Genomic DNA, 72,089 nt, shown 5'->3' with positions numbered 1-72,089 from the left:
ACAGGCCAGTGACACCCCGTTCCAGTGCTGCATGTGCGCATACGACCTTCGCCCCGCACATCCTCTCCAGGATGCCTCACCTGGGCGGATAGGAAGCAAGGCACGTAAGAGCTTAAGCTTGAGTGGACCCAGAGGAGGTCTCCAGTGTCACTGGTCTCAGGAGAGCCAGTCTTGCTGGGTCTCTTCAGGACGTGGGGAAAATGCACAAGCCCAGCTCTCCACCCAGTGGGTGTCTTGCCATGACAGATACAGCAATTCCACCTAGATTGCAGATCCACAGGCTTATGACATCCCCCCAGCCTTCTCCGGGACGGGCCCCTGGACTCCGGAACAGCCAGTGCCCCACGGGTGTTCCTTCCCAGCCTCCAAGCTCAAGGTAGGCTCAGTGAGGACCCTCGTCCTAGTACATGGCCACCCACAGGCACTGTCAACAACCCAGGGCCCTTCTAGATTCCGAGATCCTGCCGCCTTACCCAGCAGTGGGATAATGGAAAGGGAAAGAGCTGGAACATACAGAGATGAGGCCACAAGCCTTACCCTCCCACATGGCAAGGGAATGAGGGGATCCTTCCCAGCCCAGGGAACTGCTTCCCGGACACACCTGGAAGCCCAGCACCAGCTGAGGGATTCACTTCACCACACCTGGGCATGGGGGATTTCAATGTGTGCCAGAGACCTTGATCCTGGGCGCCTACGAGGTATACCTCTTCTTCAGGTCACATTATGCTGACACACTCCTTAACCCGGATGGACTCCTCGTACTCACCACACGGTTTTGGCTGGAAGCGTTACTCCTTGTGCCCTAGCTGCTGTTTCAAGGTGCAGAGATGGACCAGCAGACCCTTGAGTCCTTGTCCTGTCCAAGTACTAGCCATAGAAATAGAAGAGTGGCACATTAGACCTCACGACATTTTTAAGGCTGACCTCTTTATAAGCATTTCATCCAGATATTTATGAGTTTATGTCATTTATTTTATTTATTTACAGCTCTCATTTCAAAATCAATTTTTGCTTGAGAGTTATTTCAACATACAACCAAATGTTTGGAGCTATGACATTTAGGTTTTAAGCTTAAAAGTCTGTATCTGCTATTATGTTGGGTAAAATGCATCCAGCACTTATAAAAATAAGTAACTATTAGGCATGGCCATTGTAGTGGTCTCAAACAGTCAAATTCTCCACAAACCCATTTGAAAATATTCCTGGTGGTACTGAACACAGTACTTGCTGCTAATGAATAGAAAACAGTGCAAGCCTTCTCTGGATACTGGGATACCTCTGGCCTAGGTTAGAAAAGGTGACACACAGCTCTGCCTAAATCTCCTGCTCTCATGGGACAAACCCCTCAGGAGCCCCCAACCAGTACATCACAAAGTCTAATACCCTGATAACACTATGCTGAAACGACATCCCACGGAGAGACTCACAGAAATAGAAGGAAGGCCAGCACGGTGGCTTACACCTGTAATCCCAGCACTTTGAGAGGCCGAGGTGGGTGGATCACAAGGTCAGGAGATCAAGACCATCCTGGCTAACACGGTGAAACCCCATCTCTACTAAAAGTACAAAAAATTAGCTGGGCTTTGTGGCAGGCACCTGTAGTTCCAGCTACTTGGGAGGCTGAGGCAGGAAAATGGCCTGAACCCTGAACCCAGGAGGCAGAATTTGCAGTGAGCCAAGATGGCACTACTGCACTCTGGCCTGAGCAACAGTGCAAGACTCCATCTCAAAAAAAGAAAAAAAGAAAAAAGAAAAAGAAATAGGAGATGCCTGAAGATCTCAGCAGGCCAGCCCCCACTATTTTGAGTCAACCTAGCCATGACACCAGGGAGACGAGAAGACACCGGACAATGTCCCCATCCTGAGCCATCACTAGATTTCATCCTCCTGAGTGCCCCTGAACCACAATCATTTGGCTGAGAGACTGTGGAAGATTGCAGAGACTGAGAGTTAGTAAATTATAATTATTGTTTTAAGCCACTAAGTTTTACATAATTTTAAAAAGCACTTCAGACTCCTAGGATAACTATAATTATTGTTTTAAGCCACTAAGTTTTACAAAATTTTAAAAAGCACTTCAGACTCCTAGGATAACTGAGTTGCCTACTGATTTGAGTAATTGTGGAGAGCTTTAAAGGCCAATGTCACGAATGCTACCCTGGAAAAGTCAAACTATCAAGACTCTTCTAAACACAACAGATCTTTAATGTCCCTTTGCTATGGCTGGAGAATAATCTAACATGCATCTGATAGAGTTTTTTTGAAAGCTTCTGTTCACATCTCATCTGGGTAAGGGTCAGCTGTGGTCTGGTTTAACTCTAGTCAACTGAAGCAACACATCTTTCATTTTACATCCTGGCCTACCCTCATATTTTGATCACTGCCTGTGTCTGTGTCTGTGTGTATATGTTTTCTGTGTTACCATATTTTACCTGAAGGGGCTAAATAATAGTACTGTAGTTGTTTTGTAAACATAAAGCATTCCAGGAAGACAATACTGCTTATCAACTGAGGTTTAGAACAGATATGAGGTAGGGCATGGAGGCTGCACTCCCAGCAGTTTGGCAGGCCGTGGTAGGCAGATCTCTTCATGTCAGGAGTTTAAGACAAGCCTGGCCAACATAGCAAGATCCCATGTCTAATATCATACCAAAGCTAGCTGGGCTTGGTAGCCCATGGATGTTATCCCAGCTACTCAGGAGGCTGATGCAGGAGAATCCACTGAATCCCGGTGATGGAGTTTGCAGTGTGCTGAGATTACACCACTGTGCTCCAGCCTGGGCACCAGAGCAAGACTCTGTCTCAAAAATAAAAGTAAAATACAATAATAAAATAGGAGAGATCACTGAGGAGAGAAATGCATAAAACTGGGTGGGCACTGTGGCTCATGCCTGACATCCCAGCATTTTGCGAGGCTGAGGCGGGTGGATCACTTGAGGACAAGCATTTGAGACCAGCCTAAGCAAACATTGTGATACCTGCTCTCTACTATATATATATATATATATATATATATATATATATATATATGCACCAGGATTTATGTCACAGGCCTACAGTCACAGCTACTCGGGAGGGTGTGACTGGAGAATTGCTTGAACCCAGGATGGGGAAGTTTCAGTGAGCCAAGATCATGCCACTGCGCTCCACCTTAGGCGACAGAGCAGGAGTCTATGTAAAAAAAAAATCAAAGGGAGATACAGAGATAGAGAAAAAAAGAGAGAGAGAGAGAAAGAAAGAAAGAGGTAAAGAAAAGAGCGGAAAAAGAAAGAAAGAAAGAAAGAGAGAGAGAAAGAAAGAAAGAAAGAGAAAGAAAGAGAGAAAGAAAGAAGAAAGAGAGAGAGAGGAGACAGGGAGAAGGGATGGAGGTGGGGGAGGGAGGGAGGAAAGGAGGGAGGGAGGGAAGACAGAAGAAAAGAAGGAAAGATGGAAGGAAAGACTGAAGGAAGGAAAGAAGGAAGGAAGGGAGGGAGGGAGGGAGAAAGGAGAGAATGAAAGTAAATAAATAATAAAAATATAACTGATAGTAATATTTTTGTTTTACAGTTTGGAAACACAAATTTCCCTTCATCATATATAAGAATATTTGATAGTCACGAACACAGCACATTTGCTTGTTTATGGGAACCAATGCAGGAAAGCAGTGGGATTGGATACTCTTTCTCCTTAATGGATGAATACGCAAATACTGTGATGATAAGGGATCACCCTTTCATTTTGGCATAAAACCAAAAAGAAATGAATAAAAATAAAAACTTGCCATTTTGCCCCTTATCCACATGAATTTTGACCTATGTTTAAAATAATATTTAGGTCTGTAGTGGACTAACTGAAACTTTAAAATAAGCTGGTATATATTGTTAAAATTACTTATGTAACTATGGTGTTAACTAAGATTCTTGTAGTTTTCAATGACCAAATCTAATTGACATTTGTCATCAAATCACATACTACTAGGGGCAGGGTAGTCTGTGTCATGCTGCCTAATCTACAGTAAATTTAAAATGAAATCAAATCTGTGAGAGATTTTACAGTTACTATTACCAGTAAAGACTGTTTTGTTTCCTGACTTGTGGAGGGTTTTATTTCCACAGCGTTGATGGCTCTGGCAGAAAGCCTTCTTGGTCCAGACTCACCCCTTATCATATGAACCCTGGAATTGTACACAGCCAGAAAAAGAACAAAATCATGTCCTTTGCAGAAACATGGATGAAGCTAGAGGTCATTAACCTAAGAAAATTAATGAGGAAACAGAAAATCAAATACAGCATAGTCTCACTTATGAATAGGAACTAAAACTTGGGTGTACACAGAAATAAACATCGGAACATTAGACACTGGGGCCTCCAGTTATTGGATGAGCAGGCAGGCCACTGAAGCATAACTGTGGTTAAAGTTGTAAAAGTTTTGGCAAAATTCCACATAACAACATCTCCACAGGAAACTTAGAATTTGGCTCAGCTAGGAGATGTTGAAGAAAATGACTTTCTTTTATTCCTAATTATTCCCCAGCTGGTTCTTGAAGGGAGATAGCACAATATTGTGGAAAGAGGTAGTTTTTAAATCTGAAATTAGACTTTATGAGAAGTTAATTATTTTGAGACCCAAATTTCAGATGTATGAAGTGGGGTCTAAAATATCTAGTACCTATGTGTGGTTATAGAGATCATATAATAACAATTAATTCTATTTGCCTTATACTTTTCTGTAAAATAAAGACATCATTTAATTGTGTTACTTAGTATAGCTTTGTGTGGGCATTTTTAAGGAACATTTATCTCCTGATACATAAAATAGTGATACTGGCAGAGAATGGTACTTGCTTCAACATTGACATTGCAGAGCTCCAGCTGTTCTGTAAAGAAACTAACATGAATTGAAAAAAAAAAGTGGATGATTGAAGGTGACTTAGGGGCCACTCTTTATTTACTAAGACTATGTAATTCTCAGAGGGGACACACAACCTGTCAATAGTTGGATGTGAATGATGAAGAGTCATTGAGGAAAGGCTGCCTCAAGGATCATCCTCTACATTTCTAGCTTGAAATACAGGGTATTTTGTGCTGTGAATTTCTGAAATAGTGGAATACTGTACGAGGAAACATGTTTTGGGCATGAAATGAAGGTCTGGTTTTGGTATGTGGAGATGTAAGGCATGAAGTTGGACTTGCCAAGTCTGAAGGTAGAACAAAGATCTGGCCTGAAGTTGGGAATTTCTTAATGGTCAGCATAGAAAGGGTGTTTCAGCCTTGAGAAAACCCAAGAGGATCCATGACTGAAATCTGAACAACTTCAACACCTGTAGATTTAGTAAAGATGCCAACAAAATACACACCAAGTTCTTATTAAAATTAATAGGAAAGGACAAACTACTTAGTGAGAGGTATTCAGGCAACTAGCACTAGGTAGCTATTAGGTAGCAAATTTCGGAAAAAATAAAATGTATAAAGAATCTTTGATCAGGTTTCCAACTATACAAAATAAAAAACACATGGTAGAAGTCAATATAAAAAATTAGATTATTGTAATGGTACTAATTAATGCTAACAGACAAAATGAAAATTATTCTGAATTGAATCAACAGACAATACATTTTCTTTCATTGTCTTTCTTTTCTTCTCAATTTATTTGTGTGTCCTTTTGACTTACTAAGCAATGACTCCTCTTAATCCCATTACTTTTTATTTAACACTCCATTTGTTTTTCATATGTGCAATATTACACTGCCCAACAGATAAAAAATACAGAATTTGGGCTGTTATGTCAGAAACACCTTCACTTTTCAGATTTGGGCTTCTGGAGTGTGCTTAATTTAAGTATTTTCATCAGGCCTTGATTTTTCAGATTTCCGCAATCGCTTCTCCAACATAAACAGTCTCTGCAGGTGATGACTACAATAAAATTAAAACCATGCCGGCTTTTTAGAAAATTATATACATTTGGTGCTTTTTTTTGGAGTGGGGATGGCAGGGGAGACAAAGTTTTGCTCTTGTGGCCTAGGCTGGAGTGCAGTGGCACCATCTTGGCTCACTGCAACCTCTGCCTCCCGGGTTCAATGGATTCTTCTGCCTCTGCCTCCCGAGTAGCTGAGATTACAGGCACCTGCCAGCACGCCCAGCTAACTTTTGAATATTTAGTAGAGATGGGGATTCACCATGTTGACCATGTTGGTCTTGAACTTCTGAAATCTGGTAATCCACCAGCTTTGGCCTCCCAAAGTGTGGGGATTACAGGTGTGAGCCACCCCACCTGGCCTTCAAATTATATTTTCATACCCACTCAGTCAGACAATTTTTTGTAACTATCTGCATATTCTCCTCAGGTGAGGGAAAAACAGAATCAGAGTTCTTGAAGAATTTATGAAAGAGAGAATGACAACACTACAAAAGGTTTAACCTATTCACAATATTGTATTTAGTGAGTAAATACATTACTTTTAAAATCCTACTAAACTATTGAGTAAATAAATAAAATATGTTATTTCAATAACTCTAAAATACATGTCCCTGAAGAATATAGAGGAAGGCTTCAAAAACATAAAGAAATAAATGAGGCCGGGTGTGGTGGCCCATGCCTGTAAGCCCAGAATTTTGGCAGGCCAAGGTGGTGGATCACTTGAGGTCAGGAGTTGGAGCCCAACCTGGCAAATATGGTGAAACCCAGTCTCAACTGAAAATACAAAAATTAGCTGGACATCATGGCATGTGCCTGTAATCCCAGTTCCTTGGGTGGCTGAGGCAGGGGAATCACCTGAAGGTGGCAGGTGGAGGTTGAGGTGAGCCAAGATCCTGCCACTTCACTCCAGCCTGGGTGACAGAGCGAGACTCCTTCTCAAAATACACACACACACAGAACTAACAAATGAAAACAAAAATGTATACTAGAAAAAGTACTCATGGTCAAACTCATATATCTAACAGAAAAAAATGTCCTTTAAAACAGAAGTTCCACAAGAGGCAAATAAGAAAACAAATTTATCAGTTTGCATATAAAGTTCAAATAATCAACTGAAGAGAACCATAGGGGAAAAATAAAAATGTGCAATTGAGTACTCTAAAAGAAGCTGAAAGTCAGTCAAAAATGTTCTGGATTCTATGTCTCTACATTGCAAACATGACCATAAAATTTGCCAGGAGCAGAACAATCAAAATGTGTCTTAAAACTGAATAAACATTTCAAGTCTCCTATAAGAATTGCAATGAAAAATGGATGCATCTGCAGCATTTCCATACAAATCAGAACAAACACTATTTCTTTGTACTCATTGTTTCACTATTCTAAGAAAATAACTTCCAGATTAATATTAGGGGATATGACAAAGCATGTCTTCATCATGATAAGTAACACTGGGTGTCCCCACCACTACTCAGGTGGGCCTTAAATCCCAGCCAGTTCCTCTCCCTGGACAAACACCGAAGGTCCCAGCCATTTTGCAATCTCTTCACATTTCCTCCCCTGTGAGCACAGTGTGGTCCTCCAGATGCCCTGAGTAGTGGCCTCTCTTGTCTCAGGGGGCGGGGCAGTGTGAGTGATGATCCCAGAGGGGAGAAAGCATGTCAGGGGACCCCCGGGTCATTATAACAGAAAATGATGGGCCTCGGAGAGCCATTTTGGGAGGACATAGAGACAGGCCTTGGGGGTACATCTGCATGGAGGACCCTGGTTGAGCCCAAACTGAGCCTCAGGTGGTAGCTGGCCTCAGGGCATGGAAGGGAGCCGGCGAGGGATGATGAGACAGCTACCCCTTGAGCCTTGCTTCTTACCCACTGACCTTAGATCCTGATACCTCTTAGGTGGCTTGAGGTACCCCAATCCTGAAATGAGGGTGTTACAGTTCCCAGATGGCCATTTCTCCACCAGCCCATGGATGGCCTGGGACTGCTCACTGCAGTCACCTCCCTGAGGCTTGGATTCTCCATGTGGGGCACAACTCCAGGGATCAAAGGCCTCTCAGTCCCCGGCCTAGACTGCTCACCTGGCCTCTTCTCTGTTCCCTATCTAATGGCCTCCCTCCCTGGAGAAGTACTGCAGGGGATTGAGCCTGGCACACGTGGACTCTGAGCCCTTCGGAATTGTGGGCATGGAAGACCTACACACTAACTGGCATCCTGAGTGTGGCAGGCTCTGGCTGATGATCTGGGGGACTGCAGATGTAGGTACAGGACAGGTCAGGTCATGGCTCAAAGTCAATTCCCCATAGGCCAAGGCAAGGTTCTTTCCTATGATGTCCCACTGTGGCGCCTACCTCAGGAATCCTGCCAGAACCTGGGCAGTCAGGGTCAGCCAATGGGCTGAAGAAGCTCAGGTAGGAAGTGTACTGCCTGCAGCTGGAGGCTTGACCTTCATGATCCCACAACCACTGGACTGCAGTGGAATGAGACACCCTGTATCCTGGAGAGAGAGGAGTCAGGAAGGTTCATGCCAGACCTACCCTCCCACACACCAGCTCCCCTACCATGCTGGGAGGTGCTCCTTACCTAGGATGCCAATGCAATACTCCTGAATGGTCACTTCATTGTGGAAGTAAAGATTGTGACGAAAGGAAAACTTGATCCTGCCACCGGTACCTGGGGTGGCTGAGTTCCTCCCCTTACCTGGCCAAGAAGGAGGAAGAGGATGCAATCAAAGGGCCATTTCATGTAGCTGGGCTGAGGTGACCTGCTAGCTGGGGTGAAACATGCGTTTCCCCTTCCCAACTCTCCCGCTGAGACACCCCCGGGTCCCAGGGGGACCTCAGTCTGACCCAGACACCGGACCCCTCCCGCACACCCAGGCTCCTTAGCCTGACCTGCAAGTCCATCATGTAGCTTAGCAGGACTTCATCATTTGTGATCCCGGCCAACATCTGGGTCTGCCGCACGATCTGCCTCTGGTTAAGGAGCCGCCAGATGATTGGGTGGGCGTGGAGGGAAACACCCTGCAACTTTGCAAGAGCACGGAGAGCGTGGGGCAGGGCTACCGTGCAGGCCGTTGGTCTGGCACCCTCCCTTCCTGCTCCTCTGCCTCTGTCTGGCGCTGGGGGGGCAACTTTGCGGCTGTGGTGGTCCTGGCGGCGGGTGGAGGCAGGCCCAGACAGTCTACTCTGACCAGAGGCAGGCACAGAAGAAGTGGGGAGGGGGTTGCGGGAGGGGTGTTGTGGTGTGAGGCGGCTACTTTCTCAGGGTTCCTGAGCTGCAGGAGGCCTTTGTGTGCTGGGTGCTGGACAGGTTCTGCTGCTGTCCAGGTGTGCGGTGTCCTCTTCTCCTGGTCTCACTGAGGGGTGGGCGTATCCACCCGAGGGAACCGCTGTGGGTAGAAGTTGCTGCAGGGCTGTGCCTGGCTCTCCCCGTGAGACTCGAGTGGTTTCAACGGAGGTTATATATGCTGAGGGCCTAAACATCTTTGTGTGCAGCGCTGGCAGAGGGAAGAAATCGTGTCTGGGGAGCTGGTGCCTGCCTTGCAGAGGACAGCAGTCCCATGCACTGTGAACCCGAGTCTTGAGCACCTTGTGTTTCTGAGGTAAGCCTGCTGGACATAGCCACGGGGAGCAGGGGTAGTTCCCTGGCTGGCCTGGGCACGCAGACTCCCCTTTCTTCAGGGATTTTCCCAGTGAAAAGTGTCCTTCAACTTTCTGCTGTTTATGACGAGTCCTTTGAGCTGCTATTCTCCCTTGTGAGTATTGTGCTTGGCTTCATATCCCTACCTCATGCCCGCAGGGGACATGGAATTTTGCTGTCCTTCTATCTGCATGAGCCTGTCCTTGGTTCCTCTCATTGTCCCCCATACCCTGAATCCTGGCTGAGCTCCGGTGCCTACCACCTTGTTTCCCCCAAGCCCGCTCCTGGGAGCTCGGCGCCCACCCACTGCTGCCAGCCATCCCGAATTGGCAGCTGCAAGGATATGGCTCTGGCCCAGAAGTCGGGGATGTCCCGCGGCCTGGGGCATTTACCGAGCCCAACTCCAAGTGAAGGACGTCCAGCCAGTCCGTTGCCGGCGGGGGCATACTAGCGCGAAGGCCAGGCTGGGCCTGCTGGTCCTCCTGCTGCCGCTCCACATTGGCCACCACCTCCATCTCTGCCATGATGTCGCCCCCCACTGGCATGCCTCTTCCCCCAGGGTTGCCTCCCTGCTCTCCACACAGGCCGCTGTCTTCTGCAGAGCCTCCGCCTTAACACGATGCCCTCCTTGAGGCTTCCACAGACTAAGACTTGCACCGCCCATCTCACGTCCCTGGCACCCCTAGACCCTAGGGGAATCTCCCGGAGGGGCCCCCGGGCCTTGCCCTGCTGAGAACCATGTCCCACACCTACGTGGATGCAGGGTTCCTGGGGAGCCCCTCAGGGCCCACAGCTCGCCCCACTCGCCATGGGGCCCAGACACCCAGCAGGGTTAGCTGCACACAGTAGCCCTGGAGTTGGAGGCCGAGGCCCTGGGCTTCCAGAGCCCCGCTAGCAGGCAGGACGGCCACTGCTGCGCTTGCGGGAGCCTCTCTGCCAGCAAGGCAGGGCACACGGGTCATCGGATTGGCGACCATGGTGGCTGGCCTCCCATGTGCCCACGGCACAGGATGAGAAGTTCTTTGGAATGCCCCTATGAGTACAGCATCCTCAGGGAGGAAGCATGGAACTCAGAGTCTGTATTTGGCTAGACCTGAGAGAGTCCTTGTGGGGTTTCAGCTTCTATTGCAGACAAATTCCACCCCAGCAACGTACCAGTCGACTTTCCTCTCAGGCAACCGCCCTGCCCCACTCCCCTCAAGCCACCGCCGCCGCCCTCACCCCAGCAGGCAGCGCTGGTCCCTCTCTCTCCCCTCTGGGTCTGCAGTATTTAGTATCATCAGCCTAGCCTGCCTAATGAAGTGAGATGTTTCATCTGTTCTTTGTGGGTTAATTAATGTCTTGCCACATTCAGGATGCCAGTTAGGGTGTAGGTCTTCCATGCCCACAATTCCAAAGGGCTCACAGTCCGCGTGTGTCTGAATCCACCGCCGCCAGACACAAGCAGCTTCTCAGAGGAGCCTTACCGCGGGAGGTTGGAGCCGCAGGCCAGCCTGGGTCGGGTGGGGGGAGTGCCTTGAGAGACGCCCACAGCCCTCGCAGTAATTGGTCGACACACCCCGCCTTCGCAATGATTGGCCGCTGGAGATAGGCGGGATTTCCGGGCACGGCTTCTGGCGTCCTTCCTTCTCAGGGTAGCTGCAGGTGTCCTTCCTGCCGTTGGCCCCGTGGTGTCCCAAAGCTGGACGCATACGACGTAAGAGCCGGGCGACACTGAGGCTGTTTGTTCTACTGAAAAGCACCTGTATTTTCTGTTTCTCTGGACAGCTTGGTTTCTCAGTAAGAAAAGAAAGCAAAATTTTGGGATTTTGTCTATAAAAGGGGATGGGTTTTCTATGTGTGGGTGTTGAATTATGGGAGGAGACAGTGGGGAGAGAACTCCTTAGTGCTATTAAGAAACTCATTTTTGTTAAACTCATTGATTTTTCTTGAGGATTCTACCTTTAACTGCCTAATATGTCCGACTAGTTGTGGGAGATTGTGCTAAGGCGCCACTGTTTTCATGTGCACTTTTTATTAAAGCGGGTTTTCTCTGTGAATGTGGTCATCATTCAAAATGCAGGCAATATACTTAACCAACGCGATTAAAAACGTATACTTTTAGTCAACGCATGTCACATCTCTGATTTGCTTGACGGGAATTATCAACTTTTGACATAAATTGTGTTACCTTAGTTAATGTAGAAGTCTGGGGCCATAAATAATCTCAGTTTAACTTTGCCTCTGTAAAGACTATAACGGTCTCCTTCCTTGTATGACAGTATTTGAAACATGTTTCATGTATGTTTGGCACTGTAAATAATTTAAACCGAATAAGTGGGTGTAATCCAGATAAATGGAGTTGGATAGCCTAAAATGGGAACAAAATAGATGCGCTTAAGTTATTCCATTAACCCAACACACGGACTTACTCTTGTAATCCTAGCATTTTGGGAAGTGGAGGTAGGAGGATGGCTTGAAGTCAGGAGTTGGAGACCAGTCTGGGTAACATAATGGGCTCCTTTTATCTGTTGCCATTTTCGCGCCAGGGCCGGTTTAGTGGAAGACACTTTTTCCTCAGACAAGGGTTGCGCAGGGGAAGAAGGCGGCAAAATGGACACGTTTGGGAGTGGGGGCTGGCGGCAGGTCTCCGAGGGGCACGTGGTGGGGCGGGTCTTCTGGTGGGAGCAGTGTGACAGAGGCCAGGTGGGGCGGTGAGGCTGTCACGGGAACAGGGTGGGGCAGGGGGGAAAAAGGCAGGATGGTTTCCAGATAAAACTGTACCACCTCAGGTCATCCTCAAGCTTTACATTCTCCACAGACAGGTATTAGAGGTCATCCTCAGGCATCACATTCAGGCCACAGATAGGTACGGGCTGAAGGCCAGGATTCAGGGATCCTTGACCTATTGTATATTTCAAATCACTTAAACATGGTAAAGTATTTAAAATGTTCACCCCAAGAACATTTTAATTTGCTTGATTTAATCTTTTATCCACGTATGTCGCTGGCCGTGGTGGTTCACCCTTGAAATCCCATCACTTTAGTAGTCTTAAGCCGGCAGATCACTTGAGCCCAGGATTTGGAGACCGGCTTCGGCAATGTGGGGAAACCCGTGTCTATTAACACACACACACACACACACACACACACACACACGCACACAAAATTGCACAGCTCTGGTAAAAAGCCCTTGTAGTACCAGCTACTTGGGAAGCTGAGATGTGGGAAGATCAGTGGAGGCTGGGTGGAGGAGGCTGCAGTGAGCAGCGGACTTCGGCAACAGGCGATACACATCTCAAGAAAGAAAATACACAAAACATCACAGTGTACCTCATAAATGTATAGTTTTCAAATAAAATTATTTAAATGGGGGCAACCTTCAGATTACAACTTAGGAAAATTACAATAGCTTTTCTTATCTAATTTTTAGAAATGAGATTTTGTCAGGTACGTATTATAATGCAGCATTTGTCCATGAAATCAGTGCCCCCTTTGCTCTGTATGTTACAAATTTTACGTATTTAAAGTAAGAAATACTAAAACGATGTCAGCCTCTGGAAGGGAATTTTACTTGAGTTTTCAACACAGTATGTAATAAAATTTTATCTTTTTAGTGTATTTATTTTTATCTAAATATAGATTTTTCTTTGACCACTTGCAGCACAATGGTAGAAGCAGATCGTCCTGGCAGGCTTTTCATTGGTGGCCTAAATAGGGAAAGCAATGAAAAGATGTTTAAAGCAGTATTTGCAAAACATGGTCCCATATCAGAAGGTAACCCTTAAAACCATGGGTGTGTGTATATTTCAACGTGTTTATTTAAAATATGTATGTTATGTATGTGCTTTGAAAAAATGTATGGTTTTCGAAGTTCATTGTATACCTACATTAAAATGCCTTATCATTTTTAAACTCTTATTTTGAAGTATCTATTTGATATTTGGAAAATTCTCATAGTAGCAGGTTAAGGGTCTGTGTAAGGATCACCTACTACTTAGAAAGGAAAATGAGGAAAAGTAAATGTGTTGTGGAGTTAGGGAACAAACTGGAATAAAATAGGCTGACTATAGGGGTGACTTAGTATTAAGAATCATAGTAGTGAAGTAAAATGCAATTATTTTTTGATGTGATGTAACTTTCAGATGGTTAGTACCTTGGTGAGTCCATTATATACATGGAAATGTTTTCATGTATTTTAGTTCTTTTGATAAAGGATCGAACCAGCAAATCCAGAGGCTTTGCATTTACTACTTTTGAGAACCCTGCAGATGCTAAGAATGCTGCCAAAGATATGAATGGAAAGGTAAGAGTCCCTTATTAATAGTATTCTAACTGTTCTTCAATTAAGAGTATTTCTAGGTCTTTTTAGTATTATGTAACTTTTGAAGTTAGTAGAATGCGATATGAAGCCATGCTCTTCTTTGTGCCATATACTTGCAATTGTAGTTGGAAGGGTATTGGAATTAACATTATATAGATTAATATATGGTAACCTTTTTCTAAGTTTGTATTTCAATATGAATGTTAATAGATTTTCAAAGGTTTTGAAGAGCTTTAAAACTTATAAGGAGCCCTCATGTAAATGAAAGGAATAAGTCAACATTTATTAAATGCTATTAAGGGAATTACTTCCAATTCATGGAACTACTTCTACAGCATAGAAAAACTGTGGATAGACATCTAGACAGACTCACAAGAAGGAAAGATTCTCTCTCATTTTCTGAAAAACATATTCTTGAGAAACTATATTAAAATAAGACTTACATTTAAGGAAGTGGTAAGTACTTGAAAATAGAAAAACATATGATAACATTGAAGTTGGAGAACAGAAGAAGTAACTGGCATTTTTGGCCCATCCTTGCTCTTTTCTGCTAAGGACGTTTTTCTCCTGTCACCAGAGTGATTTATGTAACATGAATACCTAATTACTCATTGTCCCAGTGTGTTTGAGGACTTGTTTTGATCCAACGAATGGTCTCTTGTCCTATTGAGTCTTAAATCTAGGGATTGTGTGTTTACAAAAGCTTTAAACTTTTATGTAATTCTATTAACTATTGAATTCCTTTACATTGTAGTCAAGATCATTCCATTCTGGGCCCTTTAGAGCTTTTTTGCTTTGTAACATTACCCCAATCAGGCTGGGCGTGGTGGCTCACGCCTCTAATCCCAGCACTTTGTGAGGCTGAGGTGGGCAGATCACGAGGTCAGGAGAACGAAACCATCATGGCCAACATGCTGAAACCCCGTCTCTACTAAAACACAAAAGATTAGCCACGTGTGGTTGTGTGTGCCTGTAGTTCCAGCTACTTGGTAGGCTGAGGCATGGGAATCAGCTGATCCCGGAGGCAGAGGTTGCAGTGAGCCAAAATCAGGCCACTGCACTCCAGGCTGGTGAAAGAGCAAGACTCTTTCTCAAAAAAAAAAAAAAAAAAAAAAAGAAAAGAAAAGAAAAATAACATTATCCCAATCTGTTTTTAGCTCCTGTTAGTCATTACGCTATCCCGAAAATGCCTTTTTAGACTTCCTGAGAATTTTCCTTCCCTGTGTGTGTCTCACAAATAATAATTGATGCTTCAAAACAACTTAGATTTCATATTTTCTTCCTCATTGCATATTGTAGGTATTTTGTACTCACAGTACCATATATTAACCTATTGATAGTGAAATTGTATATAGTGCATATTTCAGTGTTCCTGGTTGCTTTTCTCTTACATCTATCATACTTCCTGGCACATCGCAGAAAGTACATTTTTATTCATTCTTATAAATTAATATTTTAAGCTGTGGTAGAAACCGAGAGTAGCTTTCGGTTCATGGCTTTGTGGTAAGTATGGAGATAATTTTGACTTACGTATAGTAATCTATGATAATTTCTCCCCCCTCCGCAATTTTCAAGCAAAAGAGCAGGTAATTTTTGTGGAGTTTTGTTTGTTTGCTTGTTTGTTTGTTAAGATGGAGACTCACTGTGTCACAAGGCTGGATTGCAGTGGGGCGATCTTGGCTCACTGCAACCTCTGCCTCCTTGGTTCAAGTGATTCTCCTGCCTCAGCCTCCAAGTAGCAGGGACTACAGGCATGCGCCACCACGCCCAGCTAATTTTTGTACTTTGAGTAGAGTCGGGGTTTCACCCTGTTGGCCAGGATGAGCTCTATCTCTTCACTTTGTGATCTGCCCACCTCGGCCTCTCAAAGTGTTGGGATTACAGGCGTGAGCCACCATGGCCAATGTTATTTCTAAATTACTTCATCTCACATATTTTATTGTGTTAAAATAACTATGAATGTTGTATGCACATTAATGTTAAGATGGCCAATAAAGGAGGTTCTTCGAGTTTTCAGGGGGAATTAACAGTTATGGAATTTTGGCTGACTTCAGAACACTGGGAAGGAAGCAGCCGTGGGCAAACCTGGGGAAAATATTTTGAGCCCAGAAATAACAAAAGTTTCAAGGTAGGAACAACTGGCGATGTGGCTGCAAGGGGTCTTGTTCAGGGATTTAAGTCCTTCCTCCAAATAACAAAAGCCATGTAATTTTTAAATCGCATTATTAGCTGTACTGTTTTCAACAATTGCTGTGGCCTGTAGAAAAGATTACAGTGAAAAATGTTATTATGAAATTAATTAGGATATTTAAGCATTTCTGAGAAATTACCTGAAGTACTATATTAAGATTCGTGTTTTAGGGGCACGTCTAAGGCAATGTAAGAAATGAGTAGGGCAAGAAAACTTAATGAGATCAAACAAGGATCACGTATACAGAAACATTTTTAGAGTCAATATAGAATTGTAAATCATATGGGGACATTTTATGTAAGTGTTAGCAAATCCAACAAGAAACACCTCATAATGAGTAATGTGACTAATCACTCTGAAAAAGTAACCTCATTTTTTTAAATGACACAAGTTTCATTGGGACACTGAAACTTTTAAATTAGTGACGTGAATACAAAGATGAAGTGGATTATATATTGGGGAAAAAAACAGATGTGCCACATTCCTCCATAGAATATGTGATGGGTTAATCTCTGTTTGTTAGTTTGTTTGAGGATTTTTTTTTTTTAAATAATGGAGAAGTTTTCAAGGAATTTGAATAATAGAATTTGTGTTTGATCCCTTAATGGAAGGTGTGTGCTCAGTAAATGTCTCAAATTTGGCATTATGAAAGATGTGTTCATTTTAGGAGAAAAAAACAAAAGTTTGCTTTGGGAGAAAATATCTAGAATTGAACTAGAGTTGATGTAAAAATGCTTGTAAAATGTGCTTAGGTTAAATGTGCCAGTGTTATTGATAATACTCTTAATACTTTAGCCTTTGGATGGAAAAGCAATAAAAGTAGAACAAGCCAAGAAACCATCTTTTCAAAGTGGTGGTAGGCGGAGACCACCAGCTTCCTCGAGAAACAGAAGCCCTTCAGGAAGTCTGAGATCTGCAAGAGGAAGTAGTGGAGGAACAAGAGGATGGCATCCCTCACATGAGGGACGCTTGCGTAATGTTTTAAAATGTAAATATGGAACCATAGGACTGAAAGGAAATAAGTTTGAAGATATCGAAATTTCTCAATTTTATTTATTTGCTTTATGAACAGAAAATAGACTTACAATAAGCAAACTTATTTCTAAGTACTAAAGGTGTATTACAAGAATGATTGAAGTAATATCTAAAATTTGTTGTAAAATTGTAATAACCTTGGATTGAAATAACACAAATTTCAAACTGATTTGATTTTATGAATGCCAATTGCTGCTACTCAACAGGTTTTCTGCTGAACTCATTTATATTCATCATACTTTAGAGTTTTCTACTTTGGGGCCCAGAACTTTATATCAGTTGTATTATCAAAGTAAGCAATATTTAAAACTTTCCAACAGGAAAAAGTAACTCAGTACTTAAGATTGATTTTGCAATATTTGTTTTCTTGTATATACATGTGCAAACATCTATGCAAATGTATTGCTTTGTAATTTTGATACAGAGAGTTTGTACATTGGCCTGCCATAAAGCATTTTCAATTTAAGAAATGTAGAACTTTAACTTCTGCAAAGAGTCTGTGACTCTGAAAAGGTCTAAAAACCACTGCTTCACAGATACGTATGTATCTTTCTTTGCTGGAGGATAAGACACTGAAAATGACATTTATAGTGATTTACACAATAGAAATGAGGGGTCAATTTTTACATAAAAAAGAAAAACCATGTATTTTTTAAAAAAGAAAAAACTATTGGATGAGCTGGGTTTAGTGACTCATGCCTGACATCTCAGCACTTTGGGAGTACGGAGCAGGTGGACCATGAGGTCAGGGCTTCCAGACCAGCCTGGTCAACATGGTGAAACCCTGTCTCTCCTAAAAATACAGAAAATTAGCCTGGCGTGGTGGCATGCACCTGTAATCCCAACTACTCAGCTGAGCCAGGAAAATCGCTGGAACCTGGGCGGTGGAAGCTGCAGTGAGCCGAGATCAGGCCATTGCACTCCAGCCTGGGCAATAGGGCAAGAGTCCATTTCAATCAATCAATCAATCAATACCTATCGGTTAACTTGTATTATCTATTAACTAACCTTCAATAATCTAACATTTAACTTGGAGTTTTAATAACCAGATGTGTAATTAATTGGAGATTTTTTTAAGTGGAAATTGCAGTGTTTGCTCCATTTTAAGATGCATAGCTACATGGTTATTTTGTCTCCATTGCTCTTGAGGGTGAAGTTCAACAACACTCCACCATGTCTGAGAATGTGTGTATTCTAACCTGTAACACCACCTATGTTATGTATGTAGATATATTGCCGCATATCTACATTTTTTGTAGCTATATAAAAATCTTTATATATTATTTAATATGCAATTCTTAATGACTATTAAAATTTAGCATAGTGTAATCTGAAAATTAGTGTTTCATAAGGGAATTGTAAGAATTCTATATTATGTTAACAAATTTTAGAGATAATGTATTTTCCTGATGTGTCACTTTTTGATATCATAAATATTTGAATTTCTTTGAATGGAATTTAGTTTATCTTTATGACATGCTTTGAAAATTTTTCCTCAGAACACAATGATATAAACAGTCATTTATCATTTTTCTTTTAATATTTTTATGTCTATTATACTTAGATATTTTAGTGATAGATTTCTGCTCCCTGTTCACTCCCCAATTTGCCTTCATCTCTCTCTCACACCAATATATTATGATTCTTGAGTTTCTTTCTAGATTTTCTCAACAGACTTTTATTGCTTGAACTGTACTTATTTCATATAGAAATGTTAATTTTATTAGCTTAGACAAATATGAATTTATAAGATGATAATATGTAGATAATCTTTATAAACAACTAAAACTTAGCCACTTAAGAAACAGTGATGTTAGTTAGCTGAAAAGATTTTGTTTGAAATACAGATGATGGTGGATACACCCTTGATCTCAGCACGAGTTCTTCTAGGCAACCCATTCTAGTTAAAAGAGGTCCCTCTTCAAAAAGTGGAGGTCCTCCTCCTAAAAAGTCTGCTCCTTCTGCTGTGGCAAGAAGCAACAATTGGATGAGAGGCCAAGGTAAATGCTACCTGATAGAAAGACTGTAGTTTTTGTATGACTAAAAATGAGCTATTTTACCTGGATGCTTAACTTTAAGTTCACTGAACAAAAGAGAAGTGACACATACATGGGCATAATTACTGATCGACAGCTTTTATTATAGTTTCTATCTTACTGGGTACATTTCAGATTTGTTGTGAAGAAATACTTGAGCTTCTCATTGCAGATCAAAGAAGTGATTAGAGTGAGGACAACATTCCTTTTAATCCTGTGTTTGCTAGAAAATTCCCCTTAATTTTCTAAAAGTTCCTAGCAATATTCTTTGATGGTAGGCTTCTTCATCTAATGAATTCTTCCATTTCCTAGGTAGTGTTCCCCTGGTGTCCCAATCTAAAAATTGCTTGTTCAGTTTCTTTGTTGTATTGGAGTCTTGCTCTTACCAGGTCAGAGTGCACTGGTGAGATGATGGCTTACAACGGTCTCAAATTCCTGGGCCCAAGCAATTCTCCTGTTTCAGCCACCTGAGTTTCTGCAACTACAGGCATACACCACCACAGCTAGCTAAATTTTTTTCCTTATATTTTTGTAGAGAGAGGATGTCACTGCATTGTCAAACCTGTCACTACATTGTCAAAGCCCGTGGCTCAAGCAGTCCAGCTGCCTCAGCCTTCCACACTGGTTCACAGTGTGAGCCACTGAGCCTGGCCATCCAGCTTCTGAGACCTCGATAATGCTTATATGCAAGACATTGTTACTGCTTATACAAAGATTCAAAAGAACTGCAAGAACATTTAGCAGAAAAGGAGTCACTGGGCTTAAATATTATTTAAAAATAAATTTAAGGCTTGAAAGGTAGACATGAAGGAGTCCAATATTCTTAACTGAAGTGGATTTTACAGAAGTGCAGAGTTGGGAAATACAAGGGGATGTAAATCAATAATTAAGATTGTTCCAGGATGCTTAAACATTAACACAAGATCCTTAGTGTGAGGTTGGAAATTATTTGAGGAGAGAATTTAGATCTAAGCACATGAGGTGAGCAGTAGGATTGAATAGAAGAAATATTTTTGAGACGGAGAATTGTAAGATTGCAGACTGAACAGAAGAAAGCGAGACAATAAATAAAAGTTTTTAGCAAAGAAGTTAAGCAGAACAAATTAAAATTCTTACTTAGTCCTCCATCCTAATATGGAGGAAATTAAAACCTGACATTTTCAATTTTACATTTCATATGTAGAGTATCGGTGAAGTCAGGTACTTCAGGATAGAGTGTAGGTGAAGTCAGGTATTTAGTGACTTCAGGATACAGAAGCCAACACATTTCCATTGAAAAATAAGCCAGTGAACATATCACAGGTGAAAGACTGACCTCTAAGGAAAAGCACTGTGAAGAGTATATTAAAGGAGAAACTTTTCTATTTTGAAATAGCAACAGTGTTGTAATGACCCCTGTAATAGTGTTGCTTATTGCACTAAAAGTAATTCTTGGCCATCATTAGAAAGTTTTCACTAGCACATTTTAATCTGTCAACATTTAAGATAGAGCCAACTACTTAGAGATAAAGGAGAACTGTTATGTAAAAATTTGGCATGCAGTCAGTCAAAGGTAGCAGTATTTGTGTGTGTGAGGTGGATTGAACTACATGGGAAAATTTACCTTCTTCAGCTGAGAAAGGACAACATATGTAAACTTTATATTCAGTGAAGAGTTTGATGGTTTTACAGTTTTCCCTGTGTCATTAGTAATCATCAGTAATTCATATGAAAAGGAAAATATAACTAAGCAGTTATTAACCACTATAAATGAACTTTTACCTAAGAATTAGCATTTGGCTTCAGCTTCATTAGAAGAACTGGCCTTGTGGGAGCCATGGGATTATCCAAAACCATAAGAAATATTCACAGTGTCATGACTGGCTAGTAATTTATGGAACAAAGAACGGAGTCATAGAAGAAACAATTTTAAAAGTTGTTTGAGATAAGAGAAAATAGTGTTTCAGATTTGATGTTCTTTACATAAAGTTCCATCATTTTAATATTAAAGGTCCCATATCATGTGGAAGAGAGAATTATGGAGGTCCTACACGTAGACAGCCAGTCTCTTCCTGGAGAAATGACCACGTGTCTCTAAGAGACGATGGTTATGCAACTAAGGAGAGGTAAAGGAAAAATTTTTTAAAAATTGATTTTTTTTTTGTTGTGGTGATGAAATTTACATAACAAAATTAAATATTATAAGGTAAACAGTTAAGTGGCATTTAATACATTCTGTGTCATGCAACAACTACCTCCATCGAGTTCCAAAACATTTTCCTCACTCCAAACTAAAACTCCAACTACCAGTTAAGCGGTCCCTTCCATTTTCTCCCTTTCCTCAGCTGCTAGCAAACACTAATCAGTGTTCTGCCTCTGAACTTACTGTTGTTGGCATTTAATGTTAATGGGCTCAAACACTACATGACTTTTTGTATCTGTCTCCTTTCCTTTTGCATGATGTCCTGAAGGCTGATTTACATCATAGCACTTCACTCCTTCTACAAGCTATTAACCCATTATTTTATTTGGGTTGTTTCCACCCCAGTATTTCTATGCACCAATGTTTGTTTGAATACACGTATTCAATTCTGTGTGTATATGAGTGGAATTTTTTGGTACTATGATAATTATGTATTTTCTTGAGGAACCACCACACTTCTCCATGGTAGCTCCGTCCTTTTGCATTCCAACTAGCATTGTATCAGCATTCCAATTTATCTACATCCTCTCAAACACTTGTTATTTCCTGCTTTTTAAAATGTATTGCCATTCCAGTGTATGTGTGAAGTATGGTATCTCATTTTGGATTTGAAATGCATTTTCTGAATCACTGATTGTGAGTATCTGTTCCATGTGCTTTTTGGGCATTTGCCTATTTTATTTGGAGAAATATCTATTTAGATGTTTGGCCTTTTAATTTTGTTTAAGTTGTAACTTACTTATGCTTTGGATACTAGAATTGAAAATTTCAATTTTTTAAATTTAATTTAATTTTTTATTATACTTTGAAGTTTTAGGGTCCATGTGCACAACGTGCAGGCTTGTTACATATGTATACATGTGCCATGTTGGTGTGCTGCACCCATTAGGTCTTCATTTAACATTAGGTATATCTCCTGATGCTATCCTTCCCCCCCTCCCCCCACCCCACAACAGGCCCCAGTGTGTGATGTTCCCCTTCCTGTGTCCATGTGTTCTCATTGTTCAATTCCTACCTATGAGTGAGAACATGCAGTGTTTGGTTTTTTTGTCGTTGCGATAGTTTGCTGAGAATGATGGTTTCTAGCTTCATCCATGTCACTATAAAGGACATGAACTCGTCATTTTTCATGGCTGCATAGTATTCCATGGTGTATATGTGCCACATTTTCTTGATCTAGTCTATCATTGTTGGACATTTGGGTTGGTTCCAAGTCTTTGCTATTGTGAATAGGCCCTCAGTAAACATACATGTGCATGTGTCTTTGTAGCAGCATGATTTACAAACCTTTGGGTATATACCCAGTAATAGGATGGCTGTGTCAAATGGTATTTCTAGTTCTAGATCCCTGAGGAATCGCCGCACTGATTCCTTAAACTTATGAACACAGAAATCATCCAAGCTCCTGAGAAACTAGGACACCACCTAGAGACTATGCATACCATGATTATGGTCATTCTAGTTGGCATGAACATTCTTCTAGAGGATATAGGTACTACAACTTTTTCTGGATTTGTCAAAAAGATTTCTTAAATTATTCATTCTAACTAATGTTGTATCAGGGTTCCAGTTTATCTACATACTCGCAAACACTTTCTCTTTCCTGCTTTTTAAAATTTATTGCCATTCCAGTGTGTGTATGAAGTCTGGACTCTCATTTTGGATTTGAAATGCATTTTCTGAACCACTGATTATGAGTATCTGTTCCATGCACTTTTTGGGCGTTTGCCTATTTTATTTGGAGAAATATCTGTTTAGATGTTAGGCAATTTAATTATGTTTAAGTTGTAATTTAGTTATATTTTGGATATTAGAAGGTGAAAATTTAAAATTTGTTGCTTAAACTTACACACACAGAAATCATCCACGCTCCTGAGAAACCAGAGATTATGCTCCACCACCTAGAGACTATGCATACTGTGATTATGGTCGTTCTAGTTGGGATGAACATTCCTCTGTAGGATATAGGTACTATAATGTTATCTGGATTCATCAAACAGATTTCTTAAATTGTTTATTCTGACATTTAAAAACTTTTTTCAATTTAGTGATCCTGTTGGCTATGGTGAGACCAGTGGTAGAGATCACTCTGAACATACAAGTGGAAGTTCTTACAGAGATGCATTTCAGGGATATGGTAAGAGTCTAGGATGGATTTTTAAATTATAGAATTTTAGGTAATAGACCAGATCATTATTTTAATGAAATTCTAGGGAAAATTATAAAGGACAATATAACATGTTTAAATATTGAGTATTCTTAACAGTATAAAGCATAGGGAATGATATGAAGGAGAGAACTTCAGTTCACGTGCAGAAAATATGACTCAACGTTTACTTTAGGATTAAATTTCTTAAGCTTCAAAATACTACTCTTACACTACTTTTAAATAAAACTTTCTGACCAATGCAGGCTTAATTAATATCTATCCTGTCAACAAGGGCAGAGGAAAGCAGATATTTCCAAATAGTACTTTAACTAATTCATCCTTTAGTGATGGCAGTAAAAAATGTTTAATTGTAGTCCAACATATTATTTTATCAACCTGCAGGGACCTCTCATGGTGCACCACCTGCACGAGGGCCTCGGATGTCTTATGGTGGAAGCAGCCGCCCTGATTATAACAATACACTAGATAGATATGGCAGAAGTCGGGAGAGTTACTCAAGAAGCTGCGGTGATTTTTATTTTTGTGGTCATGAGCACGTTGGCAGAAAAGACCAAAGGAATCCACTTTCTCTGGATAGGGTGCACCCTGCTCGTCGTGAAGCATATGGTAGCTCAAGTTATGTGGCATCTACAATAGATGGTCGGGAAAGTCGATCTGAAAAAGGAGACTGAAGCAGATATTAAAGCAAGTATTCCAAATAATAGCTATTGCATACCAAAGCTTGTTCGCAAATTGAAAATGGACGTGTTATTTCTGCATTGTTACCTGCATATTACTGAAAGAAACATGTCAGTATTGGGGAGAGACGTAGATGCTAACTTCCTCCATCAATCTGTTGAGGTATTCCAAGGAAAACAATTTTTTTCGGAGTAATTTCATACTTGTTAATGCTATTTGAAAACTGTCTGTTTAGATGTAATATCTACATTAAAAATTTCAGAAAAAATTTTACATGTAATGCAAAATAGCTGATGTTATTGGTTAGCTGCACATGCTTAAAAGCAAATACAATAGAAAAGTAAATTGTGTTTTTGTTGAACATTTTCCTTTGTTTCTCTGAACATAAATAGTTACAAAATTAGGCATATGTTACATCTCCCTTTCAAGCTGCACAAGTGTTCTGATTAGGCCTTTTCTGTTTAAAAACTTACAAGCTTGAAATGTTTGAGACTCCTTCAGAAAGACTACAAAACTGTCTGCCTCATCATAAAACGTTTATTTTTTAGAGGAATAGTACAGGTGAACAGAAATAATTAGATGTGGTTGATACTAAAGTTTAAAACATCTGGAACATTCTACTTGAAGCATTCTGTGACTGAAGGGGTATAATGGTAATGAAACCTTTTTTTTTTTTTACCTAAATCAAAACCGAACCAGCTAAGTTTCTCAAGTGAATAACATAATGAAATTAAATGTTCCTAGTTTAAATAGTGGAAAGTAGGTGTTTTATCTTGGGAGGTACTCATGTTAGTTTTTTCTTGAAAGTTTTGACAATGGTTATTGTAAGTAATGATTTGGTAATAAGTTCTTACAAATAGAAATAATCTAGAATGGTTGGGATTTTATCAGTTTTTTTTTTTTTTTTTTTGAGATGGAGTGTAGCTTTGTCGCCCAAGTTGGACTGCAGCGGCTCCATCTTGCCTTACTGCAACCTCTGCCTTCTGGGTCCAAGCTATTCTTTTGCCTCAGCATCCTGAGTAACTGTTGTTAGAGATGTGTGCACCACAGCTCGCTAATTTTTTGTATTGTTAGTACAGACAGCGTTTCACCGTGTTTGCCAGGCCGTTCTTAAAAATCCTGATCCACCCTCCTTGGACTCCCAAAGTGCTAAGATTACAGGCATGAACCCCTGCACTCAGCCTATCAAATTTAATTGACGATATGAATGGAAATGATTTAAACCTCATACTTTTGGGAAAACGAAGTGTATAAAACATAAACAACAGCATAAAGTTTCAGATGGATTGCTTAAAGGTTTAAGCAATCATCGAATGATAAAAATAAAAAGATTTGGACCTAAATAACTAAGTCGATTTATTTTCCTGATTATGCAACCTAGAAAAATGAAATACATGAAGTTCCAGAAGTTTTGCAGTCCATAATTCTTAACAATTAACAGACTAATCTGCAAGGAAGGAGTATTTTCCTGAGAAAATTTTGACAAGATCATCACTTTTTATAGGGTAAGGGTGCAAATAATTTTAAAGGGAGAAGTTACCAACTTTGATTTTCAAGTGAGTTATTCATGTTGTGAAGTTGTGTTTTCATTCACCTGTAGGATTGTGAGGATGAAGTGAAAAGATAAAACTCCCTAGTCTTGTGTATCTTACTGTCCAGTTGTGATGGCTCAGGTCTTTAATTCCAACACTTGGGGAGGCCAAGCCTTGCAGATCACTTTAGGTCAGGAGTTCAAGACCAGGCTGGCCAACATCATGAAATCCCATCTCTAGCAAAAATATAAAAATTAGCCATGTGTGGTGGCACATGCCTGTACTATGTTACAGTTAATTGGGAGGCTCAGGCAGTAGAATCATTTGAACCTGGGCGGCTGAGCCTGCAGTGAGCCGATATTATGCCATGCATTCTAACCTGGGCGACATTCCTCCTTCACTCTATTAATTCTTTTGAGATATACAATAAATCATAATTAAATGTACTCATTCTGTGCTACTGAACACTAGATCTTATTCCTTCTAAGCAGCTATAATTTAACCCACCCTCATCAGCTCTTTGATCCCGTCCTTACCAGTACACATTGCTTGTATCAAAATATGGCAGGTATGCCAAAAGTATCTATGACTGTTATGTACAAATTTTTTAAAATAAGTAAAAAAATAATAAAAAGGGTATCTCCAACAAGTTGATAAAATAGGAGGCTCTAATTTGTTCCTCCATCCACAAATGCAACAAATAAAAGCCACACCCACATCAATTCCCTATGAGATAAACTCAGAAACTAGTTGAGATACTCTTGCACATAGGATTGTGAAAATCCTCACTTAAAAAGAGGTAAGAAAAACTGAATCATGATCTTGTTCTAGAGTTTGTGTCTGACACAGTGCCCTAGAGTCAATAGGGAACTGTTATTTCACAGCTTCTCTCAGAGGACTGAAGTATTAAACCACATATGTAATGCCCCAACTGTTACAGCTGCTTCTCAAGGAAATTATTACCTATCTCTGGATTCTGGCACAGATTGGTATTCATAACTCTCCTAGGACCTCCAAGATAAAGAGGGATTTAAATAGACATTCAAGCACTTCTGAAACTGTTTCCTCCTAGCTTACTGAATCTCAAGTAGTCAAGAAAACTCAGCTCCCACTTTGTACCTTGAAGATCTTAGATTGTACATCTAACGTCTTGACATTTTTTTTTGTTTTTTCTTTTGAGACAGAGTCTTGCTCTGTTGCACAGGCTGAAGTGCAATGGCATGATCTCGGCTCGCTGCAAACTCTGCCTCCTGGGCTCAAGTGATTCCCCTGTCTCAGCCTCCCAAGTAGCTGGGATTACAGGCACCTGCCACCATGCTATGCTAACTTTTGTGTTTCTTAGTAGAGACAAGTTTTCACCATGTTGGTCAGGCTGGTCTCAAACTCCTGACTTCAGCTGATCCACCTGCCTTGGCCTCCCAAAGTGCTAGGATTACAGGTGTGAGCCTGCACCCAGCCATATCTTGACTTTAATAGCTTCTGCCAGTTCTCCTGACTTTTGGATCTGTCAAGATCCTCTGAGAGCAGGCACATAGGCATTTCTCATCAGTCTTCATCATCCCTCACTCTCACAATATATAGAGCTTCCAAATTTTCCTTCCAAGAAGTCAAATTACCCGACTATGGCCCTGACTTCTCAGGTTGCTGCCTAAGAGTCTGAATACTAACTTGCCAATCTCAGGAAGCTAATGAATCCCAGCTTTTTGTAGTTCCAGGATTCTAAAGAGGAAAAAGGATTGTTTTACTGTAACTCGGCATGATTTTTAAACTTGCCTTTTGATATAGTTTGGACATTTGTCCCTCCAAGCCTCAGGTTGAAATGTGGTCCTCCACATTGTTAATGGCACCTAGTGGGAGGTGTTTGTTTGTGTCATGGGGATGGATCCATCATAAATGGCTTGGTGCCCTCACCATGGTTATTAAGTGAGTTTTCCACTTTATTAGTTCCCACGGTGGAGATTACATCCAAAGAGGTTGTTGAAAAGAGCCTGATACCTTCTCTTCTTCTCTCTCTTGCTCTCTCCACACCTGACATGTCTGTTTTCCTTTTACCTTCTGTCCTGAGTGGAAACCTGGCGAGGCTTTCACCAGATGCAGATGCTGGCACCACACATCTTTTACAGCCTGCAGAACCAGGATCCATTGAAAGCTCTTTTCTTTATAAATTTCCCAGTCTCATAGTCTTTTATAGGAACACAAACAGATTAAGACATGTATCTCTGGCTGATAACTTGCCTATATCAGTAAGTAGTGGAGCTCAGAATTCACTATTTCCTTCATTCCATAGAGGACAAAGAGGTGGTTTTCAGTGGTCCCGTGAGCTCTTCTTTAAATCCAACCCTTGGCTTGCTCTAGCTTTCAGCTTTTCCATGGAAGCACCCCAACATTTTAAACTCCTCCTCCCTTAGGACCACTATTTTTTTTTTTTGAGATTGAGTCTCACTTTGTTACCCAGGTTGGAGTGCAGTGGCATGATGTCAGCTCACTTTGACCTCTATCTCCTGGGTTCAAGAGATACTCCTGCCTCAACATTCCAAGTAGCTGGAACTACAGGCACGTGCCCCCAGGCCTGGCTAATTTTTTATTTTTTATTTTTTGGTATGTTTAGTAAACAGGGGATTTCACCCTGTTAGCCAGTATGGTCTTGACCTCCTGACCTCATGATATGCCCACCTTGGCCTCTGAAAGTGCTGGGGTTACTTGCATGAGCCACTGTGCTCAGCCTGAACCAGTCTTTCAACTTGCCTGTTTCTAGGGTCTGATGTGACAGAATAGGCATTCTGTGATTCTCCTAACTCCCTCCCTCTCTGCAAAACCAAAACCTCAACTCACAGCTATCCTTAGATAAGGACACCTTAGTGAATGATTCTATAACTTGGGATTGAATCTATGACACCTTCTTCAGCTGTAGAACTGAGAATAGCCACACACATAGAATAAAAGAACAGGTTTTTTTTGTTTGCTTGTTTGTTTTTTTTTGAGGTGGAATCTCCCTCTGTTGCCCAGGCTGGAGTGCCATGGTGTGACCTCGGCTCACTGCAAGCTCCGCCTCCCGGGTTCACGCCATTCTCCTGCCTTAGTCTCATGAGTAGCTGGGACTACAGGCGCCTGCCACCACACCCAGCTAATTTTTTGTATTTTTAGTAGAGATGGGGTTTCACTGTGTTAGCCAGGATGGTCTCGATCTCCTGACCTCGTGATCTGCCTGCCTCGGCCTCCCAAAATGCTGGGATGACAGGCGTGAGCCACTGTGCCCGGCCAAAAGAACAGTTTTAATCTGATACTTTTCTCCTCCCCAAGCCAGCACAGTGTTGCATACAAAAAATTTCCCTGGACTCACAGTTTCTTCAGGGCGGAGAGAGTTGAAGGTGTACATTCAGCCTTTTCTTTTCCATTTTGCAATTCTTTACATGATGTTCTCTCTAGTCTTACCCTGTGGGAAACACTAGGGGTATCAGACAACTGGGGTCAGTTAGAAACAAAGTACATGGAGGGGGCTCACAGTGCCCATAACAGTGACCTTACTGGTGGCTTTGCATTCCAATCAGCAGAGGTGCACCACTAGAAAAACTAGGCAACAGCATCATTCCGCAGCAACCAACCATGGTTGAGGAGTCTTCCAGGCTCAAATCACTGGCCGACTGCCAAATCCAACCCTGATTTTCTCTGCAAAACTTCCAAGGCTGTGACAAAGCGGCAGCTTGATGACTATCCACAGAAGGGGCATGTGACCCCACCCAATCCCAGCTGCCATACTTTTGACCGTCCTAGCCCTGTGTACTCCACCCATCCCCAGGCTGAAAAGCAGAGGCAATTTAGTAGTGAAGGATGAAGTTTCTGGCCCTACGTGGACCCAGTGGGCAAGTAGTTTATATAATAAGCCTTAGTACCCCTGGAAGGAAGATCACTTCTGATATATCTAATGGAAATCTCTGGGCATTAGAATCTCTAGAGCACATGACTTTATTCAGAAACAGAGAATCACAGTCTCAGCTCCAGCCCCTCCCACTGTGACAGCAGATGTCAAGGGAGCTGATAGTCAGTCCCAGGACTTCTTGCTGCGGGCAGAAAGCTAGTCCATCCTTGCAGAGACCTTCCAGTAACCATCACAGCCAAAATTACAGGCTTGCCATTCTCCATTCCACAGCAGAACCTAAGTGGACCCAGTCTCAGCTCCAACCTGTCCAATTTCAATTTCCAAAATGGAATCATTAGTAATAAGTAACCAACCAGCCAAAAAAATAAATAAATAAAACCCAGGAACTGATCGATTCAGGATGAATTCTAACAGATCTACGAAAAGCTGCATCATATTCCATTGTGTAGGTGATCCTAGTTTGTTCAACAGGTTTTGTATGTATGCTTACACACACACAAACACACACACACACACACACACAAACGCACACACCTATGTAGCATGTTCTCTCAAAAAGCTGCAGTGGAAATGCCAAGCTGGCCTTTGGTATCATCTGAAGACTCAGTGGGGAAGGACCCACTCCTTTGCTTGCATTACATTGTTGCCAGCAGCCTTGTCCACAATGGTAGTTTTTCAGTGGTTTCTTACAGTTCTGGAAAGCCTGCAATTATGTTTATTTATATGGTTTATAATATATTCATTAGCATTTATCTCTAAACTTGAGCCTGGGTACAATGGCTTAAGTCTGTAATTTCAATACGTTGGGAGGCTGAGATTGGAGTATCCTCTGAGCCCAAAAGTCTGAGACTGCAGTGATGTATGATTCAGCCTGATGACAGAGCAAGACCCTGCCTCTAAGTAAATAAATAATACAAATACAACTGATGGTAATATTTTTGTTTTACAGTTTGGAAACACAAATTTCCTTCATCAAATATATGAATATTTGATAGCCGCTAACACAGCACTTTTGCTTGTGCATGGGAATCAATGCAGGAAAGCAGTGGGATTGGATGCTCTTTCCCCTTAATGCCTGAACATGTAAATACTGTGATGATAAGGGGTGAGTTTGGACAAAGAAGGCTTTCTGCCAGAGCCATCAACACTGTGGAAATAAAACCCTCCACAAGTTGGGAAACAGAACAGTCTTTACTGATAATAGTAACTGTAAAGCCTTTTGCAGATTTGATTTCTTTTTTAATTTAGTGTAGATTAGGCAGCATAACACAGACTACCCTGCCCCTAGTAATATGTGATTTGATGACAAATGTCAATTAGAATTTGGTTGTTGAAAACTACAAGAATCGTAGTTAACACCCATAGTTACATGAGTAATTTTGACGCCAGCTTATTTTAAACTTTCAGTTAGTCTACTAGAGACCTAAATATTATTTTAAACATAGTTCAAAAATTCATGTGTATAATGGGCAAAATGGCATCTTTTTATTTTTATTCATTTCCTGTTGGTTTTATGCCTTTAATTGTCTCCTTTCTCCCTTCTTCCCTTCCTCCCTCCCTCCGTCCGTCCTTCCTTCCTTCTTTCCTTCCTTCCTTCCTTCCTACCTTCCTTCCTTCCTATCTTTTTCTCTGTTTGAGTTGTTTTAAGATGGAATTCTGCTCTGTCACCTAGGCTGAAGTGCAGTGGCATGATCTAAGCTCACTACAACCTCCCCATCCTGGTTTCAGGCAATTGTCCAGTCACACCCTCCTGAGCAGCTGCGACTGCAGGTATATGACACTAATCCTAACTATTTTTGTTTGTTTGTTTGTTTAGTAGAGAAGAGGTTTCACAATATTTGCTCAGGCTGGTCTCGAACTCCTGTCCTCAAGTGATCCACCCACCTCAGACTCTCAAAATGCTGGGATCCCAGGCATGAGCCACAATGCCCACTCAGTTTTACACATTTCTTTCTTCAGTGATCTCTCCTGTTTTATTATTTTCTTATTTTTTTTATTTTTGAGACAGAGTCTCACTCTGGTGCCCAGGCTGGAGCACAGTGGTGTTATCTCAGTACCGTGCAAACTCCTTCCCCAGGGATCAATGGATTCTCCTGCCTCAGCCTCCTGAGTAGCTGGGATAACATCCATGGGCCACCAAGCCTGGCTAACTTTCATATGATACTAGACATGGGATCTTGCCATCTTGGCCAGGCTTGTCTCAAACTCCCGACATCGAGAGATCTGCCCACCTTGGCCTGCCAAACTGCTGGGAGTGCAGGTGTGAGCCTCCATGCCCTGCCTCATATCTGTTTTAAAGCTCAGCAGATAAGCAATATCGTCTTTGTGGAATGCTTTATGTTTACAAAACAACTGTAGCACTATTATTTAGCCCCTTCAGATAAAGTATGGTAACACACAAAACATACACGCACAGACACAGACATGGTCAGTGATCAAAAAATCAGTGTAGGCCAGGACCTAAAACAAAAGATGAGTTGCTGCAATTGAGTAGAATTAAACCAGACCAGAATTGACCCATACCCAGCCAAGAGATGTGAATAGAGGCTTTCAAAAAACTCTGTCAGATACGTTATATTATTCTCCAGCCATAGCAAAGGGACATTAAATATCTATTGTGTTTTGAAGAGTCTTGATGGTTTGACTTTTCCAGGGTATTAGCATTCATGACATTGGCCTTTAAAGCTCTCCACAATTACTCAAATCAGTAGACAACTCAGTTTTTCTAGGAGTCTAAAGTGCTTTTCAAAATTACCTAAAACTTAGTTGCTTAAAACAATAATTATAATTTACTAACTTCAGTCTCTGCAGTCTTTCACAGTCTGTAAGCCAAATGATTGTGGTTCAGGGGTACTCAGGAGGATGCAGTCTAGTGATGGCTCAGGATGGGGACATTGGCGGGTGTCTTCTCATCACCCTGGTGCCATGGCTAGCATGACTCAAATAGTGGGGGCTGGACTGCTGAGATCCTCAGACATCTTCTTCTATTTGTACGAGTCTCTCCATGGGATGTTCCTTCTGCGTAGTGTTATCAGGGTGTTAGACTTCGTGATGTACTGGTGCAGGGCTCCTGAGGGGTTTGTCCCCATGAGAGCAGGACACTTAGGCAGAGCTGTGTCACCTTATCTAACCTAGCTAGGCCAGAGGTGTCCCAGTATCCAGAAAATGCTTGCACTGTTTTTTATTCATTAGCAGCAAGTACTGTGTTCAGTGCCACCAGGAATATTTTCAAATGGGTTTGCGGAGAATTTGAGTGTTTGAGACCACTACAGTGGTCATGCCTAATAATTACGTATTTTTGTAAGTGCTGGATGTGTTTTACCCACCGTAATAGCAGACACAGACTTTCAAGCTTGAAACCTGTATGTCATAGCTCTGAACATTTGGTTATATGTTGAAATACCTCTAAGCATAAATTGATTTTTAAATGAGAGATATAAATAAATACAATAAATGAGAAAAACTCATAAATACCTGGATGAGATGCTTATAAAGAGGTCAGCCTTAAAAATGTCGTGAGGTCTAATGTGCCACTCTTCTACTATTTCTGTGGATATTACTTGGACAGGACAAGGACTCAGGGGTCTGCTTGTCAGTCTCTGCACCTTGAAACAGTGGCTGGGGCACCAGGAGTAACACTTCCAGCCAACACTAAGTGGTGAGGACAAGGAGTCCATCTGGCTTAAGGAGGGTGTGAACATAATGTGACCTGGAGGAGAAGTACACCTGGTAGGGCGACCAGGATCAAGGTCTCTGGCACACATTGAAATCCCCCATGCCCAGGTGTGGTGGAGTGAATCCCTCAGCTGGTGCTGGGCTTCCAGGTGTGTTCGGGAAGCAGCTCCCTGGGCTGGGAAGGATCCCCTCATTCCCTTGCCATGTGGGAGGGTGAGGCTTTTGGCTTCTGCTCTGTCTGTTCCAGCTCTTTCCCTTTCCATTATCCCACTGCTGGCGAAGGTGGCAGGACCCTGGAATGTAGAAGGACCCTGGGTTGTTGATAGTGCCTGTGGGTGGCCATGTACTAGGAGGAGAGTCATCAATGAGCCTCCCATGAGCTTGGAGGCTGGGAAGGACACCCGTGGGGCACTGGCTGGTCCAGTGTCCAGGGACCATTCCCGGAGAATGCCAGGGGGGAGTCGTAAGCCTGTGGATCTGCAATCTACGTGGAAGAGCTGTATCTGCCATGGCTGATATCATCAGGGCAAGACACCCACTGGGTGGAAAGCTGGGCTTATGCATTTTAACCCTGTGCTGAAGAGATCATGCATGCCTGCCTCTCCTGGGACCAGTGATACTGGAGACCCCCTCTGTGTCCACTCATGACCATAAGCTTAGGATGCTGTGTGCCTTGCTTCCTGTCCACCCAGGTGAGGCATCCTGGAGAGGATGCACAGGGCAAAGCTTTTGGGTCCACACATGCAGTACTGGAACTGGGTGTCACTGGCCTATTAGGCCGCTGCTTACCAGGCATTCTCCTGAGCTCCCACCTGGCTAAGTGATAAGTGTCCCATCTACCTGACCCCGCGGCCTGGGTTTCTCCTCCACCTACCAACCCGTGCCCTCTTGGGGAGAATGCCAACTTCCCTGGAGACTCAGGCCCTGCTGGGCCCACATGCTGTCCTCCTGTCTCATGGGCTGGACACTCTCTGGTGCACAGGGATTCCCAGACAGTGCATCCCAAAGCCCCTCAGGTTCCATTGCTTCTTCCCTGAATGTCCCGACTGAACACACAGCAAGACAGAGACAACTGCTAGGTTTCATTTCCCTCCAGATGTCATTTGAGGTCCATGACATCTTCTCTAGGTAGCTCGCACCAGCCACCCTTTTCCTCCTACCTCTGCCATGTGTGAGAGCAATGAGGAATCTTCACGTCTCCCTAGGGCTCAGGCTTCATGGGTCCTGAAGTTGGATTGCCAAACCCGGCTGACCCCTGCTTGGCAGCTCAAGAGCTGAGTTTGAGTCATACCTGTGGGTGGGAATGTGGGTCCCCTCCCCAAACCAAGGTACACAAAGGTACACAGGCACAGGTGTGCACACGCATGCACCAGCTCAAACACGCAGGCTGGAACGTGCCCACACTCACTCTTGTAGGAGGGAAACTGGGTGTCTACACCAATACTCAGGTAGGCCTTAATGCTCAGCCACATTCTCTCGCTAGACACACACAGAAGGTCCCCTGCCATTTGCAGTGGGATTTATTTTTACTGTTATACTTTTTTAACTTACCAAAGTATGTTGCATTATTTCCCCCATCATGAAAAATACTTTGATACAAGTAAGGAGGAAGGAGACTTTTTATAATAATCACAATGGATCTTTTATAACACCGGTGCTATTGTTTTCTCTGATACAAACCCCATAATATCTCATGGCTTTACTGTATCCATACATTACATGCCTCCAGAGAGTAGGATTCAAACAGATGGAAAAATAATATTTGTGACAAAATCCTCAGAAAGGGAATGGTAAAATGGGAGAATAATTTCTAAATTTCTAGCTGTTCATCAATGGATTTGGATATATTTAGATGTAGACAAATATTTGCATACTGCAAGTTTGCACATGTGTATAGAAATTTAAATGAGATACAGTATGTATGGGTTGTGTAATCTTTTAATTAATCCTCAATTTTACATGTGGGAAGTTTGATAAGAGTTTACCCTTATCAAATAATCAATTTGAAGTACTATAGTCAATTTGATGTAAAGCCAATAAAATCTCTGTCAAGATTCATTTCAATTAATCCAATATTGTTAACTGCTGATAGCTTCATTCTCCTTGTCCCCTGCTGGCAGCCTGAAAGCTGATTCTCACTCTAATTCAGCACTCAGGGTACCGTCTGCAAGAGCCTATCACGTTGCTGTGGATTACGACCTCTGACTCCACCACTTTCATCCTGTAACAGTCCTACCTTTGCATATTTAATGAACTTTGTACATGGTAAAAAAAATAAAACTGCAGTGAAATGTCAAGCCATGCTGTGAAATGTTCCATTGTTTCTATATCTCTAATTGACCTTTCCTGTTATAGAGGACAAGAAAAATAATGCAATGTATTTCTTAGTATCCAGTCCAATGCACTCTTTCTAATTAATATGCCAAACCTGTCCCTTCAATGCACTGACATCTAATATAGCTAGATGTATCAAAATCTATTCTCATTAATAACCACTATGTTAACCACTGTTGCCCAGATCTGGACTCTGACTGTGAAATCCTAGGGAGGAAATTGCTATAATGGCTCAAACTATGGGAATGATTATTTTTTGCATAATTACTGCTGCTATCTTACTGAAAAGTATCACATTAGATGGCAGCTAATCCTGTTGACTAATTTTTAATGTTCAGCATTTATGATATTGCACAAGTAAAGATCTTTGATAACTTAAGTGGTTAGCTGAGAAATGACTAAAATAACTCACAGCAATTCAAACACTTACTTACTAGAAGTGCCATACATCATTAACTCCTGATGAAAACAAAGTTGGGAAATTGCAAGTGCTGAACTGGTTACTAAAGTATGTATTTCAGGGTATTTTATAAAACTACCCATGCCATGAGCTGGGCGTGGTGGCTCACGCCTGTAATCCCAGCACTTTGGGAGTTCAAGACGGGTGGATCACGAGGTCAGGAGATCGAGACCATCCTGGCTAACACGATGAAACCCCATCTCTACTAAACAAAATACAAAAAATTAGCCAGGTGTGGTGGCGGGCGCCTGTAGTCCCAGCTACTTGGGAGGCTGAGGCAGGAGAATGGCCTGAACCTGGGAGGCGGAGCTTGCGGTGAGCCAAGATTACGCCACTGCACCCCAGCCTGGGTGACAGAGCGAGACTCCATCTCAAAAAAAAATGAAAAACTATCCATGCCATGAATGATGCCTCACCTGTGAGGATAAAGCTTTAGCATATATAAAAAATAAATGTCTTTGGTTCTTAATATCTCTCTACATTTGTCTTCATAACCTCAACACAAAACACCCATGTACTCGACTGTCAGCTGACTTGACTACCAGTTATGAGGGTTTAAGTAACAGAATAAAGATTTCAAAATTTGGTGACCAAATATGAGAAATCACACTCTAAGAAATATTCTCAAGTGCCACTGCAAATGCAAAATTGAAAGAAGAAATTAAACCTGACATATTGCAATATTCTAAAATCTAAAATTTTTTCATTGAGGTCTGGTGGTTCATGCCTGGAATTGCAGCTCTTTGGGAGGCTGTGAAGGGAGGATTGCTTGAAGCCAAGAGTTCAAGACCAGCACATGCAACATAGAAAGACTTATCTCCACAAATGTAACTAATTAATTAATTAAATAATTTGGGCATGATGGCACACATCTGTTGTTCTGTTTACTCAGGAGTTCAAGGTTGTAGTGAGCTGTGATCACACACTGTGCTTCAGCCTGGGCCATGGGGCAAGACTTTGTCTCTACAAAATAATTCAATATAACAATAAAAAAAATTAAAATAAAAACTCTTTCAGGTGTCTTTTGGAAGTTTGTATAACTGCTCCAAAAGCACAGACATTTTTTAAAGTTGAGCAGTTCATGGGGAATGGGCAATTAACATTGTTTATATTGTTTTCCAGAAATTAGGATAAATATGTTAGATTATTATATATAAATATCTAATAACCTTCTGAACAATAAATATTGACAAATATCAAGCCATTGTGTTTATAGACTTTTCCTTTAAAATATTCATAGTTTAATTGGAGGATGAAGGGAAGAGCAATAATTGCAATGTACTGTGACAAGTGTTACAATATATACAATTTAGTAACTTAATTGGAGAGGAAGGAAGTTCTTAACTGTGTTTACAGGGGTTTGGGGAACCTTCTTAGGGCAGGAACAATTGATCACATCTGTAAAGTTATGAATTTTCCTGAAGAATATTTGGGAGAAAAACACTGTAGAAAAAAAGAAACATTCTTTCTATCAATGATAGAAGTACTAACAGTGCATATGATGCCATTTGCCCAATTCTTAGACCATACTAGCTCAGTAAATATTTCTTTTATGAATCCAGGAGTGGAAGATATTGGGAAAAGGATTCTGTAAGGGATTTTCAAAATCCTATAAAGGAAATGTAAATACCCTTGACGTTACAATTTTGCCTGCTTTTCTTTATCTTCTTGTCATGATAACTATCTCATAAGCTCTGTTTTACTTTTCGGTCTTTTCACAAATACATGCATGAATTGTTCCTGAGACAATTTCTCTTGATACCTTGATACTATATTTGTCTCTGATACACCTTTGTGTGAGGTACTGGGTTTGTATGCCCACAGATACATCAATCACCTCTCCCTGGCACTGTTATCTAATAGAGTGGCCTGGGCCCTGGGAGGCATGTTTCCTAGGCTCTCATAAAAAATTACTTCCTGTTTCAGCTTAGTCAAGGGGTGACACTACAGAGATTAGAGAACAAGAAGATGAGAGAAGCCAGTTTGTTTCCCTGTCCTCAGCAAGGGATATGTTTCCGCAGTGATTCCACGGCCTGAAGGATATGCTTTCTGTGTTTCCATTTTCCATGTAGTGACCCTAATCCTAGACCGACTCTCCTAATGCCATTTTCTCCAATTGTCTTCTCTAAAGGATTTGGGTACCATTTTTGGAGTTTTAAATTTAAAAAAATATTGATATGGAAGGGGAGCAGGTAAATGCCTGGTAGAGGAGGGTGTGGTTCTTGGCTAGGGTTCCACCCAGAGGCCTGTGCTCACTGACCTAGGTGAGGACATGCACTTCTGGTTTTTTTGCCCAAGTGTTGCATTTTCCAAGACCACCCTGGCCTGCCATACCCCCATCCTGTGCTATAAGAAACCCCGAGCCCCTAGCAGGCAGAGACACAGCAGCTGGACGTTGAGAGGAACTATCAGCAGAAGAAGACACAGCAACTGTACCTTGAGAAGACACCAGAGGAAGGAGAGTACAAGGATGGAGGTGGCAGGCCATCCACTGCAGAACATGGAGTTCCTTGGGGTTGTGGGAGGACAGCGCTGACCGTGCCCCACTCCAAGGGAAAACCACCTGCCCGCTCCATCTCCCTTCTGGCTCCCCATTCATCTGCTGAGAACTTCCACTCAATGAAACCTTGCATTTATTCTCCAAGCCCATGTGAGAGCCAATTTTTCAGGTACACCAAGGCAGGAAACCCTGAGATCCAGAAAGCCCACTGTCTTTGCAGTAAGGCAGGGTGCCTAATTGAGCTAACACAAGCCGCCTACAGATTGATAAACTAAATTATCACCTTGTAACACATGCCCACTGGGGAGTCAGGAGCTGAAAACATTCACCCTTAGATGTTGCGTGGGATCTGAGCCCCACAACCTGTCCTCATTGCTCTCTTGGCAGCAGGGGACAAGGGACGTTTTCCCGTTTCAATATGAGTCTGTTTCCAATGCAGTGTGTTTTCTGCAATACTGCAATGTTACCGCAAAGCATATATTTGACAAAATAAGTTACCAACTATAACTAATGTGAGAAGAAAATAAATGGTGGAGAATAAGGAAGAAAAATGAAACACTGTGTCAGTAAGGAATTTTTTTACTTCATATAACCGAAAGAGTAAATATGAATTAAACAAACAGGGATTTCTAGTTTTCACATGTGAACCAGCCATAGTTAGACAATTGCTGCCTTTGATCAGTTGCTCTGCTGCGTGGTAGTAGCAGAGCTGCTTGGTAGTAGCAGTATATTTTTTTGCCATTTTCTCCAAGGTGAAACGTAGCTCAAAGCCAACACCATGTTGGGTCCACTTGTTGCTAACCAGCTTTGCCTACACTCTGGTTTTTCGGAGTCTTATCAACTTCTAGTTTATGCAGCTACGTTAACGGTGTGTTTTTGCTAGTCATGTGAAACTGCTGCTTGAGATTTTCTGTTCTCCTGTAATCAACTAGTATGTTTCCCATCTCAAATTATTTGCCTTGCTCATTTTTCTCCTCAGGACACTATAGGATATTCTTTAGCTGATTTTTTTTAAAGATCATTGGTAAACCAGTTTCATATCCCTTAAATACTTCTGAGAATTCCTGAGAAACTTATTCATGTCTCAGCTAAAAACCTGGCACTGGACCACTGCCCACTCAGCTGACTTTTGTTAGATAAGATCCTCCAGGCAGCAACTGCATGAGTTCCCCCCACCTGACTTCCAATAAAGACCAACATCCAATGTTTAAAACATTTTAAGTCTTAGATATAGCATAAAAGGTTTATAGGATACCAAACAACAAATCGAATACATATATTAGGAAACAAAACTTTAGCCATTATCAGTCTTTGACAACAAAGTTAACTATTTTAACTCTGCAGTATAAATATATTTACAAATAAAGTGTATACATAGGGAAATGTTGCTTGCATTGTACATACTTTCTCCAGCGATGTCTTAGACACTCATTTAAAATAGGCCATTGATTGAATTACAACTATAACCTATAATGAAAATAGTAGAGTGGAAAGTTTTTTTTTTTAAACAGATCACGTGTACACATTATTTGGTCTTCCAGTTGTACTGTTTCTTTTGTATGCATGTGTGTATGTCTATGTAATTTTACGTGGTTATAGAGAATAGATTTAGTACAAATAATTAGAAATTAACCAGATTTTCTTTGTAATAAAAAAGAAAATAATGAACTTCAATTGAATTTTTAGTTGAACAGTAAAACTGGATAAGAATTTATTCTGCTCAGGGAAAAGATGTAGTATACTTTGCAGACTGAAAGAGTTCTTTCCTGAGTAACCCAGTGTTTGCCTTTACTGCAGAAATAGATTGGTTTTGGTAGGCCCCAGTAGCCAGCTACCTGAAGAGAAGGAAATCCTACTACAGAAAATTCTAAATTGAATATTAAATATTCTTTCATTTGGGTGAAGCATTTACATGTGATATTCTTTTACATGCAGCATAATTATAGAAATTTAATTTTAATACACTTTCCAAAAAACTAAAGTAATTATAAATATTAACAAGAGAATTGTATATTCCTCTTTAATAAGTTTTAGCCTATTCAAATCTAACAAGTCCACTCTGAAATAACTGAAAGTAAGATATGAAATGAATAAGAAAAGAAAATACAGCAGAATGTACAAGATGTTTTTTATGTGTTGGCTGTACATGTATCTGTTACCTTTTAGTGGCAGACAGAGTGCAGTCTACATAATTTTATTCATAATAGATGCCTATGCATCATATATTCACAGATAAATATTATTTCTCTGAAGATTGAAATAGAAAGCTAGGAAAACACAACATGACACATAAGCTGAATTACATTTAAGGAAGTGTGAATTATATAGTTAAATGATCTCTTCAAGGGACTTCTCATCACTCTCTCACTGGGTAGTCTAAGGATTAATTAGTTAAAGTTCCTAGGCTCTTTCAAGCTAAGAAACACTATGTAATTTCTATGCATTATCATGGTAAGATGGGAGTGAGGCATACATGATTTGCAAACTCACAGGCTCTTTGAAATGTGTGTCCAGCCTGATTGAGAGTTTTTTTCTACCAGTGTTTTATGGATTGGGAAGTGCTTATCATATTTGAAGATGAAATATGCTCTACTGAAACCATGCAAATCTGCAAAATCAATCTTTGTTCTATAATTAGTAAAGTGATGTTTCTCAAAATAGAAGAAAACTTGGGATATGATTTCCTAAGTCAATATATAATAAGGTAGAATTTCGACATCACTTACAACTTCGCTATCATCGTTTGATTGACTCAGCTGTTCTCTTAATTAGTGCAACTGAAGTCTAGTTAATTTGCATAAAGGTAGCTATCCCATCTTTTATACTTTTAAAGACAGTCAGGAGATTATTCACTGTTCCCATAAAGCTTATATAGACTTTATCAGCATGTTTCAATCATGTATGACTGTAATAATGTCAATTCTAAAATGTAATTTATCATTTCCTTTAATAATATTTTAATTTAATTTTTTATTTCCATTTTTATTATAGATTCAGAGAGTACATGTGCAGGCTTGTTACAAAGGTCTATTGCATGATGCTGACGTTTAGTCTTCTATTGATTCCATCATCCAGATAGTGAACCTAGTACCCAATAGGAAGGTTTTCAGCCCCTGCCCCTCTGCTTCTGTCCCTCCATTGAAGACTCCAGTGTCTATTGTTCTCATCTTTATTTCTATGTGCACCCAAGTTTTAGTTCCTATTTATGAGAATATTCAATATTTGATTTTCTGTTTCCGCATTCATATGTTCAGGTTAATGACCTCCAGCTGCATCCACATTGCTGCAAAGGACATGATTTTGTTCTTTTTTTTGGCTGTACTGTATTCCAGATTCATATGTACCACAATTTCTTTTTTTTTTTTTTAGTAATTTTATTTTATTTTATTTTATTTTATTTTATTTTATTTTTGTCTTTTTTTTGTTATACTTTAAGTTTTAGGGTACATGTGCACATTGTGCAGGTTAGTTACATATGTCTACATGTGCCATGCTGGTGCGCTGCACCCACTAACTCATCATCTAGCATTAGGTATATCTCCCGACGGTATCCCACCCCCCTCCCCCCACCCCACAACAGTACCCAGAGTGTGATATTCCCCTTCCTGTGTCCATGTGATCTCATTGTTCAATTCCCACCTATGAGTGAGAACATGCGGTGTTTGGTTTTTTGTTCTTGGGATAGTTTACTGAGAATGATGACTTCCAATTTCATCCATGTCCCTACAAAGGACATGAACTCATCATTTTTTATGGCTGCATAGTATTCCATGGTGTGTATGTGCCACATTTTCTTAATCTAGTCTATCATTGTTGGACATTTGGGTTGGTTCCAAGTCTTTGCTATTGTGAATAATGCCGCAATAAACATACGTGTGCATGTGTCTTTATAGCAGCATGATTTATAGTCCTTTGGGTATATACCCAGTAATGGGATGGCTGGGTCAAATGGTATTTCCAGTTCTAGATCCCTGAGGAATCGCCACACTGACTTCCACAGTGCTTGAACTAGTTTACAGTCCCACCAACAGTGTAAAAGTGTTCCTATTGCTCCACATCCTCTCCAGCACCTGTTGTTTCCTGACTTTTTAATGATTGCCATTCTAACTGGTGTGAGATGGTATCTCGTTGTGGTTTTGATTTGCATTTCTCTGATGGCCAGTGATGATGAGCATTTTTTCATGTGTTTTTTGGCTGCATAAATGTCTTCTTTTGAGAAGCGTCTGTTCATGTCCTTCGCCCACTTTTTCATGGGGTTGTTTGTTTTTTTCTTGTACATTTGTTTGAGTTCATTGTAGATGCTGGATATTAGCCCTTTGTCAGATGAGTAAGTTGTGAAAATTTTCTCCCATTTTGTAGGTTGCCTGTTCACTCTGATGGTGGTTTCTTTTGCTGTGCAGAAGCTCTTGAGTTTAATTAGATCCCATTTGTCAATTTTGGCTTTTGTTGCCATTGCTTTTGGTGTTTTAGACATGAAGTCCTTGCCCATGCCTATGTCCTGAATGGTAATGCCTAGGTTTTCTTCTAGGGTTTTTATGGTTTTAGGTCTAACGTTTAAGTCTTTAATCCATCTTGAATTGATTTTTCTATAAGGTGTAAGGAAGGGATCCAGTTTCAGCTTTCTACATATGGCTAGCCAGTTTTCCCAGCACCATTTATTAAATAGGGAATCCTTTCCCCATTGCTTGTTTTTCTCAGGTTTGTCAAAGATCAGATAGTTGTAGATATGTGGTGTTATTTCTGAGGGCTCTGTTCTGTTCCATTGATCTATATCTCTGTGTTGGTACCAGTACCATGCTGTTTTGGTTACTGTAGCCTTGTAGTATAGTTTGAAGTCAGGTTGTGTGATGCCTCCAGCTTTGTTCTTTTGGCTTAGGATTGACTTGGTGATGCGAGCTCTTTTTTGGTTCCATATGAACTTTAAAGTAGTTTTTTCCAATTCTGTGAAGAAAGTCATTGGTAGCTTGATGGGGAGGGTGTATGGGTCGAGGAATTTATCCATTTCTTCTAGATTTTCTAGTTTATTTGCGTAGATGTGTTTGTAGTATTCTCTGATGGTAGTTTGTATTTCTGTGGGATCGGTGGTGATATCCCCTTTATCATTTTTTATTGCGTCTATTTGATTCTTCTCTCTTTTTTTCTTTATTAATCTTGCTAGCGGTCTATCAATTTTGTTGATCCTTTCAAAAAACCAGCTCCAGGATTCATTAATTTTTTGAAGGGTTTTTTGTGTCTCTATTTCCTTCAGTTCTGCTCTGATTTTAGTTATTTCTTGCCTTCTGCTAGCTTTTGAATGTGTTTGCTCTTGCTTTTCTAGTTCTTTTAATTGTGATGTTAGGGTGTCAATTTTGGATCTTTCCTGCTTTCTCTTGTGGGCATTTAGTGCTATAAATTTCCCTCTACACACTGCTTTGAATGCATCCCAGAGATTCTGGTATGTTGTGTCTTTGTTCTCGTTGCTTTCAAAGAACATCTTTATTTCTGCCTTCATTTCGTTATGTACCCAGTAGTCATTCAGGAGCAAGTTGTTCAGTTTCCATGAAGTTGAGCGGTTTTGAGTGAGATTCTTAATCCTGAGTTCTAGTTTGATTGCACTGTGGTCTGAGAGATAGTTTGTTATAATTTCTGTTCTTTTACATTTGCTGAGGAGAGCTTTACTTCCCAGTATGTGGTCAATTTTGGAATAGGTGTGGTGTGGTGCTGAAAAAAATGTACATTCTGTTGATTTGGGGTGGAGAGTTCTGTAGATGTCTATTAGGTCCGCTTGGTGCAGAGCTGAGTTCAATTCCTGGGTATCCTTGTTGACTTTCTGTCTCGTTGATCTGTCTAATGTTGACAGTGGGGTGTTAAAGTCTCCCATTATTAATGTGTGGGAGTCTAAGTCTCTTTGTAGGTCACTCAGGACTTGCTTTATGAATCTTGGTGCTCCTGTATTGGGTGCATATATATTTAGGATAGTTAGCTCTTCTTGTTGAATTGATCCCTTTACCATTATGTAATGGCCTTGTCTCTTTTGATCTTTGTTGGTTTTAAAGTCTGTTTCATCAGAGACTAGGATTGCAACCCCTGCCTTTTTTTTGTTTTCCATTGGCTTGGTAGATCTTCCTCCATCCTTTTATTTTGAGCCTATGTGTGTCTCTGCACGTGGGATGGGTTTCCTGAATACAGCACACTGATGGGTCTTGACTCTTTATCCAATTTGCCAGTCTGTGTCTTTTAATTGGAGCATTTAGTCCATTTACATTTAAAGTTAATATTGTTATGTGTGAATTTGATCCTGTCATTATGATGTTAGCTGGTTATTTTGCTCGTTAGTTGATGCAGTTTCTTCCTAGTCTCGATGGTCTTTACATTTTGGCATGATTTTGCAGCGGCTGATACCGGTTGTTCCTTTCCATGTTTAGTGCTTCCTTCAGGAGCTCTTGTAAGGCAGGCCTGGTGGTGACAAAAATCTCTCAGCATTTGCTTGTCTGTAAAGTATTTCATTTCTCCTTCACTTATGAAGCTTAGTTTGGCTGGATATGAAATTCTGGGTTGAAAATTCTTTTCTTTAAGAATGTTGAATATTGGCCCCCACTCTCTTCTGGCTTGTATAGTTTCTGCTGAGAGATCTGGTGTTAGTCTGATGGGCTTCCCTTTGAGGGTAACCCGACCTTTCTCTCTGGCTGCCCTTAACATTTTTTCCTTCATTTCAACTTTGGTGAATCTGACAATTATGTGTCTTGGAGTTGCTCTTCTCGAGGAGTATCTTTGTGGTGTTCTCTGTATTTCCTGAATCTGGACGTTGGCCTGCCTTGCTAGATTGGGGAAGTTATCCTGGATAATATCCTGCAGAGTGTTTTCCAACTTGGTTCCATTCTCCCCATCACTTTCAGGTACACCAATCAGACGTAGATTTGGTCTTTTCACATAGTCCCATATTTTTTGAAGGCTTTGCTCATTTCTTTTTATTCTTTTTTTCTCTAAACTTCCCTTCTCGCTTCATTTCATTCATTTCATCTTCCATCGCTGATACCATTTCTTCCAGTTGATCGCATCAGCTCCTGAGGCTTCTGCATTCTTCACGTAGTTCTCGAGCGTTGCTTTTCAGCTCCATCAGCTCCTTTAAGCACTTCTCTGTATTGGTTATTCTAGTTATACATTCTTCTAAATTTTTTTCAAAGTTTTCAACTTCTTTGCCTTTGGTTTGAATGTCCTCCCGTAGCTCAGAGTAATTTGATCGTCTGAAGCCTACTTCTCTCAGCTCGTCAAAGTCATTCTCCATCCAGCTTTGTTCCATTGCTGGTGAGGAACTGCGTTCCTTTGGAGGAGGAGAGGCGCTCTGCTTTTTAGAGTTTCCAGTTTTTCTGTTCTGTTTTTTCCCCATCTTTGTGATTTTATCTACTTTTGGTCTTTGATGATGGTGATGTACAGATGGGTTTTTGGTGTGGATGTCCTTTCTGTTTGTTAGTTTTCCTTCTAACAGAGAGGACCCTCAGCTGCAGGTCTGTTGGAGTACCCTGCCTGTGAGGTGTCAGTGTGCCCCTGCTGGGGGGTGACTTCCAGTTAGGCTGCTCAGGGGTCAGGGGTCAGGGACCCACTTGAGGAGGCAGTCTGCCCATTCTCAGATCTCCAGCTGCATGCTGGGAGAACCACTGCTCTCTTCAAAGCTGTCAGACAGGGACATTTAAGTCTGCAGCGGTTACTGCTGTCTTTTAGTTTGTCTGTGCCCTGCCCCTAGAGGTGGAGCCTACAGAGGCAGGCAGGCCTACTTGAGCTGTGGTGGGCTCCACCCAGTTGGAGCTTCCAGGCTGCTTTGTTTACCTAAGCAAGCCTGGGCAATGGCGGGTGCCCCTCCCGCAGCCTCGCTGCCACCTTGTAGTTTGATCTCAGACTGCTGTGCTAGCAACCAGCGAGACTCCATGGGCGGAGGGCCCTCTGAGCCAGGTGCGGGATATAATCTCATGGTGCGCTGTTTTTTAAGCCCATCAGAAAAGCGCAGTATTCGGGTGGGAGTGACCCGATTTTCCAGGTGCCGTCCGTCACCCCTTTCTTTGACTCAGAAAGGGAACTCCCTGACCCCTTGCACTTCCCAAGTGAGGCAATGCCTCGCCCTGCTTCGGCTCGCGCATGGTGCGTGCACCCACTGACCTGCGCCCACTGTCTGGCACTCCCTAGTGAGATGAACCCGGTACCTCAGATGGAAATGCAGAAATCACCCGTCTTCTGCGTCGCACACGCTGGGAGCTGGAGACTGGAGCTGTTCCTGTTCGGCCATCTTGGCTCCTCCCCCCGTACCACAATTTCTTTGTCCCATCCTCCATGGATGTGCTCCTAGGTTGATTCCATGTCTTTGCTATGGTGATGAATATGAGAATTCTTGTGTCTTTTTGGTAGCTTTCATGATTTATTTTCGTTTGAGCATATACACAGTAAGAGGATTGCTGGGTGGAATGGTAGTTCAATTGTTAGTTCTTTTAGAAATCCCCAAACTGCTTTCCACAGTGGCTGAACATTCTCTCCACCAGTGTGTAAGTATTTTTTTTTCCTCTACAGCCTTGCCTACCTTGGTTATTTTTTTATTTTGGTGTTTTAATAATAACAGTCATTCTGACTGATATGAGATGATATCTTGTTTTGATTTTGATTTGCATTTCTCTGATGATCAGTGATGTTGAGCACTTTTGTTATGTTTCTTGGACACTTTTATGTCTCAAGAAGATATTTTAAATAAACATACAATTATTTCCTCTACACATAGGTCAAATTCTGCCTATGTCGTTCTTTCTTCTTCTGCTACATGATTTTACATGGATAACAAGTCAACAAATGTGATGTCCTGGTAATACATTTTATTTCATACTTATAAATGTAAAATATATATTTTTTAAAGATACCACATTCTCCAATTTTTAATTTTTTAAGTCCTTGAAAGTGGCAATGGGCACAGGGAAATTTTAAAGCAATTACTTCATAAGGTGATTCCAATTTGTATGGAATATTGTTCATTATAAAATTATTTTGTTTTCCAGTAAAATTAAAAAATATATACAAATACAAAATAACATAATAAATACCATTTTAACTCCACTTAAAAATAACAGCTATTAATGCATTCCTTGTTCTATTTACATTACCACTAGTTGTAATTGGAATACACCCCGTCAGGTTCATTTGCTTTACTCCATTACCAGGGGCACCAGAGTCATGAACCTGGTATTACATTTGCATTTTTTTATAAATTTATTAAAATCTTTATTTCTAAACAATACTGGTGTTTTTTGAACTTCTAATGTTCATGTGAATATTATAAGCTGTGTTTCACATTTTCTTGTTAATATTCTTGTTGAGGGCTGCCATTATTGATGGCATAGTTCTCAGTCTACTGAATTCCATCATGTTCCATGATGTGTTTATTGAAATGCTACAATGAAAAACCTCCCCTATGCCTCTGGGTACACATGTGTGAGAGTTTATAATGAAAATACTAGAAGAATGGCTGAACTGCATTGTGCATACAGTTTTAACTCTGAGGGGATAAAATATTCTCATTAGTCCCAGGGCTACCGCTTAATTACTGTTGTTCATCCATGCTAATCGGCTTAGCATATGTCTTAGATTTTTCATTTTTAATGAAGTATTATTATAAGTTACATTGATTAGAACCAGCATGTGTTTGTTAAATATTCATTTTGTTTAACAATTACAGCTGTTCTCAAGGCTCTATCAGTATGTGAGGAAAATAAAATATTAACAGATTGATGACTTGAGGAGGGGGACAAGTCTGAAAATCAACTTTATTTTCCTAACACAGTTTATACAAAATATAGATAATGCTTCATTTTCAAGGACAGCATGCAGCAGAGTGCTTGATAATAAATCAGTATGCATTGAGTCAGTATTGGTTAGGAATGGCTAGCTTCTTCCAGTCTTGCCTGGTGATGGAAGAAGTATTTGACATATATTTTTTTCTATGTGGCTCACTCACATGACACTGCCAGATCATCATATGGTGGGTTTGGGGAAAATGAAAGAAATAATAGGCTACATATATGTAAATTATGTGTTGGAAATAGAAGCTTAGCATACAAAGCGTAGTTAATTTGTCTGGCCACAGTGGTTTTGTCATCTTTCACATACCTACAACTATTTATTTATGGGTTGCTTGCTAATGACTATTTTTAAAAAAATCTGTTTCAGCAGCTATGACCTAAAAATGCAAGTAGATATTTAATCAAAAACTCCTCAATTTCCCTTTCAATCAAAGTATGGGTTTAAAAGTGGCAATAAATACATGGTGTCATCATAGAGCCTTGTAGTCCATGTTGGCACCATAAGGCTAAAAGTGATATCCTGAAATCCAGAATACAGAGGGCTGAGGGGAAAAATCAGCTGCTATTTCAGAAGGTAATACTTAGTTACATTAAGAAAACTATGCCTGAAGATGACATTAATATGTGAATTTGGAAAAATTAAGCATACAATTCTGAGATGCCTGGCTTTTTATTTACATCAAATTACTATTTTTTAAAATCAATTGTGGACATTTTAAATTCTAATTTTTCTGTACTTAAGAAATATGCATCAGTAATTGTTAGTATGTAAGCTCCATAAGCTACAGAAGAAATTCCAAGAGTTGAACAATGCCATTTAGATGTTTCAAACAGAAAATTGGATTAAAAAGCGGTTTGAATTTTTAATCAATCATTGGGACCAAAATAAAGCTGTGGAAATATTGTTGTGCCAGAAGAAAAATTGAACAGTATGATAAATTTTTTTTAAAGTTCACTTAAAAAGCTAAACATTGTTGATAACTTTTGTTGATGACAAGAAGAAGCAACTTTGGAAAAGATGACAAGTAACTTTATTTAAAAATCAACATAATATTAAAACAAATGCATTTTCCAGAAAAGAACTACAGAAAATTATTTTAAGAAAAAGATTAATTCATATAAATATGTTCTAGAATAATTATTCTGCCTACTGTTTTTAATATTTAAATACTAAATGTAAATAAGTTATTTTTCTATTTTGCTTCAAGATATGTATTTGTGGTTTTCAATTTTTGAAGGGATTTCATTTTCAAAAACAGTTGGAAGATAACTATTTCATAGATCCATCAATACAATAAAAAAATTGACTGTAAGGAAATAATATAATAAATAGTAAATAATTTTGTATATGTTACTACTCTTTATTCTAAAAAAAGTTTCCATTGGAACAACAAAAGTTTTAGTCACCCTAATTTTACTAAATATCATTAGATAGTCCTGTGATTGATGGAACCAAATTACCATTCCTTACACCTTTGACTACACTCGGTATTATTAATTTAATAGTTGCCAAGCTAATGAACAAAAGTTGGAACGTAATGTGGTTTTGATTTATATCCCTGGATTACTAATGAGCTCAAGCATCTAGCCATTTTTCACTGGTCATTTGACATTTCTCTTTTCTAAAATGTATCCATTTACCTGTCCTGCTTTCTTTTACTTGGCTAGATTGCCTTTATATTTTCTTGTCTATTTGTAAGTGTTATTTTGATTATTTTGGATACTGGTGTTTTTATGTATATTTTTCTTAGTGATTTTCTGGAATTTTATAAACCCCCAAGATAATTTTTAGAATTTATGATCTGAATATTTTCAAAAAGCTAACTCAGAAGTCATTTGTGGCCATAATGCTAACTTCTAATGAAAAAATAATTTTGCCACTTTAGCAAAACATACTTTAAAGATGCTAATTAGAAAGCACTAAAGTGCTCCATTCTATTTTTTTCATAAAACTTGAATTTAAATAGTCATTTCAATAAAATCCTTTACCCTTACAGCAAGAACCAATTATTAAATGTTGATTACCTACCTCCTCCCTGGTTTTCTAAATATTTCACAATCGTCATTTTGGTAACAATCACTTAGCATACTTGTTAGAATTGTTGGTTCTCCAGGTCTTATTTCAAATTATTGAACCAGGATTTTGATGGAAAATAATGAGAAGTATCTGGATATATTTTTATGACCCATGTAATTATTTGGGGATGTTTGTGAAACTCTGGTCTGACACATAAGATAAAGTAAGACAATAACAACAGCAACAAAAAGAAAAGAATCAAACAAAGAACACCAAATAAGGAGTCTGAAATAAATACCTTATTTTTCCTCACTCCTACCTTCTCAAGTCATATGCCCCGTCTTCTTTCTCTTTTTTGGTAAATGCTACTCCAACTATCTAGCACTTCACAGGAGTAATTAACCTGTTAGTTAGCAATTTAGCAAAAAGTAAGAAACCTATTTCTGAACATTTTCTTTAGAAACATGGTTCTAGCTTACACTGTGTGTCAGTTAATGCTATCGATAACTCTAAAATAGCAGTATTTAACAAAAATATTTGACCACTGTGGCAAAATTGCCTTCTGTAAATGATCCACTGCTACTAAGATTACATTGACATGTGGGAGACTGTACTGAGATTTGAATTACACATATTCATGGAATATTGGAAAGTGTCTTCAGATGTCAGTGTCTATAACGATAGGAGTTAATATTTGTATTAACTTCCAAATTTTTCCATATTAAAGCAGGTGTGCAGGTATTGGATGAACAGTTATGCCACTGAAGCATAACTGTGGTTAAATTTGTAAAAGTTTTGGTGAAATTGCACATGACAACATCTCCACAGAAAATTTAGATTTTTGGCTCACCGTGGAGATGTTCAGGAAAAGGACATTTTTTGTTCTTAACGATTCACCAGCTGGTTCTTAAAGGGAGATAGCACAATATTGTGGAAAGAGGCAGTTCTGTAATCTGACATTAGACTTTAAGATTAAAGCTAACTATTTTGAGACCCAAATTTCAGATGTATGAAGTGGGGTCTAAAATATCTAGTACCTGTGTATGTACTTACAAAGATCATATAATAACAATTGATTCTATTTGTCTTGTATTATTCTATAAAACAAAGACATCATTTAACTTTGTTACTTAGCATAGCTTCATGTGGGCATTTTTAAGGAACATATATCTCATGATAAAGAAAATAGTAATACTGGCAGAGAATGGTACTTACTCCAACATTGACTTTGCAGAACTCCAGTTGTTCTGTAAAGAAACCGACGTGAACTGAAAAAAAAAATGGATGATTGAAGGTTGTTTAACGGCCAGTCTTTATTTACTAAGACCCTGTATATAATTCCTGGAGAGGACACACAACCTGTGAGGTGTTGGATGTGACGGATGAAGAGTCATTGAGGAAAGGCTGCCTCAAAGATCATCCTCTACGTTTCTAGCTTGAAATACAGGGTATTTTGTGCTGTGAATTTCTGAAATAGTGGAATACTGTAGGAGGAAACATGTTTTGACCATGAAATGAAGGTCTGGTTTTGGTATGTGGAGATGTAAGGCATGAAGTTGGATATGCCAAGTCTGAAGGTAGAACAAAGATCTGGCCTGAAGTTGGGAATTTCTTAATGGTCAGCATAGAAAGGGTGTTTTAGCCTTGAGAAAACCCAAGAGGATCCATGACTGAAATCTGAACAACTTCAACACCTGTAGATTTAGTAAAGATGCCAACAAAATACAGACCAAGTTCATATTAAAAGTAATAGGAAAAGACAAACTACTTAGTGAGAGGTATTCAGGCAACCAGAGTTTAGCTAGCTATTAGCTAGGAAATTTGGGAAAAAATGAAATGTCTAGAGAACCTTGATCAGGTTTCCAAATATACAAAATAAAAAGCACTCACATGTTGGAAGTCAAGATACACAATTATATTATTGTAATGGTACTATTTAATGGTAATAGGCAAAATTGAAAATTATTCTGAATTAAATCAATAGTATACTTTCTATCACTGCCTTCCTTTTCTTCTCAATTTATTTGTGTGTTGCTTTAACGCACTAAGCAATGACTCCTCTTAATCCCATTACTTTTTATTTAACACTCCATTTATTTTTCATATGGGCTATATTACACTGCCCAATAGAGACGAAATGCAGACTTTGGGCTGTTACATCAGAAACACCTTTGCTTTTCAGATTTGGGCTTCTGGAGTATGCTTAATTTAAGTATTCTCATCAGGCCTTGATTTTTCAGATTTCTGTAATCACTTCTCCAAAATAAGCAATGTCTGACCATGATGACTACAATAAAATTAAAATTATGCTGGCTTTTAAGAAAATTATATTTATGTAAACTTGATGCTTTTAAGTTTGAGGCCTGTGTTAACCATGGCTTTCATCAGAGTTCTCTATTCACTTTCCCCAGAATCTCAATCATTTTTCCCTTCAGACAAGGTATTACAATGAAGAATGTTGCAGAACTTGACACTCTTATCTGAAGAAATAGGGACTGTAGGAAATCTTTCAAAGTTTTAAGATCATTCAATGAAGTCTCAAGGTGAAATTTTGTTGTCAGACCTAGGAAGTTATCAGTATCTTTAGCTTACCTTCTTCTTTCCAGGTGTCTCCTTTTGTCTCCTTTCCTTTCGCTGGCACCCAGTGTCTTTAGTCCAGAGAATTATGGTTTGAAAATCCAATTCTCCTTTTCACATTAATTTACTGATGACATCATATGGTACACTTTCATGAGGATGGATTCTGTTGAAGCGTATGCCAATGCACATGCCAGTGCTAAAATCAAAGGAAAAAAATCACTCGCGGAAGGATCTGAAAGCCGTTTGGCAACATTTAAGAAGACATATTTTTAGGCTAGGGTTCTTTGATTCATTCTGCATTTTAGTAGTATTTTTGAGTTGTAAATGCATAGAGGATATGAAAGGAAAAAAACTTGGACAATACCACAGAGTAGGTGAGCCCAGATGTATAATTCTCCATTCTGAAGTTGTCCCTAATAGAAGTTTGTTGAATTTCTTGGAAATATATTAAAACATATATTTTTTTAAGTTAAAATCAGTGTATATTCTATGTGCTATTCTATACCTACCTTATTTATCCTAATACTATTTTATCAACAAAGAGCAACTTTGTTCTCTTTAATAACACCAATGGCTATCGCATACCATCTTTTGGAGGCAAAATATCATACTAAAGAAATGCCTTATTTCATAATGAACAATTATGTCATCTCAAGGCTTTTGCTATAACAAAAAATAACACAGTAAGATTTTACACAGATGTCTTTCTATACATATGCTAGTATATTTGAATATTTTATTTTTATTTTTGTTTGATGTATATATCCAAAAGATTCGTGAGAACTGCTTTCTTGTGTTTTTTTTTTCATTTTTCCAATAAGCAGTGACTGAACAAATCATTTGAAATTGACTTCAACCTAATTGCATGAGGTCAAAGAACTTGTGTTTATGATGCTGATTATTCGACATTTGTTAAGACTTGCTTACATACCATCTTGTTACCAAATGTAAAATGATAATAGTGAAGTTTCATTTGTGTTTGAGAATATAGTTTTTATCTAATTATAGTACTTAGAAGTTGACATGTATCTATTAGAACGTTTAATTTTTTAAAACTTGTTGTTAATGTTTCTTGAAAATGTGACCTATCGCCAATAAATTTTTATTGAAATCACCCATTTTGGGGGTTGTATTATTCTGGATTCTCTGCAGTAGCAGAAATAAATATGATGCATATATCTATGTGTGTGTGCACACAGAGGCTCACAAATATATGTGTGTGTGTACACACACACACACACACACACACACACATATATATATACACACAAAAAATATGTGGAGAAGGAAATCGATTATAAAAGTTGGTTCCTGCAATTATGAAGGTGGACAAGTTCTAAAAAATACAGTTGGCATTTTGGAGACCCAGGAGGATTGATAGTATAGTTGTAGTCTGAGTCCAAAGTCCAGAGACCCAGGATGGTCAATGGTGTGTTTCCAGTTTGAAGGCTTACAACCTTTAGGTCTGGGAAGAGCCAAGGTTTTAGTTTGAATCTAAAGGCAGAAAAATTCCAAGCCGTAGCTCAAATACAAGCTGGGAGAATTCCCCTTTATTTCATCCTTTTTGTTCTACCCAAGTCTTTTATCATTCTTTACTCATTAACTAAAACGTTAATCTCATCCAGAAACACCCTCACAGACACAATAGAACAATGCTTGACAACACATCTGGGTGCACTGTGGCCCAGTCAAACTGACACATAAAATTACAATATGGGTGGATTTATATATATATATGTAATGTGTGTGGGTGTCCCTGAAATTTTATCCTTCTTGAGTATATATGTGTCCTTATTTTGTTAGGTGCACACGCATTTTAGGTAACTAACTTCCTGTTGAAGAAAGACTTCCATGAGAAAGTGGCCTTCTCTATCCTTAAAAATATGTATTTTCTTATATTAAAGTTCACTTTTTATAAAGTTAATATAAACATATCATCTTTCTATTGGTTAGTATTTACCTAGTTTATTTCTATCTATCCTTTTATTTTCAGTCCCCATTTGCTTGATGCATTAGGCTTCTCTCTTGTTAAGTATTATTTAGCTGATATTTAATGAGAGAGTTTAGATCATTTACGTTTATTATGATTGTAAGAAATAAAGAGAGAGGAAGGAAACACAAAAAGGGTGGCTCAACAGTAAGGACACATTTATTTTAGAGAAAACAAACCTGAGACAGTGCCTTCTGGCTGAGTTAGGTCAGAGGCACACTTTCTTAGGGACTAAGAGTTTTTGAAGATTCAGGGTGGGAGAGTTTATCAGAGGCTTGGAGTGCTTCTGTGTCTCTTTGCTGTGCTTGTCTGGGAGGGAGAGTTTGTGTCTTCCCATACATCTTTTTGCAGCTGCAGGCTTATCCCCCCAGTCTGCTTTTAGCTTCCCTATCTTAGTGCACCTGAAGGGAAAGGAATGTGCCCAATAAAGCCCAGTGTTTTACTGGGGCCCACTGGATGAGGGGAATTTTGGCAGTTACTCAGGGGACTTTCCCTTCACCTACCTCTGTGCTGAGGTGTCTTATTTGTGTTTTACTATCTGCTCTTTTTAGCTGCTTGTAGTCAGAAGAGAAGTGATTTCCTTGAACTGCATGAGACCAAAAAAGGAGATGGAATTTAAAGTGGTGGTGTTTGTCCAAGATGCCAATGCTCCTGCTGTATCAATAATTATGTTGGGACTTATTTCTAACAGCTGGCTTTCTACATATATATGGTCCTTTTGTCACCTAATAGCGGCAAGCAGACTTTCCTTGATTTTAAATTTTAAATGTTTGATTTTTTAAACAAAACTTTTGAACAAAATTTTAAAACAAAATTTTAAACAAAATTTTAAATGTTTGATTCTAAAATGTATGATACTTTTTAGAAAATCCCGAACTATGAAAAAACATATTGTAAATATCCATCTACATGTACTACAGATGTTGAAGAAATGAGCCACGCAAGAAAGGGCATCATATGAATAGACAATAGACATACCTGGCTTCAAATCTAGCTCTGTGTGAATTTGTGCAAGCCGTTGAAACTTTCTTTGCCTTAGTCTTGTGATCTAGGAAATGAGCATTATAGTAATACTACCTCTTAGGCTTTACCATTAAAATTAAATCAAGTAATATTTGTAAAGCATGTATAACAGTGACTGCTCCATACTAAGATATGAGTTTATTAAATATAATGCAGGAATTAAATGTTAACATTTTTCCATATCAGTTAATCTCTCTAAGGAGATAAAAAATAAATAAATATTATGAGTATTGAAGGCTGTATAACACCTCCATCCTTTCTTCCTTCTTTCTCTCCATAAGCAATCATTATCCTGAATTTTGTGTATAATGCTCCCACATATATGTTTTATACAGTAAATATGTATCCATAAATGTATATATTTTTACATATATTTACATATGTATAAATGTATACAAATGTATTCAAATGTATAAATGTATACAAATATATGTGTGTGTGTGTGTGTGTGTGTGTATATATACTTTTGCTTTGGAGGCATTTAAAGAGTATATAAGTATTCACACCAAATATATCCCTTTCCAATGTAGTTTTCAAACTTGTTATTATAGTTTTGAAATTGCATATGTTTATACTGACAGTTCTACTTCATTCATTTCAACCACTGTATTACATTCCACTATGTGAAAGAAAAGCGATTTTTTACACATACTCTCCATTGACAGTTAATATTTTTCCATGATTTCTTCTTAACTCCAAAACATTTTGTCCTGTTTTCTTTTTAATAAACATATGAAAGTGTTTTTGTAGTGTATATCAAGAAATAAAAGTTCCTGATAATTTGGTGTGCCTGTCTCCAAATTTATCAAGCCTGGCTACAGAACTCTCTGAAGTTACCATGTCAATTCATAGCAACAGTGTATTAAATACTAAGGTTCCTGCTTCCCCATACCCTTGTCAACACTTGATGATGTTTGACTTTTCAATTTTAGTCCATATCATGGATTTAAAAAATGGCCCTTTATTGTGGTCTAAATTTTTTCATGTATTTGTTAAACGTTCAGCGTTTTTTCCCTCTGTGAGGTGCCTACTCATATGCTTCACTCTTGTTCTACATTTTGCCCTTTATCTGACAGATTTCCATTTTATGCTAATGCTTTGTGCTACAGCTCTAATCAGTTAGTCATAAGATTAGCTTATTTTTTCATGATGTCTTATGTGAAAAAAGATTTTTATTTCAGTATGTGTACTTTTAAAAATTTTTATTTTTACTACTACTACTGTTACTTTATTTATTTTTTTGAGATGGAGGCTTGCTCTGTCACCAGGCTGGGGTGCAGTTGCACGATCTCTGCTTACTACAACCTCCACCTCCCATCTTCACGCAATTCTCCTGCCTCAGCCTCCTGAGTAGCTTGGAGGAAAGGCACACAACATCATGTCTGGCTAACTTTTGTATTTTGGGAAGAGACGGGTTTCACCAGGTTGGCCAGGATGGTCTCCATCTCTTGACCTCGTAATCCGCCCACCTTGGCCTCCCAAAGTCCTGGGATTACAGGCGTGAGGCACCACAATGGCTAAAATTTTTATTTTTTATCAAATTCTTTTAAATGTTATTAACAGTATTTTTCTGATAGTATAAATTATTCTCTAATATTTTCTTCTAGCAATTTGGCAGCTTTGGTTTTTACAAGTATTTTTAAAATCCTCATCTATTTACTATTGTGTAAACTATGACATAAAGATTTATTTTTGTATGTCATTAACAAATACATTTACCCCATTTGCCTTCAATTTTTTTCTTAGGATATTATTGCATTAAGATATTAGGATATTACTGCATTACTTCAGCATTGCTTAGACTGTAACTTCTGTCATAATACTGTACTTACTTCCGGGTTAATTCTATTTGCAATAGGTTTTTCCATACTATAATATTCAGAAATAGCTGTATAAAAGTGTGCACTATTAAACGGAGTCCTCGGCCGGACGCAGTGGCTCATGCCTGTAAACCCACCACTTGGGGAGGCTGAGTGGGGCAGATCACAAGGTCAGGAGTTCAAGAACGGCCTGGCCAATATGGTGAAACCACATCTATACTAAAAATACAAAAACTAGCCTGGCGTGGTGGCAGCCATCACCCAGCTACTCTGGAAGCTAAGGCAGGAAAGCCACATGAAACTGGAAGGCGGAGGTTCCAGTGAGCCGAGATAGCCTTACTACACTGCAGCCTGGGCAACAAGAGCAAAACTCCTTCTCAAAAAAAAAAAAAAAATTAAATAAATAAATAAAAGAGTCCTCTTTTCCATCTTCCTCTTCCATTCCATTGTTCTCCCGCACTTACTACAAATTTGCCTAGATGAGTCCCACCCCTTTTCAATTCCATATTTAGAATCACGTTGTCAATGAGCACGAAGCATCTTGCTGTAACTTTTATTATTATTGCCCGAATTTATACATTAATATGGAAAAAGATGTCTTACCATGTGAAGTTTTTTTAACAATTGCCTGGCACACATTTTTATGTGTATTTTGGCTTTCACTTATTATGCACTTCAATAAAATTTAATACTTTTCCTTGAAAATTTTCAGGTTTTTTTACTAGATTCATTTTATATGGCTCATAATTTTGTTTGATCTCATAAACTCTATCAATTAAATTGTAAATAAATTCTAATCATTGTTTAGAATTTTAGGTGCACCTTACCTATATGCTTAATTACTCATTGTTAGTGTTATTGTTTACATTGCTAATGCTACCTTAGGGATATGATCTTTATTAATTTCTTTACCCACCTTACTTCTTGAATTTTCCCTTTTGTGTGAAATTTCCTCTTTCCCGAAACTTTACCTTAAGAAATTATTTCAGCAAACAAACTGTCTATACTACATCCTTTCAAGTTTTGTATATATAAAGTATCTTTATTTCACACTCACACTTTAATGATAGCTTTTTTAAAAAAATATATTATTTTAGATCATGGCTTGAAATAACCCTACTTCTTTATTTTTAATTGTTGCTTTTTAGAAACTTCTTGCTATGCCATTCATGTATAGGAAATTCATCATTATTTCTAGTACGCTTTAAGATAATTTCATTGTGTTTGGTATCTGTTTAGTGTGTTTTTTGTTTCTTTGTTTTGGGGGAGAACAATAAAGATCTACTCTATGAGCAAGTTTTTTAAGTTACAGTATAGTATTGGTAACCATAGTCACCATAGGGGAATGTTTGCATGAGCTATCAGTGAAGTTCCAGCTGTCAAGACTTGTGGCAGATAATGAGTTTCCCTCTCCAGATGTCTCAGATCTGTAATGGTATAGCTTACTTCTCCCAGCATTTATAAACGTTTTTTTTAGGAAAATAGTAGTCACTGCAATTGTGGAACCTTTGCACTGCGCCTGATGTCTGCAAATGTGTATTATCTTGCACTCGATTTGAATGTTCTATATCAGACCTATTATCTAATTTTCACTACCACTGTCATAGCCTGTGACTGAGGATCAGCGCAGGGACAAACAGTGGCTCTCCCCCCACTCCTGGCCCAATGTATCACATATAAAGTAAGTGAAAACAGTGTGCTTACTTTGCAAATACTGCTTTAAGACATTTCTCTAAGCATCTTATGTATATCCAAGTTTAGCCCTCATGGATTTCCCAGTGACATCGTCCAGACTTATTCTCCACTTCTGTTAAAAATTTTATTTATTTCATTTTGGTTAGTTTTTATATTGCCTGTGTTTTTTTCTTTATTTTTAAAGAGAAGAACAAGACACAAGTTTGAAACATTTTTAAGCAATCTAAATAGAAGTAACTCTCTATATCGCTTAGAATGCATGTGTGGTGTGTGTGTGTGTGTGTGTGTGTGTAGAAATATTTAAGTTGTGTGTTCCTTTTTATTATTTTGCCAGTATGTCAATAGGTAGAATTTGTGTTCTTTTCCATTAACTAACAAAAATAATTTGTGGGTATGGTTGTGTAACTTTAAAACTCAAAACAAGTTTATTTCATTATAAAACATTCAATTTTGTGATATCAGACATAGATTTTTAAATATCTTTAAATAAATTTAAAGTCATCTAACTTCTTTTAAATTCAATTAAGTACCATTTTTTGTTTGTTTTCTGATGGTCTCAAATCTTGCTCCATGTCATTTTCTCAGAGAAAATTAGTAACACATCAGCTTTGCCTTACCTCTGATTGATCTTAAAGTCTTAGCTCATTTTATTGGTAGACTATACCATCTTTATTTCAACTAAGTTCTTGAAGACTTCAAAGTGAATGGTTAAATAAATTATCACCTATTTCTGTGGTGGAACTACTCCTACTTAGGCTGCTGGAGATGATAGCATTTCACGGCCTTAAGTTTCAAACCAAAGACAAACTAAATCAAATTGAATTATCCACTGCCTTTCCTTAGCCACCTGACATTATGGTCCAATCAGTAACATTTTAAAGACTGTAGGTTAGGTCAAAGAAAGCACAAGGTATGGTTCAACTGGACTTCTAATTTAAAACGAGCAAAGGAGGAGGGAAGGAAGGAAGGAAAGAAGGGAGGAAGGAAGGAAGGGAGGAAATAAGGGGTCACAAAAAGCTAAACATAACTTAAAGGTTGTCATCAGCATGAACTCTGTTACTGCATTATTTCACTAAATAAGAAAGCCAAAATTTGTGCTATGCAGGAAGTGTAAATGGAAATGGATCTCTATTATTCATATATTATTTGTAGGTTCTGGCTTCAACTGAACCAGTCAAACCCAACTTGCACCATATGGCATGACCCGATCATCTTCCTGCAGCTTTTTAAAACATGGTTCATTTTTTCTGTTTATGGCTTTATTTCTTCAGTGACTTCCAGATAGTCTTATTGACCATCAGTCTCTTATTCACTTTCATCCTCTCAGTTTATTATATCTATGTTTATTTTTATTTTTTTGGAACTTTGTATTTTAGGAAAGACCACAGTGGCATGTGTGTCCTTTTGTTTTTCTCTGGCAAGAAGGTTGATGTAGGGCCATCAATCTTCTGTCTTTAGGATTCTACATAACCTATGATTTACATGGTTTGTCATCAAAAATTTGCATACATTTTCATTCAACATCTCTTTCCACTTCACTAATTCATCTTCTCGCCTTCTGAATGCTTTTCCAGTTGGAGCTTGCCAGCCACCTCCCCTTTCTACGAATAACTTTCTTTTTCAACAATGTAGATAAGACTGCTTTTCTAACTGCAGTGATGGAGCTAATCGGAACTTCCTAAATCTTTACAAAATTACAACTCAATACATTGATTGCCATCAGTGAGGTACCACCAAAACTATTTTTGTCAAAATAAATCTTGGTATGGGTATGGTCAGAGATGTGGAGATGGACTTTTCCAAAAGAGTACCATCACTTTGTTTCAGTTTTTAGAATACATTTTTGGGGTTGGTAGAAGGGAATAACTGGAACTTCAGTGAGTTGAAATAAAAGAAACCATCGTCACTACAATCTATTACTATAAGAACTTCAGAAGAACCGGTACACTGAGTTTAAACTATAGTAATGGTTCACAAAACTCCTCCTTTTGATAATACAGCATATTTCCCAAGAGGAACACTCTTTAGTCAGATGGGTCCCGTATTTACATGTGACTTTCGATACTGGTGATTTTACACCGGAACCTACAGTAACCAGAGTAAAATTATTGCTTCCCTAGCTTTGTGTCTCTCTGTATGTCAACAGGGGGAAAAGAGCCTTAAAAAATCAATGCCAATGACTCTAGAGGGAATCCCTCTAATGCCTCAGCTGTTATTAACACACCCTGAGGGGAACACTTTAATGGCTCATGACCATAGCACTGCTTTCCTGGCCAATCTGCCCTCTGGATCTTCTGTAAGACCAGTATAGCCTCTGTTAACTTGAACTGAGCAGCAAGGCACCTTTTTCGGGCTCCACAGTGCCAACTTAAAACAAAATAAAACAAAAACAGACAATGCATATCTTGACTATCCTCGAATAAGGCCTCAGTTAAACCAGAAGACAAAAATTGAGACCAATTGATATCTCCTTTCTTAATTCAGCAGAACTGTCTTCTATTTCTTTATAAGAAGTGATCAGTTGGCAATGAGAAACCTAGAAAAGTTGTGAAAATTAATTTGCTTCTCCAAGAATGTGCAATAAATCATCTTTTATAATTTTACTCAAATGCAGGAGAGTGATGGTCTGTATACCATCCACTATTCTCTTCACTGCAATGAGGCTAAAAGATAGCATGAACAAAAATGGTTAATACTATAGTTACATTTTAACTAAAAAGCTAAGATTTACAATGCATTTTATTTTACCCAGAGGTGGGTAGCCATTATTCCAACTATATTCATTTGGATGTGTTTGAGGATTATATCCATAATTTCTGAAACACAGTATACAGTCATATCTTAGTCTTCCTGTCTTGTGTGTAGATAATCCACATTTTGAAGAGTTGTGTCACTGATTCATGGGTACAAATGTGAAATAAGTGAAACTAGTATGTATCTTGAGTATCCCTTATGACAGTAGAGAACATTGCTGGATGCAATGTCATGGATGCAGTATCTCCAACAAAGCTTTATGAATCTCTTCATCACTAATAAACTAAGGCAGAATTCCAAATTACTATAACGGCTAGTAGGATTTCTGCTTTGGGATTCCTGGAACCTAGCTTTCTGCTCTTCCTACAAATTACAGATTCCATTATTTGGTGGCAAATCATCTATTTAGCAGCAATATGTGCTGAATGGTTGTATCAAGTAACACTAATAAGCTTTCTAGGCTAGAAAGTATTAAAAAATTGTCAAATGAGTCATTTTTAACAATGGCAACAGAAACTAGCAAGTGCATATGTTGAAGGCAATAACATGCAGAACCTCTTTGTTGTTTCAGAGGAAAAGATGGCAACCCAATATCAGCATGATTGCATGTTCACCTTCAGTAGGACAGTGTTTATATTTATAGGTACAGTGTGATTCTAAATTTGCTGGGTTGGTATTAAGGTAGGTGCATGATTAATTCCTGATGAATGAAACTAAATATTTTATATATAAAAATGATACTACTAGTCAGGTATTTAGGAATTACAAAATTTGTTCTCTACTGTCAGATATTCATTACCACCAATGAAAACTGTAAAAGAGCACAGCTTTTAAGGAAAATGTAAGTCTTTCTCTGGAAATATTTGTGTGATTGAAACTCAATGAGTCCTTCTCACCTAGAGGCTTCTAATGGAGAGATCATTGAAACACAAATTAAAATAGACTCCTGAGATAACATCATTTATGTCAACATTAAGAATAATTTTGGGAGATGTTTGTAGTTATTTCTGTTGGTAGTTCTTTCTTTCTTTTTTTTTTTTTTTTGAGATGGAGTCTCACGCTCTGTCGCCCAGGCTGGAGAGCAGTGGCGCGACCTTGGGCTCACTGTAAGCTCTGCCTCCCGGCTTCACACCATTCTCCTGCCTCAGCCTCCCAGCTTGCCGGGACTACAGGCGCCTGCCACCACGCCCGCCCGGCTAATTTTTTGTATTTAGTAGAGACGGGGTTTCACCGTGTTAGCCAGGATGGTCTTGATCTCCTGACCTCATGATCCACCCGCCTCAGCCTCCCAGAGTGCTGGGATTACAGGCATGAGCCACTGTGCCAGACCATAGTTATTTCAATATCCACTGAACAACTTTAACTTAAGGTAACTTCACATTTCTTTGTAACATTAAAGAGCCCTTGGGTTCAATTTTAAATCTTGAATACAGTGGATTTAACTACTTAGAGTAAGGACAGATAAATCTAAGAGAATAAATTTGGTTGAAATATCTAATTTATGACAGAAGATATGCTGTCTACACTGATCATTTCACAGTTACCTTGTGAAAGATCATAAGGCACCATAGGCAAATCCAGGATTCTGTCCTTGTGCCCTGATTGTTCTTGCTGGGCCTTCCTCCAAATTCTGACTGCCTCACTGCCATTCAAGTTTAAGTGCGGCACTGTAGGTGGTTTAAGCAATGAAAGTCGACCTGCAACCGCAACAAAATGTTAACATATAAACTTATTCAGTGTCTTTGTACCACATTATGATACTAATCTCGCTGAGCATAGTTCAGTTTCTGCAATCCTCTTGAATGGGGACTTTGTTAATAATTTTCTATAGTAAATTACTTGATACTGGAAATATATTCCTCTCAGAAATTTAGTTGTGTATATCTATGATGTGTTGACTACTTCCTGGCTCTTTCGCTACAAGCAACTATACATAAGATCGAAAGAAAATTAGCAAAATGAAAGGTGCGATGGCTCACGTCTGTAATCCAAGCACTGTGTGAGACTGAGTCGGGTGGATCACTTGAGATCAGGAGTTCAAGACCAGCCTCGGTAATACGGCTAAAACCCATCTCTACTTCAAATACAAAAATTAGCCGGGCATGGTGGTGAACGCCTTTGGTCCAGTTATTCAGGAGGCTGAGACAGAATAATCACTTGAACCCAAAGTTGGAGATTGCAGTGAGCCACGATTGTGCCACTGCACTCCTGCCTGGGTGACCCAGTTAAGACTCTGTCTCAAAAATGTGTTATATATAGATATATATATCTATATATAAAATAAAATATAAAAGCTCCAGGATATCCTGTTCCCTGTATATCATACATCATTGTTTAAAGAACAGAACACCTATTTATAAAATTGAGACTATACCAGCAGTAATGTTAATTATAAATTTTAATTTTTAGTTCGTTATTAAAAGGAGTCTTAAAAAGGTGCAGAACAGATAAAGTCCCAGTGTGTATCTTATTAAAATAGGAAGAAATTTCTGGATCAAAAGATGAACTAATGTCAAAATTTGTCATACGGAATCTCAGATGTATGATAATGTGTATTAATACTTTGGCACATTTCGCAATTTTGTGACAAAAAGAAAAAAAAGTTAACATATCTGCTTACCTTGTATTTAACAAAACATAATCCCTACTAACCATGTAAATTAAATTTAATATTTCATGTTAATTTGAATTATAATAAATTTGCCACACAAAATATTTCAGTGTGCGTGTGTTTGAGAGAGGGAGTTTCTTATTGTAAAATGGATTATGTTATAAAATTATTTCACTTTAGTAATTTTCAAAAAGGTATACATTTTCCCATAATGATAATGCCAAAAGAACTAGAAAGATATGTAACAATCTTGATAATTGCAGGATCCAAGATTAATAAATTCTGACAGGCAAGACATAATTCACTTTGATTCCAAAATAAGTAGGAGGGTGGTTAGAAGAGGGGAGGAATACAGCCAGTGGAAGTGAGAAAAAGATGTGACAACTGAACACCTCTAAAATCAGGAGCAAGTGAGAAAGCTTTCTGGGTATGGATTTCTAGTATAAAGGTAACATGTGCAAGTCACTTGCAATCTAATTGTTCACAGAATAAAAACCACCTAACAGCTTATCATTTAAAATTAATAGTCCTATTGCTTAGCACATATTCATACTTTCCATGGCAGATTTCTGCTTTCCTGTTGCTTGCTTCCCGTTAGGGGCCAGTGGAATGCTCAGACATGCGAAACAAGGAAGGTCTTGAAATGTGTTTGGCAATTGAACTTATCCTTTGGCCTTCCTGCTCTTCTTTACAAGTAGAAAATAACTTAGCTGCAGGTTTAAAGAGAACACATTAGACTCTACTGAGACAAAACCAAGTCCAACTAAGCTTAGAAGAGTAAAAAAAATCCCTCTTTATCTGCAATTACAAAGGCAAAAAATACATGCTTACTATAAAATGCCACCAAGTTTTGGTAAGGGTAATTATGCAGCATTATTGATACACTAACTTTTATACTCTTTACCTAAAAAAAAAAAATAGTTTTGCCAAGCAAGCATTTGGTACAAAAGTGTTAAGACTAAAGCCTATACAGGAAAATTAAAAGTAGGTAATATTAACAAGAACAGTGATGACAACCTCAGTAGCAATAACAATTAAAACAGAAAATTAAAAGTAAGTAACATTAACAAGAACAGGGATGATAACCTCAGTAGCAATAACAATTAAAACAGAAGTGTCTTGCTTACATTATCTCATTTTATATAAAAAAGACTCAATTCACATTGTGAATTGGAATGCTTAAAACTTCAGCTTTTTTTTATTTTAAACTACCATATTTCCATTTAAATGGGGTCCTGCATTTTTCACTCAAATCAGTGTAGACATCCATTGATTGTGTTGAGCAGCTCTTACCTATATACGTGGGAATAAATCTTGTCCTAACTTACAGTTTCTTGAATGAAACAGCCGTAATAACAAAAACAAGATGTCTTCGGCCAGGTGCAGTGGCTCACGCCTGTAATCCCAGCACTTTGGGAGGCCGAGGCAGGCAGATCACGATGTCAGGAGATCGAGACCATCCTGGCTAACACGGTGAAACCCCATCTCTACTAAAAATACAAAAAATTAGCCGGGTGTGGTGGCAGGCTCCTGTAGTCCCAGCTACACGGGAGGCTGAGGCAGGAGAATGGCGCAAATCCAGGAGGCAGAGCTTACAGTTAGCCAAGACCGCACCACTCCACTCTAGCCTGGGAGACACAGGGAGACTCTGTCTCAAACACAAAACAAATTAAAAAAAGATGTCCTCATCACTGATGCTATGTATGGCTTTTTGAAAAATCAGTGTTAGTTTATTTTTTGATTGGGCTGTTCTTAGCTCTTCAAACAGGCAATATCTGTCTTAGAGAACATCGATCTTTGTGTCATCCTTTTGCTAGCATGTAACATAAAGAGAGGGAGCGGCGGGGAGAGAGAGAGGCAAATAGAGAAACAGAGAGGGAAACAGAGAAACTGAAAGAGAAGGAAAGACAGAAACACAGAGATTCTTCAAAGCAAGAAATTATTTCTGCATCTTAAAGAAAGTAAAATTTATAAGTGAGTTTAAACTAGGGAATGAAAACTTTGGTTCTGTATGTTTAATTAGTTTCTAATTTCTCTGTAATCTCATCGTGAGTCTCTAACAGGAAATAATATTGACCATACATCTGGTACAATTAGGTGCTCACATCTTAGATCATTCTCAAGGGGCTAAATTATTTACTAAGCCTAATGTATTACTAACGCAAGTTAAACTCCACCTCTAGTGTAATTCTAAAATTCAATGAGTAAATAGTGCCCTGTGATCATCATGGTCTTATTACAGATAAGTGAATAAAGTGCCTAGCACAATGTCTGTAAGTGTGTCAGGAATTGGTGGGTTCTTCGTCTCACTGACTTCGAGAATGAAGTCGCAGACCCTCGTGGTGAGTGTTACAGTTGTTAAAGGCAGCGTGTCCGGAGTTTGTTCCTTCTAATGTTCAGATGTGTTTGGAGTTTCTTCTTTCTGGTGGGTTTGTGGTCTAGCTGGCTTCAGGAGTAAAGCTACAAACCTTCACCCTGAATGTTACAGCTCTTAAGGCAGTGCATCTGGAGCTGTTCGTTCCTCCTGGTGGTTTCGTGTTCTCCATGCCCTTAGGAGAGAAGCTGCAGTGAGTGTTACAACTCATAAAGGCAGTGTGGACCCAAAGAGTTGGCAGCAGCAGGATTCATTGCAAAGAGAAAAAAAACACACTTCCCTCCCTGCGTAAAGTGACCTGAGAAGTTGCTACTGTTGGCTCCCACAGCCTGCTTTTATTCCATTATCTGGCCCCACCCACATCCTGCTGATTGGTCCATTTTGCAGAGAGCTGATTGGTCCATTTTGACAGGGTGCTGATTGGTGCGTTTACAATCCCTGAGCTAGACACAAAAGTTCTCCAAGTCCCCAGTAGGTTAGCTAGACACAGAGCACTGACTGGTGCATGTACAAACCTTGAGCTAGACACAGGGTGCTGATTGGTGTATTTGCAAACCTTCAGCTAGACACAGAGTGCTGATTGGTGTACTTACAATCCCTTAGCTAGACATAAAATTTCTCCAAGTCCCCACTAGATTAGCTAGACACAAGAGCACTGATGGGTGCATTTACAAACCTTGAGCTAGACACAGGGTGCTGATTGGTGTGTTTACAAACCTTGAGCTAGACACAGAGTGCTGACTGATGTATTTACAATCCCTTAGGTAGACATAAATGTTCTCCAAGTCCCCACCAGATTAGCTAAATATAGAGTCCTGACTGGTGAATTTACAAACCTTGAGGTAAACACAGAGTGCTGATGGGGATATCTACAATCCCTTAGCTAGACATAAAGATTCTCCAAGTCCTCACCATATTACCTAGATACAGAGTGCTGATTGGTGCACTTACAAACCTTGAGCTAGACACAGGGTGCTGATTGGTGCATAGACAATTCTCCAGCTAGACATAAAAGTTCTCCAAGTCTACACTAGACTCAGGTACCCAGCTGGCTTCACCTAGTGGATCCCACACCTGGCCGCAAGTGGAGCTGCCTGCCAGTCCCCTGTGTGCCTGCACTCCTCAGCCCTTGGGCGGTAGATGGGACCAGCTGCCATGGCGCAGGGAGCTGCACTTGTGGTGCTCGTTGGGGAGGCTTGGGCAGCGCAGGAGCCCACAGCGGGGCCAGGGGAGGCTCAGACATAGCGGGCTGCAGGTCCGGAGCCCTGCCTTGCAGGGAGGCAGCTGAGGCCCAGCGAGAATTCCAGCGCAGAGCCGGTTGGCTGGCACTGCTGGGGGACCTGGTGAACCCTCTGCAGCTGCTGGCCCAGGTGCTAAACCCAGCTGCTGGCCCGGGGCCAGCAGCACCGCCCAGCCACTCTGACTGCAGGGTCTGCCAAGCCCACGCCGACCCAGAACTCCCGCTGGCCTGCAAGGGCGGCGCACAGCCCCAGTTCCCACAGGCGCCTCTCCCGCCACACCTACCTGCAAGCTGAGGGAGCCAGCTCCGGCCTTGGCCAGCCCAGAGAGGGGCTCCCACAGTGCAGCGGCCGGCTGAAGGGCTCTTCAAGTGCAGCCAGAGTGGGCGTGAAGGCCAAGGAAGCACCAAGAGCGAGGGCTGCGAGGGCTGCCAGCACGCTGTCACCTCTCATAGGGAAATACTGTGTCACCTTACCCTGCTCCATTTAAAGCAATAAGGGTTTACATCATATTCCACACAAGGAAAAAATTTTTAAATGCTTCATTTTCCTTAAGGTAAACCACAATGACAACAACAATAACAACCAAAACAGACTCATTCTGTCTAGTTCTAGTCCAAAAATTAAATAAAACCCTGAGCTTTTCTGTAAATTACTGACTCCCTAACAAACATAACTTTATCTTGGCCTTTGAAATGTTGATATATAGAAATGGGAGAATATCATCTAATTTGGCAATTCAAATAAGTTATTGTCTATCATGAACATTACAAATTTGATAAATTAAATATCTAGTCATTTTTTTAATTTTAGAGCAAGTTCTGTTAAAATCTGAACTCCAATTAATAATTTTCTGCAAATGAATTTATTGTCTTTTCTAAATGACTTAGTCTCCGAGTCTACCTTTGACATTTGATTTCCAGCAAATGCCCACAAACTTTTATATTGCTGTTGTTATTAATTATGCAGACATTTTCATTGTTCATAAATATGCTTAGATTCAAATATATACTCTCTATGATAAACTTTTAAGCTGCAATTATTCTGGTGACTTTAGCAGAGCCAGGAGACACTAAACAAACAATTTACTTCAGTTATTTTTGCTATATAAATAGTGATGCATGTTTCCTCCAAGGTTCAACTGAGCATTCAACTGAGTATTCTTATGACTACTCCATGAAGAAACGATGTGATCACATGAAAACAAACCCAGCTGAAACATGTGGGAAACACTAATTTTGAATATATGGTTATCATTTATTGCATATTTATTCACTAAGCACTGTCTCGATAAATACTGTAAGATACGTCAAACAGCCTTAATAGACTGACCTACAGGAGTGACTAATCACTCCCCATAGGTAGCCCCTTCTTACCTGGACACACTGTTTGTTCTGGATATGCTAACCACTTTAAAGACGTTGATGATTCTAAACACTCATTCAGGTACCAGTGCATGATCTGTTAGGAACTGGCTGCACAGCAAGAGGTGAGTGGCTGGCAGGCCAGCAAAGCTTCATCCATATTTACAGCCACTCCTCATAGCTTGCATTACTGCCTTGGCTCCACCTCCTGTCAGATCAGAAGTGGCATTAGATTATCGTACCCCATGGTGAACTGCCTATGTGAGGGATCTAGATTGTGCACTCCTTATGATTATCTGTCATAAGGATGACAGATAATCCTTATGGATGATGATCTGTCACTGTCTGCCATCACCCCGGGATGGAAAACAAGTTCAGGCCTCCACGGATTCTACATTATGGTGAGTTATATAATTATTTAATTATATATTACAATGTTGTAATAATAGAAATAACAGTACACAATAAATGTAATGTGCTTGAATCATCCTGAAACCATCACCTCCCCACCCATTATCTGTGGAAAAATTGTCTTCCATGAAACCAGTCCCTGGTGCCAGAAAGGTTGGGAATGTCCACCCCAGACCAACCACTACAGATAAAACATAACGACTGAGACATATGAGCGACCTGAGAAACTAAAAAATCTAAAAACATGAACCAATCTGCACAAAAGACTATTCTCACAACATCCCAGGAGAACTTCACCTGCCCTACATTCTTACAGGGATGAAAGGGCCCATCCAAGTAGAAATGTCAAATAATTTCTAAGTAGGTTACCACTATCTTTTGTGTACATAAAATGTGTACATGTTCTTAAGGTTTACTTCGGCATTGTTTCACATTAATAAATCCAGTGAGTACTCAAGCACCCTCTGACCTGGTAAAAATGCTGCCTTTTAACTTATCAATGTTGTTGCTAACTAATGAAGGATAAGTAATAATTGTTTATAAAATTTTAATACTTGTCTTAGTGCTTCTTTATTTAATCTTTTAAAAATTCAGTCAGCTAATGTTTATAATGTGTACTATTAATATGTCCTCTTTTTGGAACATCATAAAAAGAAAACTGCACATAAGAATGCTTTTACTACTATGGTTTTCATAAGGACAAACTTGGACAGAAACTATTTGTACATTCTAAAGCATATATTTAGTAAAATAATATGCTATCACCAAAAATTTTATTACTGAACTAATTAAGTGTTGTATCTAAGATGAATGGGATTAACTGAAATTATTACTTAAATAAATAGAATGCATTCATGTTTTAGTATGAACTTTAGTATGCCAATTTTCTAAATAGTTCAGTTCATGTTCCTCGTTCCTCATTCTGTTCCACAGTTTGTTGAGCATGTACTGCACATTTGGAAATTGGAGATCGATAGGTTGATGCACAATATATGAAAACTACCTTATCTGATATAAAAAATATGTATTTTTATGTCAAACACAAGCATGATATGAAAGCATACTTTTAATGACACTTTAAAGTCTAAACTCTCCTTAAACTGACATTCATTCAAATTTCTCGATAAGCTTACACACAAAATTTTTATCCTAGCATTCATTGTTTTCTGTACTATTCTGCAATTAAAATATTTCATTGCAAAATCTACTCAATATTTTATTTTCCTCTGCATTATTTTCTTCATACCAGAGAAAATAATGTAAGGAAAAAGTGCAGAAGATTAGAGAGAAAGTGTGACATGAGCTGAGCCCTGAAAGGAGAATAAAACTCCAACCAATTGCAGAAGGGACTTGACTTTCAGGCAAAGGAACTTAGAACCGATTTCATGGTAACCTCAGAACGTTCATATTTTCTCTTTCTGTCTCACTTTCTTCTGTGCAAGTCCTTCCTTAGTTTCCAGGTTTGGAAACATTGCTTACATTGTTACTTTGATTCAGAGGTCATCAAAAAATTTTAAAATGACTTTTCATCCAGCAGTTAAGAGATGGAATATGAACAAGAATCTAGCAAGGATTGTTTTATTTTATTTCATTTTATTTTTTCCCACTTACATAAAGCTAAGTGAAATACTTCATGTTTAACACATTCTCCTCTTAATTTCCTGGGGCAAAATTAAGCTTTAAAGTTCAGAGGCAAGTAGAAAATCAAGCATCACTTCCCCTCTGACTACAGACAAAAGAAAACAAACCTTGCAGCCAAGATAGCAGGAGTCTGACTGGGCAAAACCGCAATCCAAGCTGCTCTGTAGGTCAGCCAGCAATGCATCTCAAGTGGTAATCTGGGAGCATGCCAACACCATAATGCTTTCAACTCTAGTTAGCAAACACCCAC

The 72,089-nt window shown here is 39.4% G+C and overlaps 1 long non-coding RNA gene and 1 pseudogene across 1 annotated transcript in view; one reads left to right on the top strand and one right to left on the bottom strand.

Annotated features, from left to right (window-relative positions):
• The window catches only part of LOC129530263 (uncharacterized), a 2,087-nt gene extending 911 nt beyond the window's left edge, over window positions 1-1,176 (bottom strand). The window contains exons 1-2 of the long non-coding RNA XR_008675773.1: window positions 602-1,176; window positions 1-80 (exon numbers count right to left, since the gene is read on the bottom strand). The exon at window positions 1-80 is cut by the window's left edge and continues 911 nt beyond it. This is a non-coding gene — a long non-coding RNA (uncharacterized lncRNA). The remainder of the gene's footprint in view (window positions 81-601) is intronic.
• Window positions 1,177-13,183: 12,007 nt separating this feature from the next.
• On the top strand, window positions 13,184-24,317 carry LOC129530262 (RNA-binding motif protein, Y chromosome, family 1 member F/J-like; annotated as a pseudogene).
• Window positions 24,318-72,089: the final 47,772 nt, after the last annotated feature.

The sequence above is a fragment of the Gorilla gorilla genome, chromosome Y (genome assembly GCF_029281585.2).
Source record: "Gorilla gorilla gorilla isolate KB3781 chromosome Y, NHGRI_mGorGor1-v2.1_pri, whole genome shotgun sequence".
Classification (NCBI taxonomy): domain Eukaryota; kingdom Metazoa; phylum Chordata; class Mammalia; order Primates; family Hominidae; genus Gorilla; species Gorilla gorilla.
This window is presented reverse-complemented; position numbering and strand designations above follow the sequence as displayed.